The 71,612-nt window shown below is 44.9% G+C and overlaps 11 non-coding genes across 11 annotated transcripts; 6 read left to right on the top strand and 5 right to left on the bottom strand.

The window, feature by feature from the left end:
* Positions 1 to 27,987: 27,987 nt before the first annotated feature.
* On the bottom strand, positions 27,988 to 28,061 carry TRNAN-GUU. Its single transcript has one exon. It is a non-coding gene; the product is annotated as a tRNA-Asn (tRNA).
* Positions 28,062 to 28,868: 807 nt separating this feature from the next.
* Positions 28,869 to 28,940, top strand: TRNAH-GUG. The gene has a single exon. It is a non-coding gene; the product is annotated as a tRNA-His (tRNA).
* Positions 28,941 to 37,056: 8,116 nt separating this feature from the next.
* On the bottom strand, positions 37,057 to 37,130 carry TRNAN-GUU. The gene has a single exon. It is a non-coding gene; the product is annotated as a tRNA-Asn (tRNA).
* A 673-nt stretch (positions 37,131 to 37,803) lies between these two features.
* Positions 37,804 to 37,875, top strand: TRNAH-GUG. Its single transcript has one exon. It is a non-coding gene; the product is annotated as a tRNA-His (tRNA).
* A 6,415-nt stretch (positions 37,876 to 44,290) lies between these two features.
* On the top strand, positions 44,291 to 44,362 carry TRNAE-UUC. The gene has a single exon. It is a non-coding gene; the product is annotated as a tRNA-Glu (tRNA).
* Positions 44,363 to 46,602: 2,240 nt separating this feature from the next.
* Positions 46,603 to 46,673, bottom strand: TRNAG-CCC. The gene has a single exon. It is a non-coding gene; the product is annotated as a tRNA-Gly (tRNA).
* Positions 46,674 to 48,370: 1,697 nt separating this feature from the next.
* TRNAG-CCC lies at positions 48,371 to 48,441 on the top strand. The gene has a single exon. It is a non-coding gene; the product is annotated as a tRNA-Gly (tRNA).
* A 1,435-nt stretch (positions 48,442 to 49,876) lies between these two features.
* TRNAG-CCC lies at positions 49,877 to 49,947 on the top strand. The gene has a single exon. It is a non-coding gene; the product is annotated as a tRNA-Gly (tRNA).
* Positions 49,948 to 52,188: 2,241 nt separating this feature from the next.
* Positions 52,189 to 52,260, bottom strand: TRNAE-UUC. The gene has a single exon. It is a non-coding gene; the product is annotated as a tRNA-Glu (tRNA).
* Positions 52,261 to 58,678: 6,418 nt separating this feature from the next.
* Positions 58,679 to 58,750, bottom strand: TRNAH-GUG. Its single transcript has one exon. It is a non-coding gene; the product is annotated as a tRNA-His (tRNA).
* A 673-nt stretch (positions 58,751 to 59,423) lies between these two features.
* TRNAN-GUU lies at positions 59,424 to 59,497 on the top strand. Its single transcript has one exon. It is a non-coding gene; the product is annotated as a tRNA-Asn (tRNA).
* Positions 59,498 to 71,612: the final 12,115 nt, after the last annotated feature.

The raw sequence follows: 71,612 nt of genomic DNA, 5'->3' as shown, positions 1-71,612 counted from the left end.
CATGGTGCAAAGAAGCTGGACACCAAGGAATACATATACTATGCTTCTGTTTACGTGAAGTTCTAGAAGATGCAAGACTAAAGTGGAAAAAAAAAAAAAAAAAAAAAAGGCCAGTGGTTGTCAGTAAATAATCCAGAGGATAAAGAAGATGATGTTGTTGAGCCTAGTGATTTTACATTATTTTTAAGCTTTGATTTTTTATTTAAAAATGTATTTATTTATTTGTGGGTGGCAGGTCTTAGTTGTGGCACACAGGATCTTTGCTGCATCAAGTGGGCTGTTTCCTTGTGACCCATGGGCTCTCTAGTGATGCATGGGCTCCAGAGTGCATGATCTTATTTGCTCTGCAGCATTTAGGATCTTAATTCCCTGACCAAGGACTGAACTTGAGTCTCCTACATTGTAAGGTGTATTCTTAACCACTGGGCCACTGGGAAAGTCCCCCTGAACTTATAAATATTACTTTTATTGACATGTAGTTGAACTACATATTATAGTAGTTTCAAGTGTACAACATAATGATTTAATACTTTTTAAAGACTTTTTTTTAATGTGGATCATCTTTAAAGCCTTTATTGAATTTGTAACAATATTGCTTCTGGTTTTTATATTTTATTTTTTTGGCCACAAAAAAATGGGATCTTAGCCTCCTGACAGGAGCTATTGAACCTGCACCCCCTTACATTAGAAGGTGAAGTCTCAACCACTGGACCACCAGGGAAGTTCCATGATTCAATATTTTAATAGATTATACGCCACTTAAAACTTTGAATATTGGCTATAATCCCTGTGCTACACAACATATACTTGTAGCTTATTTGTTTTATATAGTAGTATATACTTCTTTATTCTCTATCCCTATTTTGCTCCTTTTGCCTTCCCTCTCATACCTGGTAACCATTAGTTCATTTTCCAAATATAAAAGTCTGTTTCTGTCATATTCATTCATCTCATTGTTTAGATTCCACATATAAGTGATAATATACAGTATCTGTCTCATATAGCTCTCTGACTTATTTCTCTAAGTGTAATACCCTTCAGACCCAGGAAATGGCAAAACTTCATTCTTTATTAAGGCTGAGAGCTATTCCATAGTGACGTGTGTGTGTATACATTTCTCTGTTGAGTGACGTGAATTGCTTTTATATCTTGACAATTGTAAAATAATGCTGCTTTGAATATTAAGATGTATGTATATCTTTTAGAATCAGTGTTTTCATCTTCTTTGGATTATGCCCAGGAGTGGAATTGCTGGATTATATGGTAGTTCTATTTTTACTTGAGGAACTTCCACACTGTTTCTACAATAGTTGCATCAGTTTACATTTCCACTAGTAGTGTACAATGGTTCTCTTTTCTCCACCTTCTCAACTACCTTTGTTATTTGTAGACTTTTTGATAATACTCATTCTGACAGGTGTAAGGGTTTTGCTTTGCATATTTTAAACACACTAAGCTCATCCTCCTTCCTCACCAGAAGCCCACTAATATTGTAAATACCTCAACTAGAAAACATGGCTGTGTCGGCACCATTTCATTAATGGAAGCTTCAGACAAGGCTCCTTAAGAGAGCCATTTCACTTTTTTTTTTTTTTTTTTTTTTTTTTTTTTTTTGCCATTTCACTTTTGAGGGGTGGTTTCTGAGCATGGGGAGTGTCCAAGGTTCCCAGTAGCCTAGCTCAACATTTGTTTGCTGCAGATTTTCCTGCTCTGACTCCAAATAAGGGTCACATTTGGTGCTGACATTAAAAGCAAACTGAAGGATGTGTCACTTCATGTCCAGATAGATGCCAGATGCAGCACTTTTAGATTGGAGCCAGGGTTACTGCAGCCAAAACACAGACTAACTTTGCTGGGAGAATCTGCATTTCCTTTAATATTTTTGATATAAGATATCACAATATTTAGTTGCTTTGTTCTTCAACTTGCTTCCTGACAAGATGTAGTAGGAGGCAAAAATGCTATGTGCTGATCTTTCTAAAAATGTTTAGTTTGATCAGAATGTAAGACACTAAACAAGATAATTAGCCTGTCCTCCTCAGAAATTCAATGCCATCAGAAACAACAAAAGCAAAGAAATCAGGAGAAAGTTCCAGGTAATAAGAACCAAAGTGCAGTTTAGAAACTTTAATTGGAATGGGGGAGATAGAAGCACCACAACACACACACCTGATTCTAAATCTCTCACTCATATATATACTTAGTACAGATGCATATATTAAATGCATCTATATTTATATACATACCCATGTATATATCTATATAGATGACATTTTTGAACATTGGGAAAATTTATACCTGAAGCATATATTAGATGATATTATTGAGTTAGTATTAATGTCCTAAGGTTTGACAATTGAATTGTATTGTGATTATATTTCCTGGTATTAGTAAGTGATATCCTTAATACCAGGAAATACATTCTAAAGTATTTAGAAGTGGTCTTTTTATCTGCATTTATTAAAGCAATATGAATGTGTTGGGGAGGGGGGTTAATGCAGAGATAGAAAAGGAACAAATGAATGTTAATTGTATTTAGATGAATGGAAGAGAGGTTCATTGTATGATTCTTTCAAATTTTCCATAGGTATGAAAAATTTCAAAATACATAATTGTGGGGGAGGGGGGGAAATGACTGTAAACACAAGAGGTTGTGAAGAGCTCAGTCCTGGACTAAAAATTGGCCCTCAATGGTCTCTCCCTTTCAAAACGAGGTGACAGTGCTCGAGGCCACCCACATGTCTAAGAAAATGTAGGTGATTGGTGTGCTTTAGAAACCTATCTAAAGGATCCTTTCCTGCCACCCAGGATTTGTCCCCCTTACATGAATCAACCTTCTAACCTAGAAAACTGGTAAATTGAATGCTACTTTATACCTTTCAGAGTTTCTGGATGAAATGTCCTAATTTAATGTTTGACAGCAAAGACAGGCAGATGGTTGTTGTTGTTTAGTAGCTCAGTCATGTCCAACTCTTTTGCCACCCCAGAGACTGTCACCTGCAGGCTTCTTCTCTCCATGGGATTTTCTAGGCAAGATTATTGGAGTGGGTTGCCATTTACTTCTCCAGGGGATCTTCCTGGCCCAGGGATCAAACCCCTATCTCCAGCATCGGCAGGCAGATTCTTTACCACTGAGCTTCCAGTTCTATCCAGGTATGTTAGATCTCTCTCGTGGGTCCTAGACACAGACCTCTAGGATGGAACTTTCGCTAGAGCGTATCAGAAGTACAACAGTGAGCAGTAGTTTCTCAGGATCCTTCTCTGGCAGAGATTCTATCATTGTGGCCTTGGGTCCCCCATCGGGTGGATATGTATGAGACTGTTGCTCTGCTTGCAGATGCCCAACATGGGTGCAGAACTTTTTGCCTGAGTATCTTGGTTCCCAGATGGTGAGACACAGTGAATTTTTCTGTGTAATATTAGGTGCTCAATATAATTTAATTTTGGAATGAGGTGATGCATTGAGACTTGGTTTCTATCACTCTGGGTCATAAATGTAGTGGGCACATTAATGTTTGAGTTCTTGCTTTATGTAGAAGAAAGAAAGCTTTATAGTTTTGATTATACAAAAAGATGATAGCCAACATAAAGTATATGAAATAAACTTTATTCTAGGATTGTTCTAAACCCTCAACCTCCCAGGAAAAGGGACATGTGCTAAAGAGCTGATGAATGGTCTGTAGTAACATTATTCTGACTTATTCTTCACCCAAGTCCTTGCCATTTTCTTCCAGCTGCTGATGACTCCAGTTATCCACAGAGGAAGATGGGGAGGAAGAAAGATTAGGGCTTTTCACGATTATCTGTGAATCTAGGCACTGCTGTCCCCTGAGCAGTTGTCATATTTGTAGGCTGAAGGGCTGTGTTTTCTGCAATCGAACTATCTGTTTGGAGTAAAAATCTGAGCTGGGTGAAATCTTGCTCTTCCTTTCAGATTTGGATTTTGATGTTTTGTTATTTTTCTCATCAGTTGAGGAAATGTTTGTGACTATGCTTTGTTGAAATAAAACAGAACTTTTCATGGTTTCAGCATTAGTTTTTACAGAAACAGAAAACAAAAACAGGATTTTCTATCAGATTCTGCTTATACCTAACTGAGGTTGCAGTGAGAACTAAAGAGGAAAGAGGCCACGTGCCACCTGAATCCATTACATGGATAAGCTGTGGAGGTCAGCTACAATCTGGAAAGAGAAAGCTGTGCTAGCAGATTAGAGGGAAAGTCCTCTGAAATATACCATAGGAACATAGGACTCCACTGCCCCAAAACACTGAGGGCCTTGCTCAAAGCTGCTGCAGGTGGATTAGTCAGATCCCTATCTCCTTCTCCTCAGCATCAGTTTACTCTCCATTCTACTCTTGTAGAGAAAAATGAAGGCCTTTCACATCTCTCAGGAGAGACGTGCCTAGCTTTAAGCATGCACATTCAGAAACAGCCTGTTCTGGGAAAGAGAGGCTATTTTGAATGGAAATCTGGCTCCTAACTCCATGTCCTATCCCTTTTAAATAGGAGGGTGGTGTTAAGGGAACAGTCATAGAATGTGAAACCAGGAGAGTCAGCAGACACTATCTATACATTGTGATTTATAATGAGAAATGTATATTTATTTGGTATTCATCTCTATTTCTGATTCAGAACGCCCAAAAGCCTTGGAATTTCCTAAGTGGTAGAAGATAAAGGTTATTGTGTTATGTTAATGGAAGCAAGTAATGATGGGGGCTTGTTACCAGGAAGGTCCATCTCGCGATTAAAGAGTTGGAACTTCCTGTCCCAGCCCCTGACCTATGGATGGGGAGAGGGGCTGGAGATTGAGTTCAGTCATTATGGCCAATAGTTTCATCAATCAGGCCAGTGTAATGAAGTCTCAAAGGTTTTTAGGGTTGTGACCACATGGAGGTTTTTAGGGTTGTGACCACATGGAGGTGGTGGGAGAGTGGCTCTCTCTGAGAGGGCATGGAGCTCCACAACTTTTCCCATGCCCTGCCCTGTGCATCTGATCCATTTGCTGTTCCTGGGTTATATCCTGTATGTAGTTAGAATAGGAAAAAAGAGTCCAAAATGGTGGTGGCTAAAAGACAAAGAAAGGAAAAAAGCCCTCAAAAATGTAACAAAAGAAAATCCGTGGACAGGACTGAGAACTTCAGGTGAAACAAACATGCCCCACTTCTTGGGTAGCCCAATTTACATAGGGCAAGCTCAGGGGGGAGGAGACAAAACTTATAAAAGGAGGAAGCCAAGACAGATTGAGGCCTCTCCTTTGGGGTTGGCCCACCCTCATGCCTCGAGGGTGTGTTATTCTTTGCTTGCCAAATAAAACTGAGCTGTACCCAAGCTGTAACACTGGTCCACTGTTTCAAATCTTTTCTGCAGCAAGACAGAACCGAGGAAATTACACACTCCCCTGACATATCCTTTTACAATAAAAAGGTAATGTAGTAAGTACAATGTTTCCCTGAGTTCTTGAAAAACAACTCTAGGAAATTATTATTGAGAAGGGGGTAGTGATAGCCTCTGATTTTTAGCCAGTCAGTCAGTAGTACAGGTAATATCCTGGGCTTTCAATTGACCTCAGAAATGGGCAAAGTGTGAAGCTATATGGCAGTCTTGTAGGACTTAACCTTTAACCTGTGGAATGGGAAATCTCCCTTACCATCTTGGAATAGGTACCAGAACCTATATACATTCAGGTACACTTCCTTTGCCCATGAATAAACAGTAGGTCAAGAGATTAAGAAGTACCTAAAGCCACATGACCTTAAATTGTGAAACCTGAGCCTGGAATTCAGGCTTCAATAATAGGGTGAATTTTGTAACAAAATGGTAGGTTTCCTAGAGCTCATTCCTAGAGCCTGGAGTTTGGAGACATGTAGAGGGAGCATCTTTCTAGATAGAGAAAACTATAAGAATTATGAATTATGTAATAGTGTTGGTCTCCACATCTTTTGTTTTGATAGTCAGATGTGGCAAGTAAAGAGAGCAATCTGAAAGTCATCTCCCTGTGGGTTTTGACTGCTTATCTCTGGACTATGACTCAGGTGATGTGGAAGGCTCTGATTTTCTTCCCTGATGTCTGTGTTTTCATTGTATAGCTGGGCAGTGGATTCCAAGATCTGCCTGTAGAAGTGAGAAGTGCATCCTGTTCCAGGAAATAATTACTGTTTAGTCAAGTTACACACATTTGCTTCAGAGGATGCTCTCTGTAGCTCCTTGTCCTGTGCTTCTGCCTCACCCAGAACAAAACCAGGGACTCAAGGGTGGGGACTTGAGTGCGATGGGGCAGAAGCTTAACTTTCACATGGCCCTTTATAAATGTCCAAACACACATACATATTATCACACCTAATGGCTGCAATTAGAAAGGAGCCTTTCTCATTTAAAAAAAAAAGGCTGCTGCTTTGGTGTGGGAAGGGGCCAGGTCACTGTCCCAGCACAAGACTGTGGAATGATGACCACTGTGTGAGTGCAATCCAAGAGGAGGATGTCAGCACAAGAACCACCATGGGGCCCATGAAAAGTAACCAAGACAAATGGGAGGGCAGAGGGGAGACCCTCACTCTGCTGCAAGAGGAGCTCAGCAACCTGAGTTCTGCTGGATGACGATCATACAAGAGGAGAGGAGCACAAAGTATATAGTAGTTCTGGATCTCATCTGCTGCAGCCATTCCCCCAGGATGTGGAATGAGGTAGAAATGGAGAGTCTTTATCAGTAATGGACTGGCCAGGGCCTTTCAGCAAGATCACTGACTTTCACCAGTCTTCTGCCAACTTCCTCTTCTCATCAGAAAACACCAGGTAACCTTCTGGTGCTTAAGAGCCCCTTAGGCTTTCAAACAAAGCATGGCCCAGGGCTAAGCTCACTCCATAGGGTCACCTCCTACTTAAGGATCTGGGAAGTCTAAGGGGGGTTGATACAAGGTGGGAAAGGATTGAAGTCCTCTTCAGAATAGGGCTTATCTAGCACTGGGAAAGGAGTGGCCCCCTTTCCATATGACTTTGTGAGTACTAGTAAGAAATTCCTCTCTACTAAATGCCTCTCCCACTTGATTTATGACTGCACATCTTCAAGAGATGGCAAAGACTTTCCTCTGCACCTCAGGGTGAAATGGGAAGCAGCAAATGAAGATGTCTTTGTAAGGGAAGTTACTTTGTGAGTAACAAAAGGCATGTTTATACCCATCACTGGCAAAAAAACAATACCTGACATGGTTTATATCACTATGAAAAACTCAGTTAACAGTGAGCAACTTAAGATAGTCTCTTTCTCCTTCCTGGAAGAGAATATAAAACATATTGTCCTCTAACAATTCAAACTTTTGTCTCCAAAGAAAAATCAGTCACATAGGGAAAAGAAGATGAATCTTGAGGTCTTCATCTGTGCACACACACCCATGGGTCTGCTAACCCAGGGGTCTTACTCATGGAGGAGTTTGGGTGGGTTTTTTGGAAAGGGACATGCTAGTGACATTGCTGCTAGTATCAGCCATTTCTCCAGCAGATACGTTGGTTTGGTTTAGATTAGAATACTTCACTGAAACTAAACCCACAAACAAACAAAAATAACCCCACCACATCTTGTGTTGCACAAAGAATGGGAACCCCAGTCATTTACACAAGGGTTGCCAAGATCAGTTTTCATTCCAATCCCAAAGAAAGGCAATGCCAAAGAATGCTCAAACTACCGCACAATTGCACTCATCTCACACGCTAGTAAAGTAATGCTCAAAATTCTCCAAGCCAGGCTTCAGCAATATGTGAACTGTGAACTTCCAAGCTGGTTTTAGAAAAGGCAGAGGAACCAGAGATCAAATTGCCAACATCTGCTGGATCATCAAAAAAGCAAGAGAGTTCCAGAAAAACATCTACTTCTGCTTTTTGACTATGCCAAAGCCTTTGACTGTGTGGATCACAATAAACTGTGGAAAATTCTGAAAGAGATGGGAATACCAGACCACCTGACCTGCCTCTTGAGAAAACCTCTATGCAGGTCAGGAAGCAACAGTTAGAAAAACTGGAAAGACATGGAAAAACAGACTGGTTCCAAATAGGAAAAGGGGTATGCCAAGGCTGTATATTGTCACTCTGCTTATTTAACTTCTATGCAGAGTACATCATGAGAAACGCTGGGCTGGATGAAGCACAAGCTGGAATCAAGATTGCCCAGAGAAATATCAATAACCTCAGATATGCAGGTGACATCACCCTTATCGCAGAAAGTGAAGAAGAACTAAAGAGCCTCTTGATGAAAGTGAAAGAGGAGAGTGAAACAGTTGGCTTAAAGCTCAACATTCAGAAAACTAAGATCATGGCATCTGGTCCTATCACTTCATGGCAAATAGATGGGCAAACAGTGGAAACAGTGACAGGCTTTATTTTGGGGCTCCAAAATCACTGCAGACAGGGACTGCACTCATGAAATTAAAAGACGCTTACTCCTTGGAAGGAAGGTTATGACCAACCTAGACAGCATATTAAAAAGCAGAGACATAACTTTGCCAACAAAGGTCTGTCTTGTCGAGGCTATGGTTTTTCAGTAGTCATGTGTGGATGTGAGAGTTGGACTGTGAAGAAAGCTGAGGGCCAAAGAATTGATGCTTTTGAACTGTGGTGTTGGAGAAGACTCTTGCGAGTACCTTGGACTGCAAGGAGATCCTACCAGTCCATCCTAAAGGAGATCAGTCCTGGGTGTTCACTGGAAGGACAGATGTTGAAGCTGAAACTCCGATATTTTGGCCACCTGATGTGAGGAGCTGACTCATTTGAAAAGACCCTGATGCAGGGAAAGATTGAGGGCAGGAGGAAAAGGGGATGACAGAGGATGAGATGGTTGGCATGAAGATAAACCATATTAGTAAGGAGGCCCTTAAGAATAATTAAAATTCTGACTAATAATTGCATCACTCTGTGGGATTTCATAATTTTGTAATTATTGTATAAATATTTCTCATAGATATCCAACTAGAATGTGAGCTCTGTGAGGCTAATGACATTGCCATATAACCCAACCTACAGTTCACAGTACAGCATGCACACCTGAGTAGTCAATCAGTCAATATTTAGAACCACGTAATCCTAATGCTGGAGAAGGCAATGGCACCCCACTCCAGTACTCTTGCCTGGAAAATCCCATGGACGGAGGAGCCTGGTAGGCTGTGGTCCATGGGGTCTCGAAGAGTCGGACACGACTGAGTGACTTCACTTTCACTTTTCACTTTCATGCACTGGAGAAGGCAATGGCAACCCACTCCAGTGTTCTTGCCTGGAGAATCCCAGGGATGGGGGAGCCTGGTGGGCTGCCGTCTCTGGGGTCACACAGAGTTGGACACGACTGAAGCGACTTAGCAGCAGCAGCAGCAATCCTAATGCTAGACTAAACATTGACAGTCATCTAACCTATCTGATGCCTGAATTGCCTTACAAGTAAATGATCTTCCACAGATTGTCTTTTGAACTCTATTCCTTGTTGTTGCTCAGTCACTATATCCTGTCTGACTCTTTGCGACCTCATGGACTGTAGCTCACCAGGCTCCTCTGTCCTCTACTAAGTTTGCTCAAATTCATGTCTGAGTCTCTATTCCTTAGAGTTGCTATAAAGTGTCAGAGGAGGTGAAGGCAGAGACTAGGGAGAAAGAGGATTTCCAGACCTAAGCTTCCTTCAATCAAGTATCTCTGCTTTAGTGACTCTTTCACATTTGAGCTCCTCAGATTTCACTTCAACCAAGGTTAAAAGATGTCTCGAATGCCACAATCTATTAATACCTTTTATTTGAAACTCTCCAAGGATTGGCAATGCTGGTCTTTTCAAATTAATAATTAATTTTCTAGGCATAGCTGCTCAGTTATCTTTCTAGTCAATGGCCCTACCAGCTAACACTCCTCATAGCCTGACACTTAGAAAAAAAAATCAAATGTGCCAGAGAAACATTATTATCAAGAAAGGCACTTGAGAATGTTGGAAATTAGGAGTGTATTTTCCCAGCCATGGCCAAGTTTCAGGCTTGTCAAGAGCAGAGGTCCTCCCAGTCCCCTGCCGCTACTCCCCAGAGGCCTAGTCTTACAGAGGCCCAGGCCTGAGACAGGATAACCTGGGGCAGCCATCATCAGGAAGTCCCTCTCAGGAGCCAGGACTGTTTTGCCACCATGGATTCCTTGAGTCGGGACTGCATAGCCAAAACAGTAGCAGGAGATTCACAGCTTACTTTCCAAATGTGATTTGCAGTTGTGTAGAAACACTTTGCCCTAGAATGTGCTCTACAATATAAACCAAATCCAATATTAAAAAAGATGACAATCACCACACCTATAAAAAAGCAAGAATAAGTATTATAATTAAGCAAATATTTGTTGAACACATTTGTTCACATGTGTGTGAGATGGTTCTAACCACTGGTCATTGTGCATTTAATCTTCATAACCCTCTGAAGTAAATGCTGTTAGTGTTCCCATTTTACAGATGAGGTTGCTAAGGTAACTGAGATGCAGTCAAGTTGAGTTCATTTGCCCAAGGTCACAGCTAGAAGCTATGTTACTGGTGTTCCAACCCAGGCATGTGACTCCATTTTATTCATATATTACATCAGGGAGAATCCAGGGACCTAACTTGTCTTCCATCAGTTCCCACAGCCTCGCAGGCTGTCTTTGTCTAGCTCTGTGCCTGCGTGTACATTTCTGCCCTTCTGTTTTCTCTGTATTCTACCGCCCTGGGCTTCCCCACTTGACACACTTGCCACACAGCTTCCTCCTTACCCAAGCCGTGTAGCCAGTCTCCTCTTCTCTGCCAGCTTCCCTTCCTCAAAGGGCATTTCCTCCTCCAGCACAGATTCAATGAGGTCCTTGTACTCTTCACACTCTGGGGAAACAGAGACACTGTCTCAGGGGAAGCTGGCCCTGCCGCTGTGGTCCAGCCTTCAAGGGAGGAGGAGGGGCCACCTCAGGACAGATATCGCCTGGGTACCGGGCTCCACGCAGGGAATCCCACATCTGATTCCTCAGCCTCCCAGCTACTAGCATTTGATTCCCCCCAAGTTAGAGCTGGGGAGAGAGAACCTCATAGAGGGTAAAATAGCTCAAGATGATTCAACCAAAACGAAGCAAAGTCAGAATTCACATACTCTGAGTTGTGACTCCAAATCTTGGGCCACTTTACCAAGCCTTGCAGCCTCTTAAGGAAAATATGAGCCTGGGCACACAGTAGAAATTCCCTGTGTGTTTGGGGAAGCTCTGAGGACTGTAGGCTGATAGTTATCCCATGCTGAGTTTCAGTGATTCTCTTAATATTTCAAAATTTTTAAAGTTTGCTTGGATACTTCTGTGCAAAAGTGCACACAAAGAGAAAAAAGCCTGAAAGACATACGCTCAAATGCTAAGGGTGTTGTGTTAGGTTGGAAGGAGGACTAATGCACTGTGTTTGCCAAGGCCCTATTCTAGTAGATTTTCAAGAATATCATCCTGTAATCATCACCACTCCCTGAGGAGGTAGATACTACTCCTGTTACCATTACAGATGAGGAAACTGAGGCACAGAGAAGATGAACAACATGTATTTGAACCCAGAAGTCTGGCATCAGGACACAGGCTCTTAATCCCTGCACTGTGCTATCTTTACATGAAGATGTTGGATGGTATCCTTCCTTCTCCAATTTCAAAGAAGCTGTATTATGATTATAATAAAAGATGTAAAGAAAGAATCTCCTTACATCCCCATACCTCAATGCTTGTCATTTCACTTCTTTGATAAGTAGGCTTTAAACTTTTTTTTCTTCATGTAAAACAATAAAGTAGATGATTTATTGTAGATATTACATTCAGCCACAACTGAGAAGAGAACTAGTCCATAGTATCACAGGTCCAGGGCAAAGGACCAAAAGGGACAGCTTTGATACGAGGAAGGTGGCTCTCTCAAAGGTGGTTGAGGCAATCAGAATGGTCCTAGATGTCAATGTCAGATCCATTGTGACAAGTTCTAGATAGTAGGCATGCATTCCACAATTTGAACCAGCACCCCTGGCACTTGCTTCCCTTGTTTCTGCTTCTGTGGCTTCCATGGGTGTACCAATTCACTTGGACCTGTGCCTCATCTTTCTTCTTTTGTGCTTCAGCCTGCCCATTTGCTTCTTCCTCCACTTTGCTCACATGGTGCAGAGGTTTCTCAAAAGATGGCACTAGGGCCGAGAGCTAATTTTAACTTTTTAGTCCATATCAGTAAGTTGGATAGAAAATTTTATCCCCCATTGGTTTATTGAAAAATAATCATAGAAAATTGAAAGCAAACAACTTCAGTGTCTCTAAGAATCGCCTCCTTATATCCCTGTCCTTCTTTACCTGTCCTCTCAATCTTGAACAGGCTTGAGATGCTCCAGTGGGTTTTCAAATGTGAAGGCTGGCTGTGGAGCATGAAGTGCTAGCTTCTTCACTGACCTGGCCCATTCCTGGGACTGAAGGTCTCCTCCACTTGGCCTCATTTGGGCCGTGTGTCTCAAAGTCCAGATCCTGGACTTGCTTGCTGTCTACAAATTCATATTCAGGGAGAGACAGCAAAGGTGTTAAGGAGCCTCTGAGTTCCAGGAAATACCCTCAATCTCACAAGAGTGTGAGGAATGTCTTCTTTGAACATATACGGGGGAAGGATCTTGCTCCAGACACCAGGACTTCCCTTGTTGTCTGCTATTGGTGTTCTCATCTCCGATTCCTATGGTTCAGTTGGGAGCATACAGCTTTAAGCTCCTTTAAGGTAGGCAGGATATCCTATCACTTCATTCTCCCCTCATGCAGCTAGCACAGTGCTTTGCAAATGGATGAGCTGCAAAAAATTTGAATTAATCCTAAGACATTTAAGCCAACAATGGTATTATATGTTTATAGAATCTGATATTATATTATATGTTTATAAAATCTGAAATGTATTCCTGGGAGAGAAAAGAAAGTTTAGCGCCTGAATGAGATCTAAGCCTCATTCTCCCTACACTCTCACGGCAAACTTTACTCCTTCGTGCCTCAGTGTCTCCATCCTCTGCAAAGTAGGGGTAAACTACCTGTTTCTACCTTTCTAGGAGTGTAGTAAGGAAGAGATTATTTTGATGAAGGAGGGAAAAGAAAGTCTGGAGCTTGTTTAGTTTCTTTGGGGAAAGATGGACGATCTTTTATCACTATGGTGACTGTGCCCTGAGGACTCACAGTATTATTGCAACTGGCCAGGGAGTAAACAGTAGCTTGGGACATGAGGAATTTCTCTGTGAGTTTTTGAAAGTCCTGTTTCCTTTTTTCCAGCTGGGAGCTCAAGCACTGGTTGGTTTCCAGGATGCCCATTTTTGTCCTCGGACCAGAGAAAGTGGTGAGAGATACTACCATGCTAAAGCTTAGGGTGGACTAGGTAGAGCCAGAGCCTGGGGAGAAGAAACCCAAAGAAATAAGAAATTAGAGACAAATGAATGAATTATGGTGATGGATGTACTTCCTGGTAAATTACTGAAATCACTGAAGCATACAATGATACTGGGTGAGTATTATAGTACATAAATTATACCTTAATAAATTTTCATTAAGTGAAGAAATGTCTTTTAACAGGTTTGTAAAGAATATAGATATAATTTATTACTTACTTTTGGTCTAGACTTTGTCAGCATCCCACAACTCTGAGAATCTTTAACTGCAAAAATAAGGCACAAGAAGCCAAAGCTCAGAGGTCAGGCTCTGACAAGAGTGCCAAAGGGAGGACCCAGCTTGGCAGGTAACCATGTGGAGCTGCAATAACAGAACTGGAAGGTGGGGGTGTCATGGAATCTCAGGAGCTCCTGTCTTCCAGTGGACTAGGCCATACTGATACTAAAGGTCATCTGGTCTGTTCTGAAGGTCACACTGATGGGGACATTCCCTCAGCAGCCACTCACCATATTTGTGTACCCTTGTACTGATACCACAGAACTATCTCTTTCTAAAATTTAAGCCTGTTTCATAATGTTTGGAGAAGGCAATGGCACCCCACTCCAGTACTCTTGCCTGGAAAATCCCATGGACGGAGGAGCCTGGTAGGCTGCAGACCATGGGGTCGCGAAGAGTCGGACACGACTGAGTGACTTCACTTTCCCTTTCATGCATTGGAGAAGGAAATGACAACCTACTCCAGCATTCTTGCCTGGAGAATCCCAGGGACGGGGGAGCCTGGTGGGCTGCTGTCTATGGGGTCGCACAGAGTCGGACACAACTGAAGCGACTTAGCAGCAGCAGTAGCAGCATAATGTTTACTCTTGCAAGCACAGAAAACATGAATTGAGATTTTTCCAATTCTTTCATTGTTTAAGGACTATCATGAAGACACTTTTTCTTATAGAAAAATGGAAAACTTTTAGATAGTCTTGTTGTTCTTTGTTTCTCTAGTCTTTTCACACCAGTTTAATATTGTAGGAGAAAAAAATCTCGAGTATAATACAGTGACTGTAACACAGCCCGGCTGAGTGCAGCGCTTAGCACAGGCTGTTGCTGTGTGCCATTACCCCACACCGTTAGCAGCACGGTTACTGCGGGTGTCTTCAGTAGTTCTGCTTAGCCCTGGTCGGTGCCGCGGTGGCTGTGTCCACAAGTGAGAAGCTGTCAGTGAGCTTTCATCAGTGAGTGACTCAGCCAACAGTCGGCGGAGTGGTGGTCATCAGGTGGAAAGTGAGGTAAGAAGTGGATCCCAGCCTTCTCCCTGGGGCCTTCCAGCTCACCTGGCCTTGGGCCAGCGGGTGAGCAGGGAGCCCAGGGAACAGGCTGGGCGCTGTGTCTTGTAGGGCTCCAGGGCCCTCACCAAGGCTGCCCACTGACTGGGCCCAGGCCTTGAGGCAGCAGTGAATTCCGCGCACCCCCACCCCACACTGGAGAAGACAATGGCACCCCACTCCAGTACTCTTGCCCGAAAAATCCCATGGACTGGAGGAGCCTGGTAGGCTGCAGTCCATGGGGTCGCTAGAGTCGGACACGACTGAGCAACTTCACTTTCACTTTTCACTTTCATGCATTGGAGAAGGAAATGGCAACCCACTCCAGTGTTCTTGCCTGGAGAATCCCAGGGACAGGGGAGTCTGGTGGGCTGTTGTCTATGGGGTCATACAGAGTCGGACACGACTGAAGCAACTTAGCGACGACTTAGCGACCACCCCACACATCCCTGTCTCTGCGACCTAATCGTAGTGTCAGTCTGCCTGGGTCACAGTCTTCGTGACTCCCACCTCCCACCCCACCCCCATTTGGGGGACCTGAGAAGCCTGAGGGTCAGTGGGTTGGGCACTGGCTCCCTCAGCGATGACTGCTGGGCATGATCTGGGGACCTTGCCCTGTGCAAGCCGCCAACTGAGATCTGCTTTCTCTTAACCAGAAGCAAGACTTTAGAGGATGAAAGCTGTGTTTTGGAACCTTGCCCTTTCTTGTAAAAACAGAGAATAACATTCGTTTGGAAGAGATTCACAGGAACATCATTACCTGATCATGACCTGAACTCAAGAACAAATTCTCTGACACCAAGAAGTTTGCAACAACTAACCACATCCCTCCCTCACTATTCATATAAAAGGGCTTTGCCAAAAGCTTTGGGTGAGTTCTGTGTTTTTAAGGCATGAACCATCCCTCTCCTTGCATGGCCCCACAATGAACTTTTCTCTTTTCCAGACGCCAATGTTTTGGTATTGTTTGGCCTCATTGTGTGTTGAGCACATGAATTTGCTTTTAGGTAACAATTTAATTTACAAGGACTACTGAGCAAATTGTGCCTTTTTTATTATTTGGTTGCAACATGTGGGACCTTTCATTGCATTGCATCGATTCTCTAGCTGTGGCTTGCTGCCTTAGTTGCTCCATGGCATGTGGAATCTTAGTTCCCCCACCAGGGGTGGAACTTTTGTCCCCTACATTGCAAGGTAGATTCTTAACCACTGGGCCACTAGAAAAGTCCCCAGATTGTGTCTTAATTACGTTCTTGCTGTAAACCAGTGTTATGGAGTCTTCTTTTCCCTTGCTGGGAAAGCATATAGGCTTCTCATTAAACTTGAAATCAGGTTTGACCTCACTTTCTCATCCCCATCCTCCTCTTCTCCTGTGGGTTGCTTTGTGTTTTAATCTGTATATAAGATTTTGTGCTTGTCACTTGTGAATGTCATCCTAGCACCACAGGGCTTCTTTCCAACTTGTCAAAGTCACTGACATAGTTTTTGTATGTTTCTTTGAACATCTATTCTGCTAAGTTGCTTCAGTCATGTCCGACTCTGTGCAACCCCATAGACGGTGGCCCACCAGGCTCCCCCGTCCCTGGGATTCTCCAGGCAAGAATACTGGAGTGGGTTGCCATCTCCTTCTCCAATGCATGAAAGTGAAAAGTGAAAGTGAAGTCACTCAGTCGTGTCTGACTCTTAGCGACCTCATGGACTGCAGCCTACCAGGCTCCTCCATCCATGAGATTTTCCAGGCAAGAGTACTGGAAGTGGGGTGCCATTGCCTTCTCCATTGAACATCTGTAGTGGCCCCCTAATTTGGGATGACTTGTAAGCAAGTGCTATTCCTTATGTCTAGAGCAGTTTTCATAGAACTTTGATTGATAGTTTGTCTTGACCCAAAGCTACTGACCTGTATTTGTTGTCTCAGACAAAGTAAACATCAAGATCTATGTTTAGTAAACATCAAGGTCTATGGTGGTTTAGTAAACATCAAGGTCATAGTAAACATTAAGGTCTGTGGTGGTTGGTGGTAACCTACAACACTCCAGTGCAGTCAGATTTAGTGACATAGAAGCTGAGGTGGGTTTTTTTTTTTTTCCCCCTTTTTTCTTAAGAAGCTGAGGTTTTAAAAAGAGGCACAGATAAGCAAGACAGAAAGTCATCCTCTGACCTCAGCTTACTTCCTACATATCAATTCCTCCCTGGTTTTGGAAGCCTTAGACTAGGGCAACTTCCCTGAAATATGTATCTGCCTAGCTTTTCCAGGTGGCCTACACATGTCTGACCACTGCCACCTCCATAGGAGCCCCTGAACATTCATGACAAAGTGAAGGAAGAAAGACAAACTACCCAACCCCCTTGCCACCCTTGTTCTAGACTAGTTTTGGTGTGTCCCAAATTATATATGACTTCAGTCCTTTTAAATGTATTTCGGCTTATTTTATGGCTTCATGTATAGTTTCCGCTCTTGTTGGGTGGAGTGTCTACAGGTGTCTGTAAGGTCATGTTATTTAATTCTTATGTCTACTTGTTATTCTTCTGCCTGATTGTTCTATCCACTATTCAAAGTGTGGTGTTGAAGTCTCCAGTAATTATTGTGGAATTGTCTATTTCTCCCTTTGATTCTGTCAGTCCGTCAGTTGTTGCTTCATGTATTATGGGACTCTGTTATATACACTATGTTTAAAACGGTTCTATCTTCCTGATGTATTAACCCTTTTATCATTATAAAACATCACTGTTAATCGCTGGTAACATCCTCTCATTGTAAAGTCTCCTGTCTATTTTGTCTGATACTAGTATAACCACTCCTGGTTTCTTATGGTTGCTATTTGCATAATTATGTTAAGTGGCAAAAGTACTTCTGTAGATGTAACAAAGTTGATCTTGAAATGGGGAGATTATCCAGATGGACTGATCTAATCACAGAAACCCTTTCAATCTGGGTCAAGAGGTCAGAGAACTAGGGAATTGGAGAGAGCTAAAATTTAGACTAATGGTGGATTTTCATCCACAAAATCTTTTTCTTGATCTGATTTCGTCCTCGACTCTCCTGATACAGGCGTGGAGATTGATTCAACTGACTTTAGGGTTTGACACTTTTAACCTCGGGTGAGTGGATTTTGGCAGCCGTTGAGGCTTTTCTAGGCTTAGTCTGTCAAAATCTGCCTCTCCCAGGCAGGTCCTAGACCGCCGGGCCTCCTCAGCGCAGCCGCTGTCGCGGGATCGGAGCCGCACACCACGTGCGACTCTGGCGGAGGACCTTCGGGCAGAGTGGATTCAAACTGCCTGGAGCCTGAGAGGCGCAGGTGCTCTCGGGCACACGCGGAGACTTTGTGGTTCTCTGGCACCCGCTGCTCGCCTAGTTCTGACCCCCGGGGAAGTAACATCAGAGCAGGAAGAGACCGGTAGGAGAAGGGCGGCCTCTCCTTTAAAGTTCTGTCCAGTCAGGATCCAAAAACGATCTTCAGACGGAGGGAGAGGTGGAAATACGTTAAGGGAAAAGAAATCCTCAGTGATTTCCTCATCTAAAAGCACCCTGTCTGCCCTCTGATGGATAAGGACAGACAGACTGAAAACCACAATCACAGGAAATTAACCAATCTGATCACATGGACCACAACCTTGTCTAACAATGAAACTACGAGCCATGCTGTGTAGGGCCACCCAGGTCATGGTGGAGAGTTGTGACAAAACATGGTCCACTGGAGAAGGGAATGGCAAACCACTTCAGTATTCTTGCCTTGAGAACCTCATGAACAGTTCAGTTCAGTTCAGTCGCTCAGTCGTGTCCGACTCTTTGTGACTCCATGAATCACAGCATGCCAAGCCTCCCTGTCCATTCACCAACTCCCGGAGTCCACCCAAACCCCTGACCATCCAGTCGGTGATGCCATCAGTATGAAAAGGCAAAAAGATAGGACACTGAAAGATTAATTCCCCAGGTCAGTAGGTGCCCAGTATGCTACTGGAGATCAGAGGAGACTCCAGAAAGAATGAAGAGACAGAGCCAAAGCAAAAACAATACCCAGTTGTGGATGTGACTGGTGATGAGATGTAAAGTCCGATGTTGTAAAGAGCAATATTGCATAGGAATCTGGAATGTTAGGTCCATGAATCAAGGCAAATTGGAAGTGGTCAAACAGGAGATCGCAAGAGTGAACATCGACATTTTAGGAATCAGTGAACTAAAATGCACTGGAATGGGTGAATTTAACTCGAATGAGCATTATATCTACTACTGTGGGCAAGAATCCCTTGGAAGAAATAGAGTAGCCATTATAGTCAACAAAAGAGTCCAAAATGCAATACTTGGATGCAATCTCAAAAATGAAAGAATGATCTCTGTTCATTTCCAAGGCAAACCATTCAATATCACAGTAATACAAGTCTATGCCCCAACCAGTAATACTGAAGAAGCTGAAGTTGAATGGTTCTATGAAGACCTACAAGACCTTCTAGAACTAACACCCAAAAAAGATGTCCTTTTCATTATAGGGGACTGGAATGCCAAGACTAGAGTCAAGAAATACCTGGAGTAATAGGCACATTTGGCCTTGGAGTACAGAATGAAGCAGGGCAAAGGCTAATAGAGTTTTGCCAAGAGAACACAATGATCATAGCAAACATCCTCTTCCAACAACACAAGAGAAGACTCTACATATGGACATCACCAGATGGTCAATACTGAAATCAGATGGATTGTATTCTTTGCAGCCAAAGGTGGAGAAGCTCTATACAGTCAGCAAAAACAAGACTGGAAGCTGACTGTGGCACAGACCATGAACTCCTTAATGCAAAATTCAGACTTAAGTTGAAGAAAGTAGGGAAACCACTAGACCATTCAGGTATGATCTAAATCAAATCCCTAATGATTACACAATGGAAGTGAGAAATAGATTCAAGGGATTAGATCTGATAGAAAGCCTGAAGAACTATGGACAGAGGTTCGTGATATATACAGGAGGTGGTAATCAGAACCATCCCTAAGAAAAAGAAATGCAAAAAGGCAAAATGGTTGTCTGAGGAAGCCTTACAAATAGTTGAGAAAAGAAGAGAAGCAAAAGACAAAGGAGAAAAGCAAAGATATACCTATTTGAATGCAGAGTTCCAAAGAACAGCAAGGAGAGATAAGAAAGCCTTCCTCAGTGATCAATGCAAAGAAAAAGGGAAACAATAGAATGGGAAAGACTAGAGATCTCTTCAAGAAAATTAGAGATACCAAGGGAACATTTCATGCAAAGATGGACTCAATATAGGACAGAGAGGGTGTGGACATAACAGAAGCAGAAGATATTAAGAAGCGGTGGCAAGAATACACAGAAGAACTATACAAAAAATCTTCACAACCCAGATAATCACGGTGTGATCACCAACCTAGAGCCAGATATCCTGGAATGTGAAGTCAAGTAGGCCTTAGGAAGCATCACTATGAACAAAGCTAGTGGAGGTGATGGAATTCCAACTGAGCTATTTTAAATCCTAAAAGATGATGCTGTGAAAGTGCTGCACTCGATATGCCAGCAAATTTGGAAAACTCAGCAGTGGCCACAGGACTGGAAAAGCTCTGTTTTCATTTCAATCCCAAAGAAAGGCAATGCCAAAGAATGATCAAACTACTGCACAATTGCACTCATCTCACACACTAGCAAAGTAATGCTCAAAATTCTCCAAGTCAGACTTCAATAGCACATGAACCGTGAACTTCCAGATGTTCAAGCTGGTTTTAGAAAAGGCAGAGGAACAAGAGATCAAATTACCAAGACCCGTTAGATCATCAAAAAAGCAAGAGAGTTCTGGAAAAACATCTATTTCTGCTTTATTGACTATGCCAAAGCCTTTGACTGTGTGGACCACAACGAACTCTGGAAAATTCTGAAAGAGATGGGAATACCAGACCACCTGACCTGCCTCTTGAAAAATCTGTACGCAGGTCAGGAAGCAACAGTTAGAACTGGTCATGGAACAATAGACTGTTTCCAAATAGGGAAAGGAGTACATTAAGGCTGTATATTGTCACCCTGCTTATTTAACTTATATGCAGAATACATCATGAGAAATGCTGGGCTGAATGAAGCACAAGCTGGAATCAAGATTGCTGGGAGAAATATAAATAACCTCAGATATGCAGGTGACACCACCCTTATGGCAGAAAGTGAAAAAGAACTAAAGAGCCTCTTGATGAAAGTGAAAGAGGAGAGTGAAACAGTTGGCTTAAAGCTCAACATTCAGAAGACTAAGATCATGGCATCTGGTCTTATCACTTCATGGCAAATAGATGGGGAAACAGTGGAAACAGTGACAGACTTTATTTTCTTGGGCCCCAAAATCACTGCAGACAGGGATTGCAGCCATGAAATTAAAAGACGCTTACTCCTTGGAAGAAAAGCTATGACCAGTCTAGACAGCATATTAAAAAAGCAAAGACATTACTTTGCCAATAAAGGTCCATCTAGTCAAAGCTATGGTTTTTCCAGTAGGCGTGTATGGATGTGAGAGTTGGACTATAAAGAAAGCTGAACACTGAAGAATTGATGCTTTTGAACTGTGGTGTTGGAGAAGACTCTTGAGAGTCCCTTGGACTGCAAGGATATCCAAGTCCATCCGGTCCATCCTAAAGGAAATCAGTCCTGAATATTCATTGGAAGGACTGATGTTGAAGCTGAAACTCCAATACTTTGGCCACCTGATGCGAAGAACTGACTCATCTGAAAAGACTGTGATGCTGGGAAAGATTGAAGGCAGGAGGAGAAGGGAAAGACAGGATGAGACGGTTGGATGGCATCACTGACTCAATGGACATGAGTTTGAGTAAGCTCAAGGAGTTGGTGATGGACAGGGAGGCCTGGCCTGCTGCAGTCCATGGGGTCTCAAAGAGTCGGACATGACTGAGTGACGGAACTGAACTGAACTGAAAAGCACCCTGAAGATGAAGTGGGTGTCCGCAGGGACCAGGTCCTCCCGATGCAGGTGAAGGTGGATGGTGGATCCCGTCAGCAACTGGAGCCAAAGCAGACAACCTGGGACCAGCGGCCAGTGAGTAAGCAGCCCCTTTTCCTCCTCAAATGGGCAGCAGTTGAACTTGTAGCACTTGAGCTTCTCTCCCTTGGCTTTGAATGGATTCCAAGCATGCAGCAGGTAAGTCTATTTTTTTTAATTATTTATTTTAATTGGAGGCTAATTACAATATTGTGGTGGTTTTTGCCACACACTGACATGAATCAGCCATGGGTGTACATGTGTCCCCCCATCCTGAACCCCCCTCCCTACTCCCTCCCCACCCCATCCCACCCTCTGGGTTGTCCCAGAGCACCTGCTTTGAGTGCCCTTCTTCATGCATCAAACTTGCACTGGTCATCTATTTTACATATGGTAATATACATGTTTCAATGCTAAGTCTATTTTTTTAAACGCACTTACTTGGGGTGTATGTGTGTGTGTTAGTCGCTCAGTCGTGTCCAACTCTTTGCCACCCCATGTACTGTAGCCTGGCAAGCTCCTCTGTCCATGGGATTTTCCAGGCAAGAATACTGGAGTGGGTTGCCATTTCCTTCTCTTCCTGACCCAGAGATCCCAGAGATTGAACTCAAGTCTCCCACATTGCAGGCAGATTCTGTGCTACCAGGGAAGCCCTTACTTGGGGTAAGAGTACTGTAAAATCTTTTAGCCAAGAAAGTGATTTCTGAAGAGTTCTAAAGTGAGGACTTGTAGGTGTGGGGGAAACTAGACAAAACAACCACACACTACTGAAAATATCTCACACCCAGGGCTACTTCAGCGGCTAGGTTTGACCCTCAGATTGGGCCCATTTTTTTTTCAATGCATTGTTTGTGGAACTCAAATAAATATGTATTATATGTAGCAGGGGGACTCCTGCAATGTGGGCTAGTGGTAAGAGACAAAGATCAGGCTCAACTGTGAAAACAGCAAAGAAAAGTGGGAATTTATAGCCAAGAAGCAGGGTGAGGGTTAGTGGACAGAACATTACTAAGAGGAAACATGAGGAGTTACAGGGAGATTATGCTAAGCCAACCTAAGGGATTCTTGCTGAATGCCAGCCAAAGTGATCAGGGATCAGCTGGGGTGTGGTGGTGGTGGAGGCGTAGGAGCCTTCTCAGGTATTATGATAGGGGTGTTCTGTTTAAAATGACTTAGCAGGATTTGTGCTCAAATAGGACAATGCAAAGACCAATTCTGAAGACTGAAATTCAGGCTCTAGTTGAGAAGAGAGTTCAGAGGAGCCTGATCTAGAGTTTGGTCAAGGAGAGAATTTTTGTCAACAACCATAGCTCTCATACATGTGTTGATGTAACTATAAATTGGTAAAAGCATTTGGGGAAATATTTAGGCAGTTTCTTGTAAAATTAAATACTTACCCTTCCTCTTAGTTTCCATTAGATCCTTCCTCAAGTAGTCAACCCAGAGAAATGGGGAAGGGGAGTATGCCCACAAAAACACTTTATAATAAGAATGCCCCTAGAAGCTTTTTCACAACAACCAAAACTTAAAACAATCCAAATATCCAACATCAGGAGAATGATAAAGAAACTGTAAAATATCTACGCAATGGATTACTACTTAGCAACAAAAAGGAATGACATATTGAATGCAAGAGTTTTTAAAAGATGCAAAACTAATTTAAGGTGAAATAAATAAGGATAGTGATTGTCAAAAGATGAAAAGGATAATGAAAATTGTCTTGTCTATGATTTCTCTGCATATAACATTATTGATCCAGTAGTAATTAAGTCCAGGCACATCTAAAATCAACAAAATGAAGTAGAATGCTCTTATGGCTCCCATTTTACAGATGAAATAAGTGAGGCATAAAAGATTTACTTTATCCAAGGCCACACAAGGGCAGAACCATTTTTACAACCCAGAGCTTGTTTTCCTGAGCACAGATTAGTTGGGTCTTTCTTCACAGATGTCTGTATATGAGAATTTCTCAGTTGTAGGGATGGGAAGAAGACCCAGGAGAGAGTGGACAAGAAAGGGATCGAGGGAGGGGTAGAAGCACAAATTCTTTCCTACTCCTCCCTACCAATCCTGGGAGTTAGTCTGTGTCTACTCCAGGGCTTCCCAGGTGGCTCCATGGAAAGAATTCAGCTGCTAATGCAGGAGAGAAGGGTTTGGGAAGATCCCCTGGAGGAGGATTTGGCAACCTACTCCAGTATTCTTGCCTGGGTAATCCCAGGTACAGAGGAGGCCTGGAAGGATACAGACCATGGCATCACAAAGACTTGGATACAGTTGAGTGACTTGGCATTCACTCAGGCAGGTGCTCCATATGGAGTCCAGAAAATGTGACTACTACGGTCTCTGGTGCACACTATTAATGCACTAGGCTGTTAGCCGGGAGGCTGCAGCCCATCCAAGGTTCTAGCCCATCCATAGGTTCTAGCCCATCCAAGAATGGTGGGAGTGGCTTTTATTCCATTTCATTCATGGTATTCTATTCTGGGTCCTATCGACCTTACAACTACTGCCAGGTTAGTGCTAGCTCTGTCCGCACAAAACACCTTCTGTAAGAGTGTTCTTAACTGAGGAACTGTGAAAAGAGACCTAAGAATCCATGTCCTGCTGGGGTGAAATATGTATTCAGTCTTTTAAGGCTTGGACAGTAAGTTAAAATATATTTGCCTCAAGTTTTTCACTTTTAATAGGAGACCAGTGATTAGTATTTGCTCTATCAATTATGTTATCAGAGAAATCATCATCATAATTATCCTCTGCATTATTTTTGATAAGGGTATTTCTTCCATAGTTTGTGTATTACTTGGTTTCATGGTTTTAGGATTATGAAGTTGCTGCAGCCATCATGATTGTACACATACCATTGACCACTTTTGCAGGTATTTCCATAGTCTAGAGAACTAGATGTGCAATTGCTACCTTCAGTGTTTATACGCTTCTTATGTTGGCAAATCCTGCCAATTTGCTTTCTACAGAAGTGAGACTGAGTCATATTCCAATTTATTTTCTAATCTTTCAATGTTCTTGTCTTCATTTACTTGCCAATACAATGATCTTTCTATATATCTCTCTACAATATTCTAACTAATAAAGGGAGCAGTGCCCTCCAGACACAACTAAGGAGAGGGACAGCAGACGGACACTGTGGACATTACACAGATGTATTCTATATTCTATGTTGGAAAACTAAACATTCAATATTTTTAGAGTCTTCCAATAACTGTATATGCTTTCTCTAATGACTTAGTCAAGGAGGTCCAGAGAAGACTGGCCAGAATGACTTCTTTGACAGCTTCCTACCAAGCAACTTATCCGAGGAGAAAAATCTCGCTGATCCTGGATGTTTTATCTTTCTCCCTTTCCTCTTTTATTTACATTTGGGCTTGATGAAAATAATCTAGTGCCTATCCTCCCTCCTATAAAATGGGGAACTGGCATTTGAATTTGTCTATTATTCCTTTTTTTCCCCCCTACCTCCATAAAAATTAGCACATCACCAGAGTCAATAGAGTCCTGCCCCTGATGGGCTCCTCCTTCAGAGCTGGACCCTTGGATCTAGTGGCTCATGTTTGCTCTGTTCTACTGTTGAACCCCATGAGCAAAATTGAGCTCTTTGGCTTTTACATACCAAGTGTGTTTATTGGACAAGTCTTTTTTCTTCCTCTCATTTGTGCATCGTTACTTTCTTCCGTCACTGTGGGATTCTGCTTGTAATTTTAAGAATGAACTTTTGGGGATAATCCATGTTGAGTGTTGGTTGACAGGGATCCATTCCCTGTGAGGTAGAAGTTGACAGCTAATCTGGGCTGTGAGTCTTTTTCAATTGCTGCTTGTCCTGAGGATTCTGGCATTTCATTAGTATGAAATAATAACACTGCAGCAGGGAAAAGGTGTCCACCTCTTGTCTTTCCACAATTTAGTAAAAACCATATGAGCCCAATCAATAGTGGTCAATAACTTCAAAATGGGAATATCTAAAACAAGGATGATCTTAATACACAATGGTTCCCCCCATAAGGAACTCTTAAAATTAATAAATAGCTACACTTAAAAAGAAGTAGTACAGGAAGAATACTGATGCATGTTTCAGCATGCAATAGGTAGCTCTCTTTCATTGGTATACTCAAGTTTCTAAATAACTGAAAAAATCATATAAATGACCTTTAAGGATTGTTGAAATCAGACAACAGAAAGCTGAGGAAGAGACATTTATGTCTTTACAAAAAAGCAACGAGTCAGCAACATGAGCGCTTGTGATGGCTCTGCTAATCAAGACTGAATACTTCCAGAACGGTAGCAAGTTCAGTCCTAAACAAGAACAGATGAAAAGCAATGACTTCATGCACAGATGCATACACTGGAGACTCATAAGTGTATCACAGAATTACTCTGATTTTCAGTAATGCTGCTGCTGCTGCTACTAAGTCGCTTCAGTCATGTCCAACTCTTTGCAACCCCATAGATGGCAGCCCACCAGGCTCCCCCGTCCCTGGGATCCTCCAGGCAAGAACACTGGAGTGGGTTGCCATTTCCTTCTGCAATGCATGAAAGTGAAAAGTGAAAGTGAAGTCCCTCAGTTGTGTCCGACTCTTAGCGACCCCATGGACTGTAGCCTACCAAGCTCCTCCATCCATGGGATTTTCCAGGCAAGATTATTGCAGTGGGTTGCCATTGCCTTCTCTGTTTCAGCAATGAGGGTCCATCAACATTAACAATAATGTTGCTTAATTATTTCATTTTGTTTCCCTCACTGGCAAGTGGTTTTGCTAGATATCATTGCCTCTGCTTTCACTTTAAATAATACCCTCATTTTGATGGAATTTTCTCCTTTTAAATAGATTTTCTTAGAAACAAATCGATATACTTTCTCTTCCTCCAGAGAGAAAGGACAAATTAGGTATCTAAAAATTTACAGGAGCTACTGCCCCAATTAGTTTAGGGAAAGTAATAATCATTTACATGACTTTAAATATAAATTTTAAATGAGAAAATTAAGAATTTCTAGAGAAAGAGCTTTATGCCTATATTTAAATGCAGTATTTCCTGAAAGAAAAATATGCTGCTGAATTCCTAATATGAGAAAATAAAAGATTTAGCTATGGAGTCAATTGATGTTCTTGGTTACTTGGAAAAAAAAAAAGAAAGAAATGAAATTGATTACAAAATGCATCTTAATATATTTAAGAAGTTATGTAATTTAAATATTTTATATATAATGGTATTGGAAAGATTTATGTCATTTTTTTTGAGGTGACTCAGAAAAGTTAGAATGATTTAATAATTTGGTCTAAAAGTGACTATATATTTTCTTTCACATTTTCTCATAATGTAGAAAATAATAATAACATAATAGTCTACTCTATACAAGTCTTGGGTTGCTATTGACTTGAAAATCCAAATTAAATTGCACTTCCTTAATTTCCTCTAGTGGTTGTACTGATCAAATAAACAAATACTGCATCCAATAAACACAAAATTTTAAATTTATGTGTTCAAGTATATTAAATGTACTAGAGAGGTAATATCTTTCAACGGGAATTAACACTTATAATTCTAGAAACCAGAGTACTCAGCTATTCCACTTACGATTATTTGTAAATACTTTTAGATGTCATCTAAAGTGACTGCAACATTCTCATGTTCCAACATGTGTTAGCAGAAATGGAATTGTATACGAACCGTGTAAACACTATGTGACAGAGCAGTTACTCTTCCAGGACTCTTCGCTATAGAAGACCTTATAGAAGGGACCAACCATGTGTGTGAAAGGATGACTACAGCATTATTTGTAACCATGAAATCATAAAAACAGCTTAATTTCAAAAGCATATGGAAAGGGTTAAATAAATACTCTATTTTAATAGTACCTGCAGAAAAAAAGACTGTAGTAACTCCCTCGTTAAAAGCAATTCACAAAGTAACCATGACATCCCAGAAATTTCCAGGGGACCTATTTTCCCGTTGCGGCTTCCCTGATAGCTCAGTTGGTAAAGAATCCACCTGCAATGAGGGAGACCTGGGTTCGATTCCTAGGTTGGGAAGATTACCTGGAGAAGGGAAAGGCTACCCACTCCAGTATTCTGGCCTGGAGAATTCAATGGACAGTCCATGGGGTCGCAAAGAGTCGGACACGACTGAGCGACTTTCACTTTCACTTTATTTTCCGGGTGAGCTCTTCTGTACGGCTCGGTGATGGTCTTCTGATCCTGCCTACTGTCCCTGTCAGGTGGACAAGACACAGCAGACAAGAGGAGGAGGCTTTTTCGGCTTTTACAGTAGGGGATGGGCAGAGAAGAGCCAAGAAAACCTCTAAGTTCTAAAAACGTAAATGGAGGACGTCCCTGGGTGGGCTTGAACCACCAACCTTTCGGTTAACAGCCGAACGCGCTAACCGATTGCGCCACAGAGACTAACGAATGGCACAACTCTCTCAACGCCGCAGAGAAGAAACAGCCCTTCCACGCTAGGAGGAGCCACAGGGCTTTCCCCGGACTGCTGCTGCTGCTGCTAAGTCGCTTCAGTCGTGTCCGACTCTGTGCGACCCCATAGACGGCAGCCCACCAGGCTCCCCCGTCCCTGGGATTCTCCAGGCAGGAACACTGGAGTGCTACACCCTCTCAAACCCTCGGACAGCCGGAGAACTGACTTCGACGCAGTGCGCTGGTTCTTGTGGGGAAGCCGGGAGTCGGGCGATTCCGAAGCCAGAAGGGCAGCTGTTCGTCCCCGCCGCGCCTGGCTCCACACTCGCCGCAGATGCAGCGCCCCCGAGACGCCCCGGGCCTGAGCCGAGGTGGCCTGAGGGAAGCTGAACCCCCGGTGGGCCCTGTGACGGCTCTCCGATTGCTTCGCTGGCGCTGCCCTCCCTCCGCTGGTCCGCGGTCGGTGGGGCGGGAGCGGGAACCAGGGGTGCGGGGGATCGGTCTGAAAGGACAAACGCGAAGAGCCGGGAAAGAAGCCGGCGAGGTGGGGACCAGGATAAACAGACTTCCCGGGAGGTCTGTGCAGAGGCAAGTGCCTGTTTGGGGAGGCAAGATTTGGTTTCTGTTTTGATTTAGTCACCATGTATCAAAATTGAGAGGAAGGGACTGGATAACAGAGCGCAGATGAAAGAAAGTCTATGAATACCTGTTGTCGTCCAGCAACAGCTCAGTGACTGGAAGGAATTTACGTCCGCCTTGTCAGAGCAAGGGCTGCGATGGCGGCAGGAGCCGTGGCGCGCCGTGATCGTATAGTGGTTAGTACTCTGCGTTGTGGCCGCAGCAACCTCGGTTCGAATCCGAGTCATGGCATTCTCATCCGTCACTCCTGACGGCTACTCTCTTTTTACTTCGTCTGGAAACTTGCACAATTGTAACCCCACAGAGTACTCATCTCAACGTTCTCATCCCTGGTCTGAGCAGGAGGAAACTGAAGGCGGTGGTTTCTCCTGTGCTGCTGTGACAGAGGGAAGCCCAGCAAGGAGCCGCCTGTGCTGTAAATGGTGGAAAGCCCAGTTTCTTTGTTACTCAAGATGGGCAGGACAAAGACCCGATAAAACTTGTATCAGATAGGCGACTCCTCCTCCCTAGACTTGTTTTGCCGGTTTCTTCTGGGCTCCTGGGAATCTCTGCTCCGAGGACTTTTTCAGTCCTTGGCCATTGTTCCCTTCCTAGTCCTCGTACTAACCTCTCTAGTGCCCTTCGTTTTACACTCTCAAGGATCTTAAATGCCTGTGGGCAGCCACTCACTAGACAAATGGTATCCATCAGGCCGGGACTACTGGAGGAACTTAACAATTACCGCTTATAAGTGATGAAGAACGGTGACGACAGCACCCTCTGCTCTGACAACCAACTAGTGGAAACAGCGAACATGTGATTCCTCCGCCTGACCACAGCTTTGCTGGCAACAGACAGGAAAGTGATACTGAGAGCAGGACCCAAAGCGGGGAGTTTGGGTCAATCACAAATGGAGATCAGACTTGAAGATTCCCTGAGCACAGAAACCTGTTTAGCTGTGCAAGCAAAAGCTCCCTTAGCTTATTTTGCAAAATGAGTGAAACTTATATTGTTTATGCCTCTGAAAACCAAAAACAAAACAAAACTCTTCACCCAAATTGATTGAAAGCAACCACTTTTCACCAAGTTCCTATCACGAGGAAGACTGCTTTATTGATACAACCAATCATCGGTGAAGAATAAACAGCCACTACCTCCTCACTGTATAAGCTGCTTTATAACAGTACACCTCTGAGCCTCCTTCCATAATTTGTTGGAACACTCCCTCTTCCTGAACTGTCTTTTTGGGCACCATCAACCTTTACTAATTGCTGCTTTGGTGACCTGGTGGTTTTACTTAAGTTGTATATGGACTTTGACAGTGCCTCAACATTTTCATCTATCAGACTGGTCCAACAAGGGAACTCCCAGCCCTACTGTTATTTTCCCCTTTGTCTGGATTTAGTGACTACTCAATCAGCAATGAGGAATCATTAAAATCATTGTCATTGTCATTTTCCTCTGATTTATTTGTTAACAACTACTGTCCAGACTCCTTTCATTTGTATATTTGCCTCTTATAGAATGTCATGGAAATGGGATCATAGTGCAAATACTGTTTTTTTTCACACCTCTTTATCTGCATAGTCTCTCTGACTTTATCCATTGTTGAGTAAAGCAGATTTTATTTCTCTTTCATTGTTGAGATATATTCCATGGCAGTAACACAGCACACTCTGTTTACCATTCACTCAATAGAGAGCATTTGAGCTGTTTCCAGTATCGGCTATTGTGAATGAAGCTGCTTTGAACATTCTCTTCACAAGAGATTTTGTAGACATAGATTTTCATTTCTCTTGGAAAAAAAGAAACCTAGGTGAAGAATTGCTGGTACCAAAGAGTAGTATATACTCAACTTCATGAAACATTAAAGCCTTTTCCAGAGCAGTTGTACCATTTTATATTACCCCCAACAATATGAATGAGAGTTGTGGTTATTCCATTTCTTTGCAATACTGTTGGAGTTTCTTCTCCTTATAATTTTAGCCATGCTACTAAAAGAGTAGTGGTATCTCAATGTGGTTTTGATGTCCTTTTCTCTGACAGCTACAAATAATGAGCACTGCTTGTATCCTTTGTTGGCCATGTGCATATCTTCTGAAGTACCTGTTCATATCTTTTATCCATCTGAAAAAATAAAAAGTTGGTTGTTGTTTTAAAAAAATTATTCCTGGGTTGGAGAAGGTCATTATACATCATAATCATGGGAGGTGGGGTTGTAAGCTATGTTTTGTGAATATTTTCTTGTCTGTAGCTTGCTTTTCCACTTCAGTGGCATCTTTGGCTGAGATGACATGGTTAACATTGATGATGTCTAATGTATCATTTGTCTTTATTTTATATTCTTTGTGTCCTGGTTAATAAATCTTTCAATTCAGTTCAGTTCAGTCATGTCCGACTCTTTGTGACCCCATGAATCACAGCACGCCAGGCCTCCCTGTCCATCACCAACTCCCGGAGTTCACCCAAACTCTTGTCCATCGAGTTGGTGATGCCATCCAGCCATCTCATCCTCTGTCGTCCCCTTCTCCTCCTGCTCCCAATCCCTCCCAGCATCAGAGTCTTTTCCAGTGACTCAACTTTTCGCATGAGGTGGCCAAAGTACTGGAGTTTCACCTTCAACATCAGTCCTTCCAACAAACACCCAGGACTGATCTCCTTCAGAATGGCCTGGGTGGATCTTCTTGAAGTCCAAGGGACTCTCAAGAATCTTCTCCAAAACCACAGTTCAAAAGCATCAATTCTACGGCGCTCAGCTTTCTTCACAGTCCAACTTTCACATCCATACATCACCACTGGAAAAACCATAGCCTTGACTAGACGGACCTTTGTTGGCAAAGTACTGTCTCTGCTTTTGGTCATAACTTTCCTAATAAATCTTTGCCTACCACCAAATCACAAAGTATCCTCAAAATGCCTTCTAACTTTTATGTCTGGGTCTATGATACACCTCAGACCAATCCTTGTCTGTGAGATGGAAATAAACTGCCCCGTCCCCAATATTGAACCTATTTCCTTTCCCCATTGAACTGCTTTTCTTGAAAATTCATTCACTTACTGAGCTAGGGTCAGTTTCAAGTCTGTCAACTCAGTCTATTTTGTATTTCTGTACATTGATGCCACTTGCACTTTGTTGGTCTATAGGGGGTCATAGTAACTCTTCTAGTTAGGTAGAGCAACAAGTTTTCCTGTTCTGTTCATTTCCACACCAAATGATACATTTTGCAACATGTAATAACTCATGTAACCAACACCCAGGCCAAGATATGTCATCACTTCCTCTTCTGCTTTCCCTTGGGGACGCAGGCCCTCCCTCACATGTACTGGCTGCCCCCTTGTGGCCAAAGATCCTCTATTGCTCCCTCTTTGGAGAACAAATTCCCAGTTACCTGCAGGGCTGAAGAACCTGCAGGAAAGACCTACAAGTCTCAAAGCACTCTGCATTTCCAGATGATGGGGTTGGTAGGTTGAAGGTGGTGAAGGGAGGTGAGGAGGCAGCGGGAAGTTAGCTCAGTTTTTAGTCCTTTGATCAAGAGGAAATCGTGCCTAGGGAAGTTCAAATACTACCAAATGGGAAGACTGGGGATTGCCTATTTACTGGGACCCAGGCCATCCTTGTCTGCTTTGTCTACTTGGGTAGACTGGACAAGGGGACTCCATTCCCCTTCACTAGCCAGGGGGAAGTTTCAGAGGTGGTGGACTTCAATGGTAACTCTAGATCCTGAAACCTCATAGGATTTTTCTTCACTGTCCCTTTGATCTCTCTTCCGCCTACCCAAAAAGAGAGATTCACTGCCTTTCTTTCTCAATCAGGACACTTTTGGGGTCCACTGGGGACAGGACTGAAGTGGGCATCTGGTTTCCCTTAAGTGTCCCTCCTGGTTTGGGTGTCTCAGGAGCTCAGGCTGACCCAGTATGAACTGCCAATGGGCGGGACCGCTGGGAGACCAGAGGCTGCAAAGCAGGGGGCTGGAGGTGTGGCCTCACATGTTGGACACCATATTTAAACTCTACTCATCCCTGTGCACCTCCTCCTCAGGGAAGCCTAGGGCAGCCCAAATAGAGTAGCCCAAAGCTTCTCTGCAGGCTGAACTCAAAGAGACCTGAAATTCCAGATGGGAGTGATAGGACCCTCATTGAACAGACCCGGCATCTGGCTGCCCTTGGTGGGCAGGCTCAAACAGGTTGATTTCAAGGATGGACACAAAGAAAAGGCTTCTTTGCCAGACTTTATCAGAGTCACCACCTTCTCTGAAATCTCACCCACACCCCAAACACCACCCTCAAGATGAAAAAGATAAAAGACATGACATAACCAGTTTTCCAGACACTGTAAACCAGACAGCAAAGGACAGCAACCCGTGAGACATGAGAAACAAGATGAGCCCTGCCGCTGACCCAGCGTACTGCTTTCAGAGAGTGTCCAGGCTGCCCACCACGAGGGGGGGATCTGAGGCCAAATCCTTGGATGGTGAAGGTGAATCCGAGTGTTAGTTGGACAGCAAGGAAGCTAGAGTCCACAGAACAAAGATCCAGTGTTAAGTGGATCAAAGATCCAGGGCTATGAAAGGGTCTGCCTCAAATACTCATTAGAATAGTGGTCAGAGAATGCTTGTGAAGAAGCTGCCTGAGGCCAAGGAAAGAAACCTTTTTAAAAATCATGGTACAATGCCTAGTGCTCACACAAGACAGGCAATGGTACTCCCCCCACAGCCAGACTGCACTACTCATAATTCATGGGCCATTGGGAAGAACATTCAACAAACTCTCATTTCAGTAGTGGGAATAATCACCCTGAGAATAACCTACCTAAAAAATGATAAAAGCAAGATCCAAAGGGGTCTGTTTACAAGTCACTTAATTGTACCCCAGAACAAAACTCAAGATGACTTATAGGAATGCCAAAAGAGCTAGTGTCTAAGAAGAGAAACTGACAATGTCTGTCAAAGAATGCCAAGAATGCAAAGAGGCAGGAAAATGTGATGTGTTAAGGAGGAGACTGATCAATCCATTGAAACTGAACCACAACTGACATGATGTTATAATTAGCAGAAAGATAGCTATCACGACTGTGTTGCATATGACCCAAGAGTTAAGTAGAAATGTAGAACATATACAAATGGCCAGAAGCAAACTTTAAACATAGAAATGATAACATCTAGTATTATATAATTCACCAGATGCAATTAATAGCAGATTAGACATTGCTGGTGTATGGGGTGGGGGTCGGGGAAGATTAGGGAACACAAAGCCATGAAGAATTGACCATATCCAAAATGAAACCATGCACATACACAAAAAATGTTTTTTAATGAACATAGCATGTCTGAGGGATAGGGTATGTTTAAAAGGTCTAATATATGAGTAATTTGGAGTTTCTGAAAAGACCAGAAGGGAAGAAATAATTTTTTGAGAAACATTGACAGAAAAATTTCCAAAGAGCCAAATGAATATTATGAGCACAAGAAACATTAAACAAACCACAGGGAGCCACATCAGAATTAAACTGCTCAACTCCATTGAAGAAGAAAAACATTTCCAAAGAAGTGAGCAGGAAAAGACAGTACAAACAGAAAATGAAAATAAAGATTATGTTAGATTTCTCATCAGAAGCAGTGAGAAGACAGTGGAGCAACATCTTTAAAGGACTGGAGGGCAGCAGTCAACCTAGAGTTCATGCCTCCTCCCCAAGAAATGTCTTTCAGAAATGAAAGTGAAAAATGACATCTAAGACCAACCTACAAATGCTAAAAGAATTCATCACCAACAGACACACATAGTAAGAAATGTTAAAGGCGTCCACTGACCTCAGATGGAAATCTGGATATACACAAAGGCACCAAGGACAACAGAAAAGGTGCCTGTGTGGGAAAATACATAAGCTTTTTCTTATTATTTCAGTCTCTTTAGAAACGTGGGGCTAATTTTTCTAATCATGAAGGATTGTGGGGTTTATGACAAGTAAAATGCATGATGACAATAGCAGAAGGGCCTGCAGTGAAGAAATCTGAAGATGTGAACTTGAAGGCAGATTGTGATAAGTTACAGATGTCTGCTGTAAAGCTTCAAGCAGTCACTTAAATAAGAAAAGAAAGACTAGATAGCTAATAAGCCAACCAAGGAGTAGAAATGGGATTGTATATGAGCCATGTAAACACTGTCAGGTCAGTTCAGTCGCTCAGATCAGTTGCTTCAGTCCGACTCATTGCGACCGCATGGACTGCAGCTCAACAGGCTTCCCTGTCCATCGCCAGTTCCTGGAGCTTACTCAAACTCATGTCCATCGAGTTGGTGATGCCATCCAACCATCACATCCTCTATCATCCCCTTCTCCTCCCACCTTCAGTCTTTCCCAGCATCAGGGTTCTTTCAAATGAGTCAGTTCTTCCCATCAGGTGGCCAAAGTATTGGAGCTTCACTTTCAGCATCAGTCCTTCCAATGAATATTGAGGACTGATTGATTGGTTGGATCTCCTTGCAGTCCAAGGGACTCTCAAAGAGTCTTCTCCAACACCACAGTTCGAAAGCATCAATTCTTCGGCATTCAGCTTTCTGTATAGTCCAACTCTCACATCCACACATGACTACTGGAAAAACCATAGCTTTGACTAAATGGACTTTTGTTGGCAAAGTAATGTCTCTGTTTTTTAATATGCCATCTAGGTTGGTCATAGCTTTTCTTCCAAGGAGCAAGTGACTTTTAATTTCACGGCTGCAGTCACCATCTGCAGTGATTTAGGAGCCCCCCAAAAATAAAGTTTCTTATTGTTTCCCTATCTATCTGCCATGAATTGATTGGACCAGATTCCATGATCTTAGTTTTCTGAATGTTGAGTTTTAAGCCAACATTTTCACTCTCTTCTTTCACTTTCATCAAGAGATTCTTTAGGTTTTCTTTGATTTCTGCCATAAGGGTGGTGTCATCTGCATATCTGAGGTTATTGATATTTCTCCCAGTAACCTTGATTCCAGCTTGTGTTTCATTCAGCCCAGCATTTCACATGATGTACTCTGCATATAAGTTAAATAACCTGGGTGACAATATACAGCCTTGACATACTGCTTTCCCAATTTGGAACCAGTCCATTGCTCCATGTCCCATTCTAACTGTTGCTTCTTGACCTGCATACAGATTTCTCAGGAGGCAGGTCAGGTGGTCTGGTATTCCCATCTCTTGTAGAATTTTCCAGTTTGTTGTGGGTCACACATTCAAAGGTTTTGGTGTAGTAAATAAAGCACAAGTAGATGCTTTTCTGGAACTCTCTTGCTTTTTCGATGATCCAACGGATGTTAGCAATTTGATCTCTGGTTCATCTGCCTTTTCTAAATCCAGCTTGCACATCTGGGAGTTCACAGTTCATGTACTGTTGAAGCTTGGTGTGGAGAATTTTGAACATTACTTTGCTAGCATGTGAGATGAGTGCAATTGTGCAGTAGTTTGAACATTCTTTGGCATTGCCTTTCTTTGGGATTGGAATGAAAACAGAGCTTTTCCAGTCCTGTGGCCACTGCTGAGTTTTCCAAATTTGCTAGCATATAGAGTGTAGCACTTTCACAGCATCATCTTTTAGGATTTGAAATAGTTCAACTGGAATTCCATCACTGCTAGCTTTGTTTATAGTGATGCTTCCTAAGGTCCACTTGACTTCGCATTCCAAGATGTCTGGTCTAGGTGAGTGATCACACCATTGTGGTTATCTGGGTCATGAAGATCTTTTTTGTACAGTTCTTCTGTGTATTCTTGCCACGTCTTCTTAATATCTTCTGCTTCTGTTAGGTCCATACCATTTCTCTCCTTTATTGTGCGCATCTTTGCATGAAATGTTCCCTTGGTGTCTCTAATTTTCTTGAAGAGATCTCTGGTCTTTCCAATTCTATTGTTTACCTCTATTTCTTGGCATTGATCACACTATGCATTGTAAACACCATGTGATAGAGCAATTGCCCTTCCAGGACTTGTCGCTACAGAAGACCTTGTACAAGGGGCCAACGATGTATGTACAATAATGTACAGCATTATTTGTAACCATGAAAGCAGATGGAAAGTGTTAAATAAATAGTGTTAACAGTACGCGCAAAAAAAAAAAAAAAAAAAAAAAAAAAGACAGTAGTAACTCCCTCGTTAAAAGCAACTCAGAAAGGAACTATGACATCTCAGGAATTTCCAGGGGACCTATTTTCCAGATGAGTTCTTCTATCCAGCTCGGTGATGGCCTTCTGATCCCGCCTTATGTCCCTGTGAGGTGGACAGGAAAGAAAAGCCAAGAGGGAAGGAGTGAAGGGGCCCTTTCCCGCCTTTACAGTAGAGGATGGGCAGAAAAGAAAGAACCAAAAAGCTTTCACTTCCTAGAAAGGTGTAAGCAGAAGGCGTCCCTGGGTGGGCTCGAACCACCAACCTTTCGGTTAACAGCCGAACGCGCTAACCGATTGCGCCACAGAGACTGACGAGTGGCACATTTCTCTCAACCCCATAGAGAAGAAACGTAGCCCTTCCACGCCAGGCGGAGCCACACGCCTTTCCGTGCACAACGACACCGGCTCAAACCCTCGGACAGCCGGAGAACTGACTTCGACGCAGCGCGCTGATTCTCGTGGGGAAGCCGGGAGTCGGGCGATTCCGAAGCCAGCGCCTGGCTCCACACCCGCCGCAGATGCAGCGCCCCCGAGACGCCCCGGGCCTGAGCCGAGGTGGCCTGAGGGAAGCTGAACCCCCGGTGGGCCCTGTGACGGCTCTCCGATTGCTTCGCTGGCGCTGCCCTCCCTCCGCTGGTCCGCGGTCGGTGGGGCGGGAGCGGGAACCAGGGGTGCCGGGGGTCGGTCCGAAGGGACAAACGCGACGAGCCGGGAAAGAAGCCGGCGAGGTGGGGACCAGGATAAAGAGACTTCCCAGGAGGTCTGTGCAGAGGCACGTGCCTGTTTGGGGAGGCAAGATTTGGTTTCTGTTTTGATTTAGTCACCATGTATCAAAATTGAGAGGAGGGGACTGGATAACAGAGCGCAGATGAAAGAAAGTCTATGAATACCTGTTGTCGTCCAGCAACAGCGCAGTGACTGGAAGGAATTTACGTCCGCCTTGTAAGAGCAAGGGCTGCGACGGCGGCAGGAGCCGTGGCGCGCCGTGATCGTATAGTGGTTAGTACTCTGCGTTGTGGCCGCAGCAACCTCGGTTCGAATCCGAGTCACGGCACTCTCATCCGTCACTCCTGACAGCTACTCTCTTTTTACTTCGGCTGGAAACGTGCACAATTGTAACCCCACAGAGTACTCGTCTCAACGTTCTCATCCCTGGTCTGAGCTGAAGGAAACTGAAGGCGGTGGTTTCTCCTGTGCTGCTGTGACAGAGGGAAGCCCAGCAAGGAGCCGCCTGTGCTGTAAATGGTGGAAAGCCCAGTTTCTTTGTTACTCAAGATGGGCAGGACAAAGACCCGATAAAACTTGTATCAGATAGGCGACTCCTCCTCCCTAGACTTGTTTTGCCGGTTTCTTCTGGGCTCCTGGGAATCTCTGCTCCGAGGACTTTTTCAGTCCTTGGCCATTGTTCCCTTCCTAGTCCTCGTACTAACCTCTCTAGTGCCCTTCGTTTTACACTCTCAAGGATCTTAAATGCCTGTGGGCAGCCACTCACTAGACAAACGGTATCCATCAGGCCGGGACTACTGGAGGAACTTAACAATCACCGCTTGTAAGTGATGAAGAACGGTGACGACAGCACCCTCTGCTCTGACAACCAACTAGTGGAAACAGCGAACATGTGATTCTTCCGCCTGACCACAGCTTTGCTGGCGACAGACAGGAACCTTATACTGAGAGCAGGACCCAAAGCGGGGAGTTTGGGTCAATCACAAATGGAGATCAGACTTGAAGATTCCCCTAGTAAAGGAAACTGTTTAGTTGTGCATGTAAAAGCTCCCTTATTTTGCAAAATGAGTGAAACTTACCTTGGGCCATTCTTGTTTATGCCTCTGTAAACCATAAACAAAACAAAACTGTTCACAAAAAATGATAGGAGGTAACCACTTTTCACCATATCCCCATCACAAGGAAAACTCTGATATAACCAATCACAGTGAAGAATAAACAGTCATTGCCTCCTCACTGTAAAGCTGCTTTATAACAGTACACCTTTGAGCCTCCTTCCATAATTTGTTGGAACACTCCCTTTTCCTGAACCATCTTTTCGGGCACCGTCAACCATTACTAATTGTTGTTTCGGTGACCCCGTGTTTTTACTTCTACTGTATTTGGACTTTGACAGTGCCTCAACAGTTTCATCTATCAGACTGGGCCAACAAGGAAACTCCTCATCATACTATCGTTGTCCCCTTTGCCTGAATTTAGTGACAATTCAATCAGCAATGAGGAATCATTAAAATCATTGTCATTGGCCTCTGATTTGTTTGTTGATCATCACTGTCCAGGCTCCTTTCATTTGTATGTTTGCCTCTTCTAAAATGTCATGGAAATGCAACCATAGTGGAAATATGCTTTTCTACACTTCTTTATCTGTATAATATCTCTGACTTTATCCATTGTTGTGTAAAGCAGATGTCATTTCTCTTTCATTGTTAAGATATATGCCATGGCAGTAACACAGCACGGTCTGTGTTACCATTCACTCTATAGACAGCATTTGAGCTGTTTCCAGTATTGACTATTGTGAATGAAGCTGCTTTGAGCATTCTCTCCACAAGAGATGTTGTGGACATAGGTTCTCATTTCCCTTAGGGAAAAAAACAAACAAACAAACTAGGTGAAGAATTGATGGTACCAAAGAGTATCCTTATGAAAACTACCAAAGCTTTCCCCAAAGCAGTTGTACCATTTTATATTACCCCCAACACTATGAATGAGAGTTGTAGTTATTCCACATTTTTGCAAGACTGTTTGTGTTTGCCCTCCTTATAATTTTAGCCATGCTACTAAGATTAGTGGTATCTCAGTGTGGTTTTGATATCCATTTCTCTAACAGCTAAAAACACTGACTGCTCCTTGTATGCTTTGTTGGTCATGTGCACATCATCTTTTCTGATGTACCTGTTCATATCTTTCATCCATCTGAAAAAAGTTGGTTGTATGTTCCTTAAAAATAGGACTGCACATCATCTTTTCTGACGTACCTGTTCATTATCTTTCACCCATCTGGGAAAAGTTGGTTGTATGTTCCTTGAAGATAGGACTTTCCTGATACTAAGAATCTGCCTGTGATGTAGGAGACCCTGGTTCAATTCCTAGATTTGGAAGATCCCCTGGGAAGGGATAGTATCCAGTCCAGTATTCTTGGGCTTCCCTTGTGGCTCAGCTGGTAAAGAATATTATTGGATGGGAGGAGGTCATTATATATTATAATCACGGGGAGGCAGGATTGTAAGCTATCTTTTGTTAATATTTTCTCCCTCTTTGTAGCTTGCTTTTTGGCACCCCACTCCAGTACTCTCGCCTGGAAAATCCCATGGACAGAGCGGCCTGGTAGGCTGCAGTCCATGGGGTTGCTAAGAGTCGGACAGGACTGAGCGACTTCACTTTCACTTTCACTTTCCACTTTAGTAGCATCTTTGACCGACAAGATATGGTTAACATTGTTGAAGTCTAATTTATCATTTGTCTTGGTTTTATTTTAATACATTATTTGTGTCCTGCTTAGTAAATCTTCGCCTATGACCAAATCACAAAGTATCCTCAAAATGCCTTCTACCATTAACTTTTATGTCTTGGTTTACAATGTAACTCAGACTGATTCTTGTCTGTGAGATAGAAATAAAGCTGCCCCATCCCCAATATCAAACCTATTTCCTCTCCCTATTGAACTGCTATTCCTGAAAACTCATTCACATTATTGAGCTATGGGTTTCAAATCTCTCAAATCAGTCGGTTTTCTATTTGTGTACCCTGATACCACTTGCACATTGCTGATCTATAGGAGGTCATAGTAACTCTTATAGTCAGGTAGAGCAAGTTTTCCTGTTCTGTTCATTCCCACACCGAATGATACATTTTGCACATGTAATGATTCATGCAACCGTCACCCAGGCATTGCTTCCGCCTCTCCTTTTGCCGTGGGACACCAGCCCTTCCTCACAGGTACGGGCTGCCCCTTTGTGGCAAATCTCCTCTACTGTGGCCTCTGGGGAGACAAATGCCCAGATGCCCACAGGGCTGGAGAACTTGCAAGAAAGATGTGCAAGTGCCAAAGCAGTTTGCATTTCCAGATGCAAGTTGAGGGGTGCTGGTGGTGAAGGAGGGGTGAGCAGACAGCAGGAAGTTAGCTCACTTTTCAGACCTTTGATCAAAAGAAAGTTTTCTTCGGTAATTTCTAACTGTGGAAAGTACAAAACTTTGTGCTATTTAACATTTCCTCTTCTTTCTAGGGAAAGAGATTCCAATGGAGGGTACCTAATTTGCAAAGTTGATCATTGGGTGTGATGTTGAAAACTGAAAGTTAGGCGAGAGCTCTTGTTTTGTTTTGTGCGCATAAAAGAAGATGAGGGAGAACAGGAGATAGAGAGAAGGGATAATAGGCTGGAGCCTGGAAACCGATCTTAGGGTCTGGCCCTGGATGTCAGATTTGGGGGAAAGAGAAGCCACTGTTGATCATATCCAGGAAAGAAGGACTTTAGTGGAAATAGAGATGCTTAAGGCCATCTTATGACATTTTGCATACATTTATATGTAATTCTTCTTTCCCTTTTATTTTTCTAGATAAGGCTCGGGTGAGATTGATTCGTTCATTTCTTTTTGGAATGCACATTTCAATAAAAATGAGTACCATACTTCAAATAGTCGTCCATGAACCTCATAGACTCTTCTTAGATTCTACCAGCTGTGCATTAAAAGTAAAATGGGCCCAACCTGGGGACCCTACTTGGGAAAGTGCAATGAATTTTAAAGGGGTGGGTGGGAGAGAAATGAGACACTCTCAATAATACTTGCTTTCCTTGCTGTAGTGCTCCACACCTGCTCAATCCTTTCGGTCAAATAAGAGCAGTTGGGAAAATAAAAAGAATTCAGTTAACTGCATCCTGGAAAGGTATGGAAATCATGCCTAGGGCAGCTCGAGTACTAGCAGATGGGAAGACTGGGGTTTCCCTACTCACTGGTAGCCAGGCCATCCTTGTCTGCTTTGTCTATTTGGGTAGACTGGACAAGGGGACTCCATTCCCCTTCACCAGCCAGGGGGATAATCCACCTTCATTGGTAACTCTAGATGCTGAAACTTCATAAGATTTTCTTCATTTTCTCTTTGATCTCTCTTCCGCCTACCTAATAAGAGAGGATTCACTGCCTTTTTTCTCAGTCAGGACCCTTTTGGGGTTCCTTGGGGACAGGACTGAAGTGGACATCTGGTTTCCCCTAGGTGTCCCTCCTGGCTTGGGTGTTTCAGGAGCTCAGGCTGACCCAGTATGGAACTCCCAGTGGGTGGGGCCGCCTGGGAGAGGAGAAGGCTGTTTGCCAGTGTGGCTGGAGGTGTGGCCTCATGTATTGGACACCCCACTCAAACCCTATTCTTCACATGCACTTCCTCCTCAGGGAAGCCCAAATAATGTAGCCGGTAAAATTTCTCTACAGGCTGTACTCAGAGACAGGTGAAATTCTGGAAGGGGTGAGAGGAGCCTCACTGAGAAGACCCAGACTTATTCCTGGCAGCCCCTAATGGGCAGGCTCAAAAGAGGTTGATTTCAAGGATGGAGACAAAGAAAAGGCTTCATGGCAGGAAAAACCACGCGATCTTGAGATGAAAATCTTCCATCCTAATGTCTAGATGAGCAGGGGGCCGAGTTGAAACCACCGCTGCACCCTGACCAGGAGAGTCATCTGCCCAACTTCAGAGGCCAGGAACAGGAGAGACTGGGCACATCACTAAAGTTCTCTATCATGAGCGCTTGGGCTCCCACCCTCACTCCCTGCCCGCTCTATGACACTAGGCCCTGTGTGGAAACATCTTTTACTTTTTAAGACTGGGGGAAGGGGGATGGAGAGTTTCTCCCTGGCATTTAGTTGGAGGAAGGGTGAGGAGGGGGGGTCATTAACCATGCTTCGGTCCTCAGGCAGAGTCCCATCCCGTGGAGAATGATCCCGTCCAAAATATCAACACTGGAGAAGTTGAGAAACCCTGGTGTAGATCAATATCCATACACCTGAGAGTCGAGAAAACACCAATTCCTGAGTAACTGGATGTGAGATCTGAGGAAAACTGTGGCGGCAGAGAGAACTCCAAGATTTTTGACCTGTGTATAGAGAAGGATGGAGTTGGCATGGACTGAGGTGCGAAAACTGTAGGTGCAGCAGGTTGTAGGGGGAACTCATCCTCTGGGATTTTTCCCAGCAAGAACACTGGAGTGGGTTGCCACCTCTTTCTCCAGGCAGACTCCCTGACCCAGGAACCAAAACCATGGCTCCTGTGTCTTCTACATCGCAGGCAAATTCTTTACCCACTGAGCCATCGGGGAACCCTATAGCCGGGAAGATCTGTTTTCAAATGGCACTCGGGTCCTCCAGCCCATTGCACGGAAGAGCCAAGCAACTGACACCACGTGGTGGCAAAGGAAAGTACCCCTTTTACTGCAGGAGAACTGGCAGCTGATGCTCAAAAGACCCCAAATCATAGGATGGCTTTCAGGCAAGTGTAAATAAAGACAGTGTGGAGGAGAGGGTCCCAGGGTGTCTGATCAGCTCCCTACAGTCTTCTGACTGGTTGATGGTGAGGTAACAAGGTGAAGTTTCTGGAATCAACATCATCGTTCTGACCCTCTAACCGCTAACGGGTCCACGTGCTTGTGGTCAGCAGTTTCCATCTGGGTTCTGTGAAAACAACCTCGGAATACGCGTCAAACATTGTTATCCATCGATGTCCTAAAGGGAGAAACTACAGGTCCTGTGATGGTGCTATATGACTCATTCATCGTGAAAATTGGTAGCAGGCCTCCTACCCGACTGCTGCTCTTTGTCTCTGCATGTTCTCATGCCTCTACTCACTCATCCTTGAGCCAGACTTTTGGCAACTCAGGGATGGCTCAGGAGACAGAAGTTTTTCTCCACGCCGAACTGGGGAACACTGAGGTGTGGGTTAACCGAGAAAGCCCATTCGGGGATTGCTCGACTTTGGATCCAGAATCCAGTTCGCAGTCTTGGAGCCAGACTCCCGAGAACTTTCCATTCAAGCCCTCTTGGTTGCTGCATCCGCCCGAGTCCTTCTGGACGGTAGAGATGCGGGGTGTCCGTGAGCGGTCCCTTCTCACCCCGGGCACAACGCGTCCCGCCTCCTCCGGGCCCCTGGCCTCCGCTCCAGCTCCCCGGTCCCCAGCGACCTTCTGCTCTATTCACTCCCGGGCACCTCGCTAAGGCGGGTCACCAGTCCAGTTCTGAGGTGCGGCCGGAATGAGGCAACTTGCTCCCGACTTGGGGACCAGGCGGGACTCGAGGGTGCTGGGTGCCTCACCTGCAGGTGCCTTTTCTGGGGGAAGAAGGCAAGGGATGGCCTTAGGAGAGGATTTCTGGCAGTGACGGCGAAGGCTCAAGACTTTAGAGAAGGCGCAAGACCTCCCCGGGGGAGAAAGGGAAACGGTGATTCTCGTCAGAGGCAAGAAGAAGAGTACCCGGACTGTAAATCCCTGGTGGTCTAGTGGCTAGGATTCGGCGCTTTCACCGCCGCGGCCCGGGTTCGATTCCCGGTCAGGGAAACCTTTTGTGCAGCGTTTCATCCCCTGATCACCGTGTCGAGGAAAACTACAGTCGCCGATTCTCTGACCAGTGTAGTAGGTAGATGAGACGCTGCCGGGTCGAGGGGTCTGGCGGAGTGGGCAGTCGGCGCCGTTCCTGGAACAGCTTTGCGGAGCGCGGTCTGGAAGGACAGCGAGGGCCGCGGGGAGGGCAGGGTGTTGACCGTGAGTGTCGGTGGAGGGATGGGAGGCTGCACTGTGCCCGCGGGCTGTGGGCTCACACTTAACCGGGCACCGGAGAGACTGTGGTTACGAAGGTAGTTTTTCCCAGGATGAGGCTCGTCTACTGCGCTCGGGACCTGCAGATGCCGGGTTCTCCGCTACTGCGAACCGTGTTCGTGCTCTCCGCCGGTATCCCGTGGTTCATGACAGGCGACATCTCTTCCGTGGTGCCTCGCTGTGCTCCGCTCCCCAGATCCAGAGCGGGAGGTGCACCCCCAGCCAGCGCGCCACTGCTTGGAAATAGGGTCTGCATCCCCATCTGCCGGCTTTCCTATTTCGTCTGGATGTGTCCTGCGTCTTGAGGCACGCCTCCTGTCTGTCCACAAGTGCCAGACGTGCCTTCTCCTGCAGCCTGCAGCCGGCCACGCGCGTGTGGGTGCGCGCGCCCAGCCTCCACCTGCCGGGCTCCGCACTGGTCCGGGCGGTCCCTGCAGGCTGGCCAGGCGGGCATCTGCCGGGGAAAGGCCGCGCGGCCCGGGTGCCGGGAAAGAGTGAGAGCCTCGCTCGGAAGCCTCGCGCTGCACAGTCCCTTTGGAGCCAGGTCAGACGGAGGCACCCCTTCCGGGAATGCGGAGGTCCGAGGCCTGCCTCCGCCAGGAGGCTCCCGGGGCCGGCGCGCCGTATCCCTGGCCCGGCCTGGCCAACTTCCCACCCGGCTAGTCCGTCTCCCTTCTCCTCTTCCACCCCAGCCGTGTTCCTGCGGAGAGTCAGCGCTCCCTCCACGCGCCCCTTGCCCGTCGGCCGCCCACCCCCCAGATATCACCTAGCCGCCTCTCCGGTGCCTGCGGAGGGAGTGGGATCTCTCTTTTCCTGCAACGGGAGGAGAGAGAACGTGCGGACCCAGGTGGCAACCCGTTCCCTTGCGGGTTCTCTGGACTCTGCCCATCGAGGGGCCTAGCTCAGGACCCTGGGTCTCCCGCGGCCCAGGGAGCCGGCCAAGCTGGGGCCTCTCCCACTGCTCCTCAAGAAAGAGCAGGGATGTCCTCCGGGATCCAGAAGAGGCACCCGGGAAAGCATCCTGCACAAGCCGGGATACTGCGCAATGGACCCCTTCGGGGCAACGCTTCCGTCGGCGCGTCCTTCCCTCCGAGGGCTTCGGGCAGACAAGAAATCATCTAGGACGATGAGCTCTCCACTGTCTTGACTGAGACCAGAGGAAAGGAGGGTATCTTCCAGGAGAGCAGCAGCACTGAAGCCTGTGGTCGCAGAGAGGCTTCTGGAGCCAGAGCGCCCTCTCTTCACCAGGGCTATCCAGGGGCTGTAGAAATCTCACCCGGCTGAGTCCGCCTCCTCCCCTGCTCCCTCCTCCTACACCTTCCCCCGTCTCCTACCCCCTCCTCCCGTCTTCGTTTTCTGTTCTTGGTGGTCTTCGAGTGCCTCGGGACCTCTCACCTCCGCCACAGATTGCTTTTTTCCGGTAGTTCTGAGCTTCAAGTAAGGAAATGTATGCAAGAGTGTAACGAATGCTCAACAATGGTGACCCCTCTTTTTTTTTTTTTTGAATCAGTAACACTATCTGAATTATCAGGATTGTCTCGTTTGTAACAATTGCATTTTCATTGTCGGAATATACTGATGTACATTTAAACCTTACATGTTGAGTAATGAATGGGTTCTGCTATTTCCTTATGAATAATGATGTGCAGAAGAATATTCTTACACATACATCCTTGGCAATTCTGTAGCATAGAGACTGTTCTTTTATTTATCAGAGGACACTTGCAGGTAGAAAGGTAGAAACTGGCCAGCGAGGTGGTGACTGGGAGGCACGCCAAATGCTGCTCCGTCACAGCCCTGGGGCTCCGTACACTCCCAGTTCCCACGACTCCTTAAGTTATCTTCTGCTCAGGGCTGCCTTCGGATTATAGTCCCTTTTCTTACTCCTTGTGGGTAGAACCACGACATAACTGGACTTGGCGCGTGGAGCAGGCAAAACCAAGCAGTGAAAAGTCTGGGATGAAAAAGTAGCATGAGCACGATGCATTGGCCGGGAATCGAACCCGGGTCTCCCGCGTGGGAGGCGAGAATTCTACCACTGAACCACCAATGCCCCGCTCGTTTGACGTCCGGACGGCTCTCCGGAAAGAATCTCCAAAGCGACTGCGACACCCTCTGCGGGCAAACAAAAGAGATTCCGAAAGAGGCTTACACCGCTGTGTTTGGAAGACAGAGTTCACAGACTGACAGGCACTCGGAGCAAAGGCTTGCCAAGAAGGGCTACAATCATGCAACAGCGTAAAGTGGGAACATTCAAGTGAAAATATAAAAATATCGGCGTTATCAGCTCACACCACAACTCTGAGAAAGACTCTTTTATGACCATACCACAGACCCCTGCAGAAGATACATCGGAAATCCATCCAGATCCCTTGTTTATGACCCTCAGCCTCAGATTCTTACCTTAGAGGGTCTGAGAAAATTATTCAACTTGCTAGGTTAGGCAAGTGAAATTCTAATCCAGGTATGAAATAAGAAACAGAGGCAGAATCAGACTGTAATCAGAGGACGGAAAGGGCCAGAATCTAAATAGAGATAATGAAGAAATACACCATTTTTTGGTATAAAATAGCGAGGCAGTCTTGTAAGCATTACAACAATAATATGTGTCAGCTTTCTAAGGCGTTCAAAGCATTTCGATGGATAGGTGATATGCATAACCATTTAAAGATGAATTAATACTGTTTGCAACCAATGTTTGATTAAATGGAAGCATCTGATCGCCTAAACTGGACTCTGTGTTGTGCTGAGTTTTAGCATTTGAGACTCTGAGATGCATATGGGGCGTACGTAGGCTTTGGTGTTTTGGTTGTATAAGGAACAGACTAAATTCCAGAAAAGTATTGATAGGTGAAATGTTAACATGTTGGTCCTCTGATGAGACTGAAGTACAGAGTGATGTCTTTCCCTACTTTTCCCTGAGGTATTTACACTGAAGAAAGGAACCTGGCGTGGGGACTCCCTCACATGTTGGGACTTAGGAATCATTATGACTTTTTGAAAGATAGGAGCTGCAGATATGCAGTTATGGTTCTCTTGCTGAGAAGCCAAGCTAGGTGGAGGCTGAGTCATAAACTTGAGCTCAACAAGGAAATTGACCATCACCTGGACCTTGAAGAACTTTGGCTGTGTCTGCCCTCTGTCCAACACCAGGGTTCACACCGCCTCTGGCCAGCATGCTTTCATTTACCACCCACATCAACCAGATCGACATGTATTCCCGCACCTCTTTCTAAACTGCAAACCTCAACTCACAACTCCTAATTCACAAGTCAATGCCTCCTATAAGTCTGAGAGTCACAAATGCTAAAATGCAACACACCATCGACCTCCCTTTCAGCATCACATACCACCCTCTGCTTCAGCTCTATGAGCAGACCCAGGCACAGCGTCTCCCTAAGAGCAGTGGGCACTGTCTCTCGAGTGTTTCCATCAGTCACCAGAACACACCCAAATCCGTTCCGACCCTTACCTGGTGTGTTTACCCTCACCACCAGCCATCCTGTTGTCCAAACCAGATCTTGTTAGCCTCTTTGTATATACTCTCTCATCCTCCTGGCACAGAAGTTTATGTCCAGTATAACCAACAGAGAATGCCTAACTAACCGGGTGCTTTTTTTTTGTCGGTTTTTTTTTTCCCCCTTAAGCTTTTCTCTACCTCTCTACTGAAGAAACCTGTTCCAAAAAAAAAAAAAAAAGTCCTTCCTGAGCCACTTCCTGAGGAGATCTAGTCCACGATTAAAAGCCAAGGCATTGGTGGTTCAGTGGTAGAATTCTCGCCTCCCACGCGGGAGACCCGGGTTCGATTCCCGGCCAATGCATGTGCCTTTTGGCCGGCTCTCCACTTTTTCTCTGTCTTTGGGCTAGACAAATTGTTTCCTATCTAGAATTTTACCAAGATCTGAGAACTGGGATCTACCTCACGAGGAAGGTCAGAAGCTCCACTCTCCATCTTCTTGTATCTGCGAAGGAACTGCTCGGACAAAGCATCCTTCTTCCTGGACCCCTAACACTTCTCCCGCTACAGCTACTGTCTTTCCCTGATCTTCATTTCTAGAAGATAGGATAAAAGTAACAATGGTTTTAGTTTCAGGTTTTCCAAAACCAGGGATTCAGCAAACACACTTGGAGCTTCAAAGACATGCTCTCTTCACAGTATGTGAGGGCTGCAAAATATGTGATGTTGAGAGCACTTTCTAAGAGTTACAATGAGTGGTACCTGTTGCTCTTTTCCTCCCTTATACCGCCTTAGGTATTGGTGGAAACCTAAGTTGTGGGTGAGCCGACAAGAAATCCCACATACATTAGCTCAGGAATCGAACCCAAATCTCCAGTGCAGGAGGCAAGAATCCTACCACTGAGCCACCAAAGCCTTGGTGTAAATACCTCAGGGAAAAGTAGGGAAAGACATCACTCTGTACTTCAGTCTCATCAGAGGACCAACATGTTAACATTTCACCTATCAATACTTTTCTGGAATTTAGTCTGTTCCTTATACAACCAAAACACCAAAGCCTACGTACGCCCCATATGCATCTCAGAGTCTCAAATGCTAAAACTCAGCACAACACAGAGTCCAGTTTAGGCGATCAGATGCTTCCATTTAATCAAACATTGGTTGCAAACAGTATTAATTCATCTTTAAATGGTTATGCATATCACCTATCCATCGAAATGCTTTGAACGCCTTAGAAAGCTGACACATATTATTGTTGTAATGCTTACAAGACTGCCTCGCTATTTTATACCAAAAAATGGTGTATTTCTTCATTATCTCTATTTAGATTCTGGCCCTTTCCGTCCTCTGATTACAGTCTGATTCTGCCTCTGTTTCTTATTTCATACCTGGATTAGAATTTCACTTGCCTAACCTAGCAAGTTGAATAATTTTCTCAGACCCTCTAAGGTAAGAATCTGAGGCTGAGGGTCATAAACAAGGGATCTGGATGGATTTCCGATGTATCTTCTGCAGGGGTCTGTGGTATGGTCATAAAAGAGTCTTTCTCAGAGTTGTGGTGTGAGCTGATAACGCCGATATTTTTATATTTTCACTTGAATGTTCCCACTTTACGCTGTTGCATGATTGTAGCCCTTCTTGGCAAGCCTTTGCTCCGAGTGCCTGTCAGTCTGTGAACTCTGTCTTCCAAACACAGCGGTGTAAGCCTCTTTCGGAATCTCTTTTGTTTGCCCGCAGAGGGTGTCGCAGTCGCTTTGGAGATTCTTTCCGGAGAGCCGTCCGGACGTCAAACGAGCGGGGCATTGGTGGTTCAGTGGTAGAATTCTCGCCTCCCACGCGGGAGACCCGGGTTCGATTCCCGGCCAATGCATCGTGCTCATGCTACTTTTTCATCCCAGACTTTTCACTGCTTGGTTTTGCCTGCTCCACGCGCCAAGTCCAGTTATGTCGTGGTTCTACCCACAAGGAGTAAGAAAAGGGACTATAATCCGAAGGCAGCCCTGAGCAGAAGATAACTTAAGGAGTCGTGGGAACTGGGAGTGTACGGAGCCCCAGGGCTGTGACGGAGCAGCATTTGGCGTGCCTCCCAGTCACCACCTCGCTGGCCAGTTTCTACCTTTCTACCTGCAAGTGTCCTCTGATAAATAAAAGAACAGTCTCTATGCTACAGAATTGCCAAGGATGTATGTGTAAGAATATTCTTCTGCACATCATTATTCATAAGGAAATAGCAGAACCCATTCATTACTCAACATGTAAGGTTTAAATGTACATCAGTATATTCCGACAATGAAAATGCAATTGTTACAAACGAGACAATCCTGATAATTCAGATAGTGTTACTGATTCAAAAAAAAAAAAAAAGAGGGGTCACCATTGTTGAGCATTCGTTACACTCTTGCATACATTTCCTTACTTGAAGCTCAGAACTACCGGAAAAAAGCAATCTGTGGCGGAGGTGAGAGGTCCCGAGGCACTCGAAGACCACCAAGAACAGAAAACGAAGACGGGAGGAGGGGGTAGGAGACGGGGGAAGGTGTAGGAGGAGGGAGCAGGGGAGGAGGCGGACTCAGCCGGGTGAGATTTCTACAGCCCCTGGATAGCCCTGGTGAAGAGAGGGCGCTCTGGCTCCAGAAGCCTCTCTGCGACCACAGGCTTCAGTGCTGCTGCTCTCCTGGAAGATACCCTCCTTTCCTCTGGTCTCAGTCAAGACAGTGGAGAGCTCATCGTCCTAGATGATTTCTTGTCTGCCCGAAGCCCTCGGAGGGAAGGACGCGCCGACGGAAGCGTTGCCCCGAAGGGGTCCATTGCGCAGTATCCCGGCTTGTGCAGGATGCTTTCCCGGGTGCCTCTTCTGGATCCCGGAGGACATCCCTGCTCTTTCTTGAGGAGCAGTGGGAGAGGCCCCAGCTTGGCCGGCTCCCTGGGCCGCGGGAGACCCAGGGTCCTGAGCTAGGCCCCTCGATGGGCAGAGTCCAGAGAACCCGCAAGGGAACGGGTTGCCACCTGGGTCCGCACGTTCTCTCTCCTCCCGTTGCAGGAAAAGAGAGATCCCACTCCCTCCGCAGGCACCGGAGAGGCGGCTAGGTGATATCTGGGGGGTGGGCGGCCGACGGGCAAGGGGCGCGTGGAGGGAGCGCTGACTCTCCGCAGGAACACGGCTGGGGTGGAAGAGGAGAAGGGAGACGGACTAGCCGGGTGGGAAGTTGGCCAGGCCGGGCCAGGGATACGGCGCGCCGGCCCCGGGAGCCTCCTGGCGGAGGCAGGCCTCGGACCTCCGCATTCCCGGAAGGGGTGCCTCCGTCTGACCTGGCTCCAAAGGGACTGTGCAGCGCGAGGCTTCCGAGCGAGGCTCTCACTCTTTCCCGGCACCCGGGCCGCGCGGCCTTTCCCCGGCAGATGCCCGCCTGGCCAGCCTGCAGGGACCGCCCGGACCAGTGCGGAGCCCGGCAGGTGGAGGCTGGGCGCGCGCACCCACACGCGCGTGGCCGGCTGCAGGCTGCAGGAGAAGGCACGTCTGGCACTTGTGGACAGACAGGAGGCGTGCCTCAAGACGCAGGACACATCCAGACGAAATAGGAAAGCCGGCAGATGGGGATGCAGACCCTATTTCCAAGCAGTGGCGCGCTGGCTGGGGGTGCACCTCCCGCTCTGGATCTGGGGAGCGGAGCACAGCGAGGCACCACGGAAGAGATGTCGCCTGTCATGAACCACGGGATACCGGCGGAGAGCACGAACACGGTTCGCAGTAGCGGAGAACCCGGCATCTGCAGGTCCCGAGCGCAGTAGACGAGCCTCATCCTGGGAAAAACTACCTTCGTAACCACAGTCTCTCCGGTGCCCGGTTAAGTGTGAGCCCACAGCCCGCGGGCACAGTGCAGCCTCCCATCCCTCCACCGACACTCACGGTCAACACCCTGCCCTCCCCGCGGCCCTCGCTGTCCTTCCAGACCGCGCTCCGCAAAGCTGTTCCAGGAACGGCGCCGACTGCCCACTCCGCCAGACCCCTCGACCCGGCAGCGTCTCATCTACCTACTACACTGGTCAGAGAATCGGCGACTGTAGTTTTCCTCGACACGGTGATCAGGGGATGAAACGCTGCACAAAAGGTTTCCCTGACCGGGAATCGAACCCGGGCCGCGGCGGTGAAAGCGCCGAATCCTAGCCACTAGACCACCAGGGATTTACAGTCCGGGTACTCTTCTTCTTGCCTCTGACGAGAATCACCGTTTCCCTTTCTCCCCCGGGGAGGTCTTGCGCCTTCTCTAAAGTCTTGAGCCTTCGCCGTCACTGCCAGAAATCCTCTCCTAAGGCCATCCCTTGCCTTCTTCCCCCAGAAAAGGCACCTGCAGGTGAGGCACCCAGCACCCTCGAGTCCCGCCTGGTCCCCAAGTCGGGAGCAAGTTGCCTCATTCCGGCCGCACCTCAGAACTGGACTGGTGACCCGCCTTAGCGAGGTGCCCGGGAGTGAATAGAGCAGAAGGTCGCTGGGGACCGGGGAGCTGGAGCGGAGGCCAGGGGCCCGGAGGAGGCGGGACGCGTTGTGCCCGGGGTGAGAAGGGACCGCTCACGGACACCCCGCATCTCTACCGTCCAGAAGGACTCGGGCGGATGCAGCAACCAAGAGGGCTTGAATGGAAAGTTCTCGGGAGTCTGGCTCCAAGACTGCGAACTGGATTCTGGATCCAAAGTCGAGCAATCCCCGAATGGGCTTTCTCGGTTAACCCACACCTCAGTGTTCCCCAGTTCGGCGTGGAGAAAAACTTCTGTCTCCTGAGCCATCCCTGAGTTGCCAAAAGTCTGGCTCAAGGATGAGTGAGTAGAGGCATGAGAACATGCAGAGACAAAGAGCAGCAGTCGGGTAGGAGGCCTGCTACCAATTTTCACGATGAATGAGTCATATAGCACCATCACAGGACCTGTAGTTTCTCCCTTTAGGACATCGATGGATAACAATGTTTGACGCGTATTCCGAGGTTGTTTTCACAGAACCCAGATGGAAACTGCTGACCACAAGCACGTGGACCCGTTAGCGGTTAGAGGGTCAGAACGATGATGTTGATTCCAGAAACTTCACCTTGTTACCTCACCATCAACCAGTCAGAAGACTGTAGGGAGCTGATCAGACACCCTGGGACCCTCTCCTCCACACTGTCTTTATTTACACTTGCCTGAAAGCCATCCTATGATTTGGGGTCTTTTGAGCATCAGCTGCCAGTTCTCCTGCAGTAAAAGGGGTACTTTCCTTTGCCACCACGTGGTGTCAGTTGCTTGGCTCTTCCGTGCAATGGGCTGGAGGACCCGAGTGCCATTTGAAAACAGATCTTCCCGGCTATAGGGTTCCCCGATGGCTCAGTGGGTAAAGAATTTGCCTGCGATGTAGAAGACACAGGAGCCATGGTTTTGGTTCCTGGGTCAGGGAGTCTGCCTGGAGAAAGAGGTGGCAACCCACTCCAGTGTTCTTGCTGGGAAAAATCCCAGAGGATGAGTTCCCCCTACAACCTGCTGCACCTACAGTTTTCGCACCTCAGTCCATGCCAACTCCATCCTTCTCTATACACAGGTCAAAAATCTTGGAGTTCTCTCTGCCGCCACAGTTTTCCTCAGATCTCACATCCAGTTACTCAGGAATTGGTGTTTTCTCGACTCTCAGGTGTATGGATATTGATCTACACCAGGGTTTCTCAACTTCTCCAGTGTTGATATTTTGGACGGGATCATTCTCCACGGGATGGGACTCTGCCTGAGGACCGAAGCATGGTTAATGACCCCCCCTCCTCACCCTTCCTCCAACTAAATGCCAGGGAGAAACTCTCCATCCCCCTTCCCCCAGTCTTAAAAAGTAAAAGATGTTTCCACACAGGGCCTAGTGTCATAGAGCGGGCAGGGAGTGAGGGTGGGAGCCCAAGCGCTCATGATAGAGAACTTTAGTGATGTGCCCAGTCTCTCCTGTTCCTGGCCTCTGAAGTTGGGCAGATGACTCTCCTGGTCAGGGTGCAGCGGTGGTTTCAACTCGGCCCCCTGCTCATCTAGACATTAGGATGGAAGATTTTCATCTCAAGATCGCGTGGTTTTTCCTGCCATGAAGCCTTTTCTTTGTCTCCATCCTTGAAATCAACCTCTTTTGAGCCTGCCCATTAGGGGCTGCCAGGAATAAGTCTGGGTCTTCTCAGTGAGGCTCCTCTCACCCCTTCCAGAATTTCACCTGTCTCTGAGTACAGCCTGTAGAGAAATTTTACCGGCTACATTATTTGGGCTTCCCTGAGGAGGAAGTGCATGTGAAGAATAGGGTTTGAGTGGGGTGTCCAATACATGAGGCCACACCTCCAGCCACACTGGCAAACAGCCTTCTCCTCTCCCAGGCGGCCCCACCCACTGGGAGTTCCATACTGGGTCAGCCTGAGCTCCTGAAACACCCAAGCCAGGAGGGACACCTAGGGGAAACCAGATGTCCACTTCAGTCCTGTCCCCAAGGAACCCCAAAAGGGTCCTGACTGAGAAAAAAGGCAGTGAATCCTCTCTTATTAGGTAGGCGGAAGAGAGATCAAAGAGAAAATGAAGAAAATCTTATGAAGTTTCAGCATCTAGAGTTACCAATGAAGGTGGATTATCCCCCTGGCTGGTGAAGGGGAATGGAGTCCCCTTGTCCAGTCTACCCAAATAGACAAAGCAGACAAGGATGGCCTGGCTACCAGTGAGTAGGGAAACCCCAGTCTTCCCATCTGCTAGTACTCGAGCTGCCCTAGGCATGATTTCCATACCTTTCCAGGATGCAGTTAACTGAATTCTTTTTATTTTCCCAACTGCTCTTATTTGACCGAAAGGATTGAGCAGGTGTGGAGCACTACAGCAAGGAAAGCAAGTATTATTGAGAGTGTCTCATTTCTCTCCCACCCACCCCTTTAAAATTCATTGCACTTTCCCAAGTAGGGTCCCCAGGTTGGGCCCATTTTACTTTTAATGCACAGCTGGTAGAATCTAAGAAGAGTCTATGAGGTTCATGGACGACTATTTGAAGTATGGTACTCATTTTTATTGAAATGTGCATTCCAAAAAGAAATGAACGAATCAATCTCACCCGAGCCTTATCTAGAAAAATAAAAGGGAAAGAAGAATTACATATAAATGTATGCAAAATGTCATAAGATGGCCTTAAGCATCTCTATTTCCACTAAAGTCCTTCTTTCCTGGATATGATCAACAGTGGCTTCTCTTTCCCCCAAATCTGACATCCAGGGCCAGACCCTAAGATCGGTTTCCAGGCTCCAGCCTATTATCCCTTCTCTCTATCTCCTGTTCTCCCTCATCTTCTTTTATGCGCACAAAACAAAACAAGAGCTCTCGCCTAACTTTCAGTTTTCAACATCACACCCAATGATCAACTTTGCAAATTAGGTACCCTCCATTGGAATCTCTTTCCCTAGAAAGAAGAGGAAATGTTAAATAGCACAAAGTTTTGTACTTTCCACAGTTAGAAATTACCGAAGAAAACTTTCTTTTGATCAAAGGTCTGAAAAGTGAGCTAACTTCCTGCTGTCTGCTCACCCCTCCTTCACCACCAGCACCCCTCAACTTGCATCTGGAAATGCAAACTGCTTTGGCACTTGCACATCTTTCTTGCAAGTTCTCCAGCCCTGTGGGCATCTGGGCATTTGTCTCCCCAGAGGCCACAGTAGAGGAGATTTGCCACAAAGGGGCAGCCCGTACCTGTGAGGAAGGGCTGGTGTCCCACGGCAAAAGGAGAGGCGGAAGCAATGCCTGGGTGACGGTTGCATGAATCATTACATGTGCAAAATGTATCATTCGGTGTGGGAATGAACAGAACAGGAAAACTTGCTCTACCTGACTATAAGAGTTACTATGACCTCCTATAGATCAGCAATGTGCAAGTGGTATCAGGGTACACAAATAGAAAACCGACTGATTTGAGAGATTTGAAACCCATAGCTCAATAATGTGAATGAGTTTTCAGGAATAGCAGTTCAATAGGGAGAGGAAATAGGTTTGATATTGGGGATGGGGCAGCTTTATTTCTATCTCACAGACAAGAATCAGTCTGAGTTACATTGTAAACCAAGACATAAAAGTTAATGGTAGAAGGCATTTTGAGGATACTTTGTGATTTGGTCATAGGCGAAGATTTACTAAGCAGGACACAAATAATGTATTAAAATAAAACCAAGACAAATGATAAATTAGACTTCAACAATGTTAACCATATCTTGTCGGTCAAAGATGCTACTAAAGTGGAAAGTGAAAGTGAAAGTGAAGTCGCTCAGTCCTGTCCGACTCTTAGCAACCCCATGGACTGCAGCCTACCAGGCCGCTCTGTCCATGGGATTTTCCAGGCGAGAGTACTGGAGTGGGGTGCCAAAAAGCAAGCTACAAAGAGGGAGAAAATATTAACAAAAGATAGCTTACAATCCTGCCTCCCCGTGATTATAATATATAATGACCTCCTCCCATCCAATAATATTCTTTACCAGCTGAGCCACAAGGGAAGCCCAAGAATACTGGACTGGATACTATCCCTTCCCAGGGGATCTTCCAAATCTAGGAATTGAACCAGGGTCTCCTACATCACAGGCAGATTCTTAGTATCAGGAAAGTCCTATCTTCAAGGAACATACAACCAACTTTTCCCAGATGGGTGAAAGATAATGAACAGGTACGTCAGAAAAGATGATGTGCAGTCCTATTTTTAAGGAACATACAACCAACTTTTTTCAGATGGATGAAAGATATGAACAGGTACATCAGAAAAGATGATGTGCACATGACCAACAAAGCATACAAGGAGCAGTCAGTGTTTTTAGCTGTTAGAGAAATGGATATCAAAACCACACTGAGATACCACTAATCTTAGTAGCATGGCTAAAATTATAAGGAGGGCAAACACAAACAGTCTTGCAAAAATGTGGAATAACTACAACTCTCATTCATAGTGTTGGGGGTAATATAAAATGGTACAACTGCTTTGGGGAAAGCTTTGGTAGTTTTCATAAGGATACTCTTTGGTACCATCAATTCTTCACCTAGTTTGTTTGTTTGTTTTTTTCCCTAAGGGAAATGAGAACCTATGTCCACAACATCTCTTGTGGAGAGAATGCTCAAAGCAGCTTCATTCACAATAGTCAATACTGGAAACAGCTCAAATGCTGTCTATAGAGTGAATGGTAACACAGACCGTGCTGTGTTACTGCCATGGCATATATCTTAACAATGAAAGAGAAATGACATCTGCTTTACACAACAATGGATAAAGTCAGAGATATTATACAGATAAAGAAGTGTAGAAAAGCATATTTCCACTATGGTTGCATTTCCATGACATTTTAGAAGAGGCAAACATACAAATGAAAGGAGCCTGGACAGTGATGATCAACAAACAAATCAGAGGCCAATGACAATGATTTTAATGATTCCTCATTGCTGATTGAATTGTCACTAAATTCAGGCAAAGGGGACAACGATAGTATGATGAGGAGTTTCCTTGTTGGCCCAGTCTGATAGATGAAACTGTTGAGGCACTGTCAAAGTCCAAATACAGTAGAAGTAAAAACACGGGGTCACCGAAACAACAATTAGTAATGGTTGACGGTGCCCGAAAAGATGGTTCAGGAAAAGGGAGTGTTCCAACAAATTATGGAAGGAGGCTCAAAGGTGTACTGTTATAAAGCAGCTTTACAGTGAGGAGGCAATGACTGTTTATTCTTCACTGTGATTGGTTATATCAGAGTTTTCCTTGTGATGGGGATATGGTGAAAAGTGGTTACCTCCTATCATTTTTTGTGAACAGTTTTGTTTTGTTTATGGTTTACAGAGGCATAAACAAGAATGGCCCAAGGTAAGTTTCACTCATTTTGCAAAATAAGGGAGCTTTTACATGCACAACTAAACAGTTTCCTTTACTAGGGGAATCTTCAAGTCTGATCTCCATTTGTGATTGACCCAAACTCCCCGCTTTGGGTCCTGCTCTCAGTATAAGGTTCCTGTCTGTCGCCAGCAAAGCTGTGGTCAGGCGGAAGAATCACATGTTCGCTGTTTCCACTAGTTGGTTGTCAGAGCAGAGGGTGCTGTCGTCACCGTTCTTCATCACTTACAAGCGGTGATTGTTAAGTTCCTCCAGTAGTCCCGGCCTGATGGATACCGTTTGTCTAGTGAGTGGCTGCCCACAGGCATTTAAGATCCTTGAGAGTGTAAAACGAAGGGCACTAGAGAGGTTAGTACGAGGACTAGGAAGGGAACAATGGCCAAGGACTGAAAAAGTCCTCGGAGCAGAGATTCCCAGGAGCCCAGAAGAAACCGGCAAAACAAGTCTAGGGAGGAGGAGTCGCCTATCTGATACAAGTTTTATCGGGTCTTTGTCCTGCCCATCTTGAGTAACAAAGAAACTGGGCTTTCCACCATTTACAGCACAGGCGGCTCCTTGCTGGGCTTCCCTCTGTCACAGCAGCACAGAAGGAGAAACCACCGCCTTCAGTTTCCTTCAGCTCAGACCAGGGATGAGAACGTTGAGACGAGTACTCTGTGGGGTTACAATTGTGCACGTTTCCAGCCGAAGTAAAAAGAGAGTAGCTGTCAGGAGTGACGGATGAGAGTGCCGTGACTCGGATTCGAACCGAGGTTGCTGCGGCCACAACGCAGAGTACTAACCACTATACGATCACGGCGCGCCACGGCTCCTGCCGCCGTCGCAGCCCTTGCTCTTACAAGGCGGACGTAAATTCCTTCCAGTCACTGCGCTGTTGCTGGACGACAACAGGTATTCATAGACTTTCTTTCATCTGCGCTCTGTTATCCAGTCCCCTCCTCTCAATTTTGATACATGGTGACTAAATCAAAACAGAAACCAAATCTTGCCTCCCCAAACAGGCACGTGCCTCTGCACAGACCTCCTGGGAAGTCTCTTTATCCTGGTCCCCACCTCGCCGGCTTCTTTCCCGGCTCGTCGCGTTTGTCCCTTCGGACCGACCCCCGGCACCCCTGGTTCCCGCTCCCGCCCCACCGACCGCGGACCAGCGGAGGGAGGGCAGCGCCAGCGAAGCAATCGGAGAGCCGTCACAGGGCCCACCGGGGGTTCAGCTTCCCTCAGGCCACCTCGGCTCAGGCCCGGGGCGTCTCGGGGGCGCTGCATCTGCGGCGGGTGTGGAGCCAGGCGCTGGCTTCGGAATCGCCCGACTCCCGGCTTCCCCACGAGAATCAGCGCGCTGCGTCGAAGTCAGTTCTCCGGCTGTCCGAGGGTTTGAGCCGGTGTCGTTGTGCACGGAAAGGCGTGTGGCTCCGCCTGGCGTGGAAGGGCTACGTTTCTTCTCTATGGGGTTGAGAGAAATGTGCCACTCGTCAGTCTCTGTGGCGCAATCGGTTAGCGCGTTCGGCTGTTAACCGAAAGGTTGGTGGTTCGAGCCCACCCAGGGACGCCTTCTGCTTACACCTTTCTAGGAAGTGAAAGCTTTTTTTTGGTTCTTTCTTTTCTGCCCATCCTCTACTGTAAAGGCGGGAAAGGGCCCCTTCACTCCTTCCCTCTTGGCTTTTCTTTCCTGTCCACCTCACAGGGACATAAGGCGGGATCAGAAGGCCATCACCGAGCTGGATAGAAGAACTCATCTGGAAAATAGGTCCCCTGGAAATTCCTGAGATGTCATAGTTCCTTTCTGAGTTGCTTTTAACGAGGGAGTTACTACTGTCTTTTTTTTTTTTTTTTTTTTTTTTTGCGCGTACTGTTAACACTATTTATTTAACACTTTCCATCTGCTTTCATGGTTACAAATAATGCTGTACATTATTGTACATACATCGTTGGCCCCTTGTACAAGGTCTTCTGTAGCGACAAGTCCTGGAAGGGCAATTGCTCTATCACACGGTGTTTACAATGCATAGTGTGATCAATGCCAAGAAATAGAGGTAAACAATAGAATTGGAAAGACCAGAGATCTCTTCAAGAAAATTAGAGATACCAAGGGAACATTTCATGCAAAGATGCGCACAATAAAGGAGAGAAATGGTATGGACCTAACAGAAGCAGAAGATATTAAGAAGAGGTGGCAAGAATACACAGAAGAACTGTACAAAAAAGATCTTCATGACCCAGATAACTCCTTTTCCTATTTGGAACCAGTCTGTTCTTCCATGTCCAGTTTTAACTGTTACTCAAGAGGTAGGTCAGGTGGTCTGGTATTCCCATCTCTTGAAGAATTTTCCACAGTTTAGTGTGACCCACACAGTCAAAGGCTTTGGCATAGTCAATAAAGCAGAAATAGATGTTTTTCTGGAACTCTCTTGCTTTTTCCATGATCCAGTGGAGGCTGGCAATTTGATCTCTGGTTCCTCTGCCTTTTCTAAAACCAGCTTGAACATCTGGAAGTTCACGGTTCACGTATTGCTGAAGCTTTGCTTGGAGAATTTTGAGCATTACTTTACTAGCATGTGAGATGAGTGCAATTGTGCAGTAGTTTGAGCATTCTTTGGCATTGCCTTTCTTTGGGATTGGAATGAAAACTGACCTTTTCCAGTCCTGTGGCCACTGCTGAGTTTTCCACATTTGCTGGCATATTGAGTGCAGCACTTTCACAGCATCATCTTTCAGGATTTGAAATAGCCCCACTGGAATTCCATCACCTCCACTAGCTTTGTTCACAGTGATGCTTTCTAAGGCCCACTTGACTTCACATTCCAGGATGTCTGGCTCTAGGTCAGTGATCACACCATCGTGATTATCGGGGTCATGAAGATCTTTTTTGTACAGTTCTTCTGTGTATTCCTGCCACCTCTTCTTAATATCTACTGCTTCTATTAGGTCCATACCATTTCTGTCCTTTATTGAGCCCATCTTTGCATGAAATGTTCCCTTCATATCTCTCATTTTCTTGAAGAGATCTCTAGTCTTTCCCATTCTGTTGTTTTCCTCTATTTCTTTGCATTGGTCACTGAGGAAGGCTTTCTTATCTCTTCTTACTATTCTTTGGAACTCTTCATTCAGATGCTTATATCTTTCCTTTTCTCCTTTGGTTTTCACTTCTCTTCTTTTCATAGCTATTTGTAAGGCCTCCTCAGACAGCCATTTTGCTTTTTTGCATTTCTTTTCCATGGGGATGGTCTTGATCCCTGTCTCCTGTACAATGTCATGAACCTTCAACCATAGTTCATCAGGCACACTATCTATCAGATCTAGGCCCTTAAATCTATTTCTCACTTCCAATGTATAATCATAAGGGATATGATTTAGGTCATACCTGAATGGTCTAGTGGTTTTCCCTACTTTCTTCCATTTAAGTCTGAATTTGGCAATAAGGAGTTCATGGTCTGAGCCACAGTCAGCTCCTGGTCTTGTTTTTGTTGACTGTATAGAGCTTCTCCATCTTTGGCTGCAAAGAATGTAATCAATCTGATTTCAGTGTTGACCATCTGGTGATGTCCATGTGTAGAATCTTCTCTTGTGTTGTTGGAAGAGGGTGTTTGCTATGACCAGTGCATTTTCTTGGCAAAACTCTATTAGCTTTTGCCCTGCTTCATTCCGTATTCCAAGTCCAAATTTGCCTGTTACTCCAGGTGTTTCTTGACTTCCTACTTTTGTATCTTAACAAGTCCAACTCTTAATGCTTTCTCTCTCACTGAATTTTTGCAATGAGACATCAGAGCCTGAGTTTCATTAGGTGCTGAAGTCAGGCATCCTGGGTTTTGGTCGGGCTCAAGTCCCGGGTGAGGGCTGAAGGACAGGAGGAAAAAGCAGTGGGGAAAATGTGCCAAGGAATCCCCTTCACAGCCTGCTGGAAAATGTGCTAAATATCTGACCTGTGCTCACCGTTTTCACTGGCCTGATTCTTGGCACAGAGAAGAGTAAGGACAGAAGAACTCCCACGGGTTTGGGTAACAGCTACTGGGGCTCAGCAGAATTGTAAACAAACCCAATGGCCCTGCTCCCACTGTGCCCATATCTTGAGGCATGAAAAAGGGGCAGCTCTGTGGGAGCACAATCAGTCTCAACCACCTGCCAGAGCCTAACGGCAGGTGCTGTGAGAGAAACAAGGGAGGGATAGCAAAGAATGGGAAAATGGATATGACTTCATTTCTATGGAAGGTAAGCAAGAACTAGGATTTTTTAAAAATTAAAGACCTGAGAAACGCAGCAGATCTCCTTACTTCCTGGAGCAGATATACCATGTGTTCTATGTGCCTTCAAATGACATATTGGCCGTGTTCACCACATCCCCTACATTACCCATACCTCCTCTCAACCCGTGCAACTTTGACCACTCAGCAGTCTATGAAAACATGCCTCAGCACTATAGTAACACAGTGTGCTTTTCCTGTCTTAAGTAGATATTCTCTGGGCAAAGATTATATGTTAATGAACTCAATTTAATATCAGCCAAAGAACTTAAAGAGAACAATAGACCTTAGAATTGCAACTAAAACTGAATCATAACAGAGAAATGCATGTTAGAATCACATGTTGGGTGATACCTAAAACTGTTTACCCCCCAACTATAACTGACATAATTAGGTCCCTATGATTTTACAGAATTATGAGACCTCTTTATTTAAAAGATACTATATGGAGCCTTTATTTTATTGGAACACACAATTTTAGATTTTATGAGCTTAAATATTTATTGGAACTAAAATTTGCTTCAAGCTCTGGGAGTTGGTGATGGACAGGGAGGCCTGGCATGCTGTAGTCCATAGGGTCACAGAGTCGGACATAACAGATGAAAGGTTGCTGAATCAAGCAAAGACACCAGGATTCTTGGTCTCTGGAGGAGAAGAATTCAATCCAGGGCCAGAGATGAGGCTTGATCGCTCAGAGCTTTTGTGTAATAAAGTTTTATTAAAGTATAAAGGAGATAGAGAAAGCTTCTGACATAGATATCAGAAGGGGGTAGAAAGAGTACCCGCTTGCTAGTGTTAGCAATGGAATTATATACTCTCTAGTGAATCCAAAGAATGTCTGGAGGTTATAAAGATCTCACCATACCTACTCCCATAATTTACATTTTAAGATAACAGGATTAGCTAGAAGGTTTAGTCCATAGACTGCCTTCAGGCAGGATACATTATTGTTATATAATCCTTGTAAAGACCAGACCTACTCCCATAATTTACATTTTAAGATAACAGGATTAGCCAGAAGGTTTAATCCAGAGACTGTCCTCAGGCAGGATACATAATCCTAAAGAATGTACAGGAAAAAAAAGTTTTTCCTTTCTTCCCCCTTGAGAATTCCAGACCCCTCTCTCCATGGGGACTCCTAGACTTCTTATCAACCTGTCTAGGAACTGACTCTCTCACTGAGAGACTGAACTGAACTGAAAATTTGCTAACTGGATCAGTAAAATCAAAAGAGGAAATTTAGGCAGTTCAGTGCCATGACAATTTTGAAGAGAAAGTAAATCCAACATGTGTGCACACTAGAATACTGTGCTACCAATATTTTCCACATCATTAGAAAATCTGGAAGACAATATAAAGTAGTATTTAGATAGAAGCTCTTAAACTGATGTCATGCATATAAGGAGTCATCTTTAGAAGTAAGACGTGACACATTCTATTCTTTTTCAGTCCTAGAATATTGTGAGTGAATGATGAACCTGTTGTGTGAAAAATGATGCATAATTTCATGATGTTATCTTTCCCTGAATATCGTTAACCCTCTTGCCCCAGCAGGCAGCAGAAGACCCATCCCCTCAATTCAGTCTTTGAGCTGATCTGCAACTTGCTTGCATTCAAGGGAAGACTCAGTCCATAACTAGTTTGCTCACACTGCCATGCTATAGATGGCTAGGGTCCCTGAGACTTTGAGGGTTTTCCTGGGCCCTGACTCTGGGTGAATTCTGAACTTCAGTTTTTATCTCCTTAGTACCATGCTGCTGCTGAAAATTCCACTCTTTTTCAGCCACACTGTCCAACTCATAATCTCTTACATGAACATGGCTTAATATGCAGTGTCTTGAAAGGAAATGCTTGGAAGCAAGCATCCAGTTCACTCATCACTGCACTCCAGGATCTTGGCTCCTCAAGTCTGAATACTTGGATAGTCCATGGCTCTTTTTCTCCTTTTTTTTCCCTCTCTCCTTCTCATCTCCCTTCTTTTCCTCCTGCTCATCTCATCTTCCTTCTTCTCCTCCTTCCCCATTCCTTCTTTCTCCCACCTCCTTCCCATCCTCCTCATTTGTTCTCTCCAGATTTGTTAGATTACTTAAAGTGTTACTGTTTTCCCTGACCTTCAGCAATTGCCCTCTCCCCAGCTTCTGGGTGGCTTGTGCCTTGTCGAAAACTGGCAAATGCCCTGAGAGGAAAAAGTAGAGAACCAGTTTCATTCCAATGAGCCTCTCTCTCTCACTGGTGCTAATCCTGTGGGTCCTAGCTGCACTGTATTTCTTCAAAGACCTCAAACAGAATTTCTTTAAACCAGAATTTATTTGGTTGCCTTCAGGGTGAAAGCTACTTTGCTACAAATACTCCATTATAACTGAAAGAGGAAATCATCTACAACTTCCAGATAAATCATATTTCCCTTCTTTGATTTCTGACAAACAAACAGACAAACCCATGGGTCATATGTACATACTTGAATGTTTCTCAAAATGTGAGATCACTCTGACTGTTACTAAAAGTTCTTTCTAGAAGCATGTGCAAAATATTGTCTATCATGAGCTAAATAATTATCAGACCTGTCCAAGGCCCAAGAATATGGTGAAGCTGGATCCAGTCTGCAGCTGCACCTAGATCACCAGCAAACCCAACCAGTTTCTGGATGGTGGTCACTAATATGGGGGAGAGGAGATTAGCCAAACCATTAAACACTCCTAATTTACTCTGGGGAATGTAGAAAGTCAGCAGTGGTACATACAGTTAGAAGTGGAAACAATACCAGCTTTCTTGGAGCTTTACTGGGTCAGATCAGATCAGATCAGATCAGTCGCTCAGTCGTATCCAAGTCTTTGCGACCCCATGAATCGCAGCATGCCAGGCCTCCCTGCCATCACCAACTCCCGGAGTTCACTCAGACTCACGTCCATCGAGTCAGTGATGCCATCCAGCCATCTCATCCTCTGTCATCCCCTTCTCCTCCTGGCCCCAATCCCTCCCAGCATCAGAGTCTTTTCCAATGAGTCAACTCTTCGCATGAAGTGGCCAAAGTACTGGAGTTTCAGCCTCAGCATCAGTCCTGCCAAAGAAATCCCAGGGCTGATCTCCTTCACAATGGACTGGTTGGATCTCCTTGCAGTCCAAGGGACTCTCAAGAGTCTTCTCCAACACCACAGTTCAAAAGCATCAATTCTTCAGCGCTCAGCCTTCTTCACAGTCCAACTCTCATATCCATACATGACCACAGGAAAAACCATAGCCTTGACTAGACGGACCTTTGTTGGGAAAGTAATGTCTCTGCTTTTGAGTATGCTATCTAGGTTGGTCATAACTTTCCTTCCAAGGAGTAAGCATCTTTTAATTTCATGGCTGCAGTCACAATCTGCAGTGATTTTGGAGCCCAGAAAAATAAAGTCTGACACTGTTTCCACTGTTTCCCCATCTATTTCCCATGACGTGGTAGGACCAGATGCCATGATCTTTGTCTTCTGAATGTTGAGCTTTAAGCCAACTTTTTCACTCTCCACTTTCACTTTCATCAAGAGGCTTTGTAGTTCCTCTTCACTTTCTGCCATAAGGGTGGTGTCATCTGCATATCTGAGGTTATTGATATTTCTCCTGGCAATCTTGATTCCAGCTTGTGTTTCTTCCAGTCCAGCGTTTCTCATGATGTACTCTGCATATAAGTTAAATAAACAGGGTGACAATATACAGCCTTGACGAACTCCTTTTCCTATTTGGAACCAGTCTGTTGTTCCATGTCCAGTTCTAACTGTTGCTTCCTGACCTGCATACAGATTTCTCAAGAGGCAGATCAGGTGGTCTGGTATTCCCATCTCTTTCAGAATTTTCCACAGTTTATTGGCATAGTCAATAAAGCAGAAATAGATGTTTTTCTGGAATTCTCTTGCTTTTTCCATGATCCAGCAGATGTTGGCAATTTGATCTCTGGTTCCTCTGCCTTTTCTAAAACCAGCTTGAACATCTGGAAGTTCATGGTTCACATATTGCTGAAGCCTGGCTTGGAGAATTTTGAGCATTACTTTACTAGCATGTGAGATGAGTGCAATTGTGCAGTAGTTTGAGCATTCTTTGGCATTGCCTTTCTTTGGGATTGGAATGAAAACTGACCTTTTCCAGTCCTGTGGCCACTGCTGAGTTTTCCACATTTGCTGGCATATTGAGTGCAGCACTTTCACAGCATCATCTTTCAGGATTTGAAATAGCTCGACTGGAATTCCATCACCTCCACTAGCTTTGTTTATAGTGATGCTTTCTAAGGCCCACTTGCCTTCACATTCCAGGATGTCTGGCTCTAGGTCAGTGATCACACCATCGTGATTATCTGGGTCATGAAGATCTTTTTTGTACAGTTTTTCTGTGTATTCTTGCCATCTCTTCTTAATATCTTCTGCTTCTGTTAGGTCCATACCATTTCTGTCCTTTATCGAGCTCATCTTTGCATGAAATGTTCCTTTGGTATCTCTGATTTTCTTGAAGAGATCTCTAGTCTTTCCCATTCTGTTGTTTTCCTCTATTTCTTTGCGTTGATCGCTGAAGAAGGCTTTCTTATCTCTTCTTGCTATTCTTTGGAACTCTGCATTCAGATGTTTATATCTTTCCTTTTCTCCTTTGCTTTTCACTTGTCTTCTTTTCACAGCTATTTGTAAGGCCTCCTCAGACAGCCATTTTGCTTTTTTGCATTTCTTTTCTATGGGAATGGTCTTGATCCCTGTCTCCTGTACAATGTCATGAACCTCATTCCATAGTTCATCAGGCACTCTATCTATCAAATCTAGGCCCTTAAATCTATTTCTCACTTCCACTGTATAATAGTGTGTAGTTACTTATTAAGTCCACATAACAAACCTAAAAGATAATGTAGACTATTACCACTCCCTTGCTGCAGATGAGAATGCAGAGGCCCAGAAAGGCTGAGCTAATTTTAAGGTCAAGCTAAGCTAATTTTAAGGGTCCCACCAATGCAGGAGATGTAAGAAACATGGGTTGGATTCCTGGGTCAGGAAGATCCCCTGGAGGAGGGCGTGAAAACCCCACTCCAGTATTCTTGCCTGGAGAATTTCCATGGACAGAGGAGCCTGGTGGGCTACAGTCCATAGGGTCACAAAGAGCTGGACAGGACTGAAGCAACTTAGCGTGCACCTCAGTGATGGAGAGAGCCAGCACTCAGACCTAGGCAGTTTGCCTCCAGAGCCCTTCCCCTTGGCCTTCATGCTCAGTGGTCACTGAGAAGACTTCACTAAGGTTTGCATTTCCTCCTTTATGGTCAACCTCAAGATTTCAAAGAGAAGAAGAATATTGAAAGGAAGGCCTACGAATACTCACAACCAATTACTGAAAAGAAGAAGAAAAGGAGAGAGAGAGTAAACAAAACCATTTATCTTTCCCTAGAAACAGATTCCCTGACTCTGGAGATGATTCAATCACACCTCCCAACCAGAAGTGTTTATGGGCCTTGAATCTCCTGGTCTGAAACAAGGACATTCCCAAAGGAGCTCATAGGAAAAAGAGGTAGCAGTGCCTTCTGTGTTCAAAGGGTAGAGGGGACAGGTAAGCATTCCTGCCTATCTTGACTTCAGGGAGAGGGAGTGCTCCCGAAGGGAAAAGAAGTAGGAGGACATCCAACAAAAATCAGACAAAAGCATGTTTTTACAGTTCATTAATGAAGACATCACTTTAATATTTAGCCACATTCATGTATCTTTACCTGACATTTCCCATACTTGGATTCACATTTTTCATTTAGAACTTTTGTTTTGAAAATTAATTATATCTCATTATCTCAACTGAAAGAAAGCCTGGCATACTGAAGTCCATGGGGGTCTCAGAGTCGGACACCACTGAGCGACTGGATAACCACAACCACAACTGAACTGCTACTATCAATTGCCACAGGCAGGATGTAATTATAAAATTAAATAAAAAGAAAGCAGGTGTTATTATGGTTAATAACAGAGTTAATAAGCGCAGCTCATGAGTTTGCACAAACATTCCCAGGAGGCCTGGGCAAGGGCAGCCTTTAGAGGAACCTAGAGCAGCAGTGAGGCTGGAGTGATCACTGTGAGAAAACCTCGGTTGTGCCTGGTTTACCAGTGCCCTGTAGTAGCGCCCTAGAGCACCAAAGGCTCTTCATAGCAGCCAAGCGGCACGCTAAATTCATCCTTGCAACCGAAGCTCAGGGACGGCACACGGATCAGTACAGACTCACAAACTACTGGTACTACAGATGAAGGAAATGGAATAAAATGTCAATAATGTTGAGTAAGAAGACAGAACCTTGGAATTAAAAATCTTATGTGTACTGATTCACTAGATGAATGGCCTAGATCTGCATTTTCTAATACAGTGGCTGCTCGACAGATGTGATAGTTGAGTGCTTAAAACACGACGACTGTGGAGATGTTGCATAGTTGAATAGTTCTTTTTTACTTCATATTACATAGTTAATTTATATTTAAATACCTATATATGGCTAGTGGCTACACTGTAGGACAGCACAGGGTAGGGAATAAGCAGTGTGCCGTAAAGCCATCTGCTGTATTTCCCTGTAGCAATAAATGGGTTTTCATAAGATCTCACGTCTACCAACAATTTTCAATGCCTTTCTCCATCTGGTTAGATACAGCGGATGTCAGTTCATCCCCAGCATCTCTAGGGGCAGCTCTGCAGCAGCCTTTGTGTCTAAATCACTTTGCTTTTCCAATGTGCTTTCCTCATAGATCCCCACACCTTCACCAAGGGACCAAGAGCCTCACCTGTCTTGCTGTCTCACAGATGGGGTCTGAGCTGCCTTGGTGGTAGCAAGCCCTGCCTCTGTGGCAGTGCTTCCCTCCTCTCCTCCCACCTTTGACTAATAGCAGCACTGTGTAGGCCCAGTGCTGTATACTGCAGGGGTTTCCTTGTTCTGGAAGGCACCTGGGACAAGGGTAAGGCAGTCATGTCAGCAATAGCTGGACAGTGGTAGAACTTTGTCCCATCCCCTGGACACTGCTTTTGATTCCCAAGAACTGGGATTTACTGAATTTTTCAAAGCTATTTCTTTATTACACAGATAAGACTGCAAAATCGAAAAGGCTGCAGAATCAGAAAAACAACTCCCTTAGAGGACAATACAAAAAAAGTTTTACAGTAGGGCTTGAGTGGTCCTGAAAAGGTCTTGACCTTCAATGGGAGCCAAACAACCAAGCCCAGGGAAGCTCAGCACCCAAGGGGCTTCCACTCTGGAGGCCTTTACTCCGTCATTCCCCAAGTCCCTCCTGAGGGCATAGAGCATCATGGAGCAAAGTAAAAGCACAACAGGCCTCCCAGATCCACCAGGAACAGAGGCTGAGACATGAGGAGCACATTGGAAAAGCAAAGTGATTTAGACACAGAGAGAATTATGATGTACTTGTTACCCATACACTAACCAGAAACTGGCTTTATTTAAAGACTAAGAGGTACTAGTGTTCCAACAGTTCAAAGGCTAAGTTTTCCATGAAAGGAAAATTTCCACTCTAGAACAAATGTCAAAGATACCTATGTAGTGTGTATAGACATTAATATAAAAATTATACTTTTATATTAGTAGTAAAGAGATTTTGAATGAGTTATCTCACATATTTATTCAGAAAAATTAGAGTTATTAGAATATTGTCATTAAGCAGAGCCAAAAACAGGATTTATAAAAGAGCCAGAAAAGAGAAAAGAAAGAAAAAAAACACACACAAAATGTTTGGAAATGGGGAGTTCTGATTTTTCTTTTCTTTGGAATAGTTGAGCTGGAAGTCACCAAACAGCTAATCTGGATGGGTTGATCTGGCGAAGCTGAACAGCTAATCTGGTAAATAGCTTTGGCAATATGTGGACATGCCATCAATTCTTTTTTAAAAAATATTTTATTTATTAATTATTTATTTATTTGACTGAACTGGGTCTTAGTTGTGGCATGTGGGATCTAGTTCCCTGACTAGGAATCGAACCCCAGGTCCTTTGCATTGGGAGCTCAGAGTCTTGGCCACTGGACCACTGGGGAAAGTCCCATTCCATCAATTCTTGAAAGTTTAATTGTGAAATGAATATGGAAGCTTTTCTAGGTGTAATAGCTGCCAGTATCCTCCCTTTGGCATCTCTGAGTTGTTGTTCAGTTGCTCAGTCATGTCTGACTCTGCGACCCCACGGATTGCAGCACACCAGTCTTCCCTGTCCTTCACCATCTCCAGAAACTTACTTAAACTCATGTCCGTTGAGTCGGTGATGCCATCCAACCATCTCATCCTCTGTTGTCCCCTTCTCCTCCTGCCTTCAGTCTTTCCCAGCATCATAGTCTTTTCCAATGAGTCAGCTCTTTGCATCAGGTGGCCTAAGTATTGGAGCTTCAGCTTCAGCATCAGTCCTGTTGAATATTTAGGGTTGATTTCCTTTAACTGATTGACTGGTTTGATCTCCTTTCAGTCCAAGTTAGTTAAGCCTAATTGAACTACCTTCCACATCAGGATTTCTCAGTTTAACCCCTCCTTCCTTGGCTCGTAATTGTTCCTAAAAGAGCAGATTTGATCATGAGTGTTTTGCTTTCTCTTTGACATAGTATTAACAGTTGGACATCAGCATAAGATAATGGTTGTGAGCAACATGTACATAAGTAATCAGATATCTGATAGTGAAGGAGAGCCATAAATCTGACAGTAGCCAAAGTATCATAGTATTTTGAATTGACTTTGTCTCCTAGCCTAGGTGAAAGCATAAGAATCAACATCACTCTGGCAATAGCCAAGTGGCTTTAAACTTTTTGAAACTGAGTTTTGTTTATGTTTTCTTGTGCTGTGCAAAATTTGTACGTTTACTTAGGTCCCATTTGTTTATTTTTGTTTCCATTTCCAGTACTCTATGAGACCAATCCAAAACGCTATTACTGAGATTTATGTCAAAGAGTGTTCTGCCTATGTTTTCCCCTAGGAATTTTATAGTATCTAGCCTTCCATTTAGGTCTTTAATCCATTTTGTGTCTCTTTTTGTTTATGGTGTTAAGAGAAAGCTCTAATTTCATTTTTTTTTTTTAGACCCCACTGGGTCTTTATTGCTAGGTGTGGGCTTTCTGTAGTTGCAGCGAGCAGAGGCTGCTCTTGGTTGCGCTGTGCGGGCCTCTCATCGCTATGGCTTCTCTTGTGGAAACAGGCTCTAGGTGTACAGGCATCAGTAGTTGCAGAATGCTGGCTCAGTTGCTCCACGACATGTGGGATCTTCCTGGACCAGGAATGCTGTGTATCCTGCATTGGCAGGTGGATTCTTAACCACTGGACCACCTCTTAACATTGGACTACCTGGGAAGTCCCTCTAATTTCATTCTTTTACATATAGCTGGTCATTTCCCCAGCACCACTTACTGAAGAGACTTTCTCCATTGCTCATTCTTGCCTTCTTTGTCATGATGAATTGACTGTAGGTGTG

This window comes from Bubalus bubalis, chromosome 6, assembly GCF_019923935.1.
Source record: "Bubalus bubalis isolate 160015118507 breed Murrah chromosome 6, NDDB_SH_1, whole genome shotgun sequence".
NCBI lineage: Eukaryota > Metazoa > Chordata > Mammalia > Artiodactyla > Bovidae > Bubalus > Bubalus bubalis.
The sequence above is the reverse complement of the archived record's forward strand: the minus strand, read 5'-3'. Positions and strand labels throughout refer to the sequence as shown.